Below are 72089 nucleotides of genomic sequence, written 5' to 3' on the forward strand. Positions count from 1 at the left end.
GCATATCCATAGCCTTACAATAATTGGAAGGTGAATATGAAAGCTTATTAACTTCTAATTTCATTGCCTCGTCGTCCTTTTCCCTTTAGGCTGGAAAAATCTTCTGATCACATTTTGTACATGCATGGCATTGCACAAGGCAACAAACACTTCCACACTGCTTGTGATGTTCCAACCAATTTCACTTGGAATGAATTTAATTCATTGCTTCTGCACATGGAGAGAGTCAGCCAAGCATTTGGGTTTTGTGGATTTAGTGTCATCCTCAGAAATCTGGATGTCATTGGTGTTGTCTTAGCCTTGTTTTTCATCCATCATGAACAATTTGCCTATTGAAAATGGACAGCAATAAAGAGAAGAATCAATTTGAGTAGGTGGGTTCCACTGAATAGGGTAATTCTTCAGGGTCCTGTTAAGCTGTCCATCAAAATCTTGCTGTTACTTCTGAAATGATTACTTAGGATACAATCCAAACCACCAATTCTTCCCTTCCTCTTTATTTCTTTATTTTTAAAGGCTCGCTTCCATTTACACTCTGTTGTATTTCTCCAACTTTTCCCCCAATGCACCAAAGTGTAAAAAAAAAGAAAGAAAGAAAAGAAATGGTAACACAAAATGAAATTAAGCATTAACAATGACAACCCTCTGACTCAGTCATTCTTACAGGATTACGCTGAAGATGCAGAGGATTTATGCCATTTGAGTCAACAATTAATTCAGCAGTGCGAAAATTTATGACACGAAGGTATTGTAAAAGTGTCTTTCCAGGACAGCTGAAAGAACCTTGGTTGATGGCATGATTGAGGAATGGCAACAGCTTTGCCTGTCATTCTTTTTCTCTACCCAAAGTGCTCAAGAGTCTTGATGCTCACTGAAAGATGAATAATAATAATAATAATAATAATAATAATAATAATAATAATAATAATAATAATAATAATAATAATAATAGTAATAATAGTAATAATAATAATTTATTATTAATTGAATTTATATACCGCCCTATTCCCGAAGGACTCAGGGCGGTTCACAGGGCAAGTTAAAAACAATACAAAAAGAGAGAATAAAATAGAATTAAATTAATACAAGCGCACAAAATTAAGATAACGTTAAAATTGAAATTTAAAATTAATTTAATTTAAAATCCCTCAGTCCAGGCCAGACAATTCAAACAACCAGGTTTTTAAGTCACGGTGAAACGAGCGAAGGTCAGGGGCAGTCCGAAGTATAATAATAATAATAATAATAATAATAATAATAATAATAATAATAATAATAATAATAATAATAATAATAATAATAATAATAATAACCTGCCAAGAAGAATAAGGGGAAGAGGGCTACTGCAAATCCACCAAACTGTAGAAGAAAAAAAACGAAGTTTGAATGACTATGTGAATCAAAGTACAGAAAAATTGCTGCAGGCTGTGAAAACAGAGAGCATTATCAAAATAACAGAAACAAAGGCACAATATAAGGAAAAACAGCTGGATGACAGATTAAATAGAGGGAAAACCAAAGCTTTGCATGGACAGCATTTGAAAAACATTGAAGGAAAATGTGATAACAACTTGACATGGGCATGGCTTAAGATGGGAACCATCAAGAAAGAAACGGAAGGCTTAATACTGGCTGCTCAAGAACAAGCACTACAAACTAATGCCATGAAAGCGAAGATACAAAAATCTACTGACAATCCAAATTGCCGACTTTGCAATGACAAAGTTAAAACTGTTTCACATTTAATATGTGAGTGCAGCAAAATCGCGCAAACTGATTAAAAAAGCTAGACATGATCGAGTTGCTAAACTAATCCACTGGGCATTGTGTAAAAAATACGACTTGCCTATGTCCGAAAAGTCATGGGAACATAGGGTGGAAAAAGTTGTTGAGAATAAGAGGGTGAAGATCTTGTGGGACTTCCAAATAGAGACAGATCACCATTTGGAACACAACACACCAGATATCACAGTTGTAGAGAACTGAAGCGTACAGCTGATTGATATCGCTGTACCAGGAGATGCCAGAGTCAAAGAAAAAGAACTGGAAAAAAAATATGAAATAATGCGACCTGGCCATCGAAACTGTGTGATTATGGACGAAACATGTAACCCATTGTCATCAGGGCCCTGGGAACTATGTCCAAAAACTTTGCAAAATACATCAAGAAGTTGCAGCTTCCTGCAATAACTCCAGCAAAGCTGCAAAAAACTGTGCTACTCGGAACATCTTACATTTTAAGGAGATACCTGGTTGATACCTAGGATGCTGGTGGCAACCCATGTCAACCATTAGTGCCAGTCAATTTGAGTGTTCAGTTGACTGAGTTTCATGTTTTATGAATAAAAGTTTAATAATAATAATAATAATAATAATAATAATAATAATAATAATAATAATGATGATGATGATGATGTTGGAAGGGACTTTGGAGGTCATCTAGTCCAGGGCTTTTCAACCAGTGGTACGGGGTACCACCTGTGGTACATTGGTACCTGGCAGGTGGTACGCGACAATCCTAGAAGTGGTAGTGGGGGAAGGGAATGAGCTGAACCGGTAGTAGCTCCAGACAAGCCTGAGCGAGAAATGGCTGAAGCTGCAGGGCTGTCAGGGCTCAGTGGAAAAGCCAGGATCAGTGCCAGGCTCCAGTTTCATGTATTTATATGAAACGAGTATGATAGTGCATTCACAACAGTTTGTTAATGAAAATAGGTTCTATGATCATTATTATTTCCCAAACCTCATTGGCAATTGGGATAAGGAGCACAGAATATTCATGAATGGGATGCTATGCATACCCATACAAATTATGAAAAGGTGAAGACCCTGATGCTTCAAAAAAGTGTGACAGAAGACTTAGTAGCCAGAAAATATAATTGACGATGTAAGCAGATGTAAGAGAAGAACTGGCAGAGCCAGGGGGAGGAGTTAAAAGAGGGATCAGTCTAGAATCCTTTAGTAGACACAAGCGAACTAAGTGCCATGCCTCTTGAGTGCTGTTGCCCCTTATCCAACTCTAACAAGGTGTTGGCCATTAATTGGGAAGATTCCCATATATAAGCAAACAAACAGTTTGTTATTCATATAGACCTAGAGAAATGGGTCACAAAGAGTTGGAAGAACTAATTGATCAAACATCCCTATTTATTTAAAGATTAATATGATGGCAGTCTATTTGCTGCTGCTCCACATATACGTACATGCAGCCATGTTTAAATGGTTTAAACACTACTACATGGACTACCCATTCAGTTTTGAATAGCCACTCTACAAATTAGCAACACCAGAGAAAATGGGCCTTGTGTCATGTGGAACAAGATCCAGAGAGCTTAAAACAAAGGATAGACATTTTGGTTAGGGACTTGTATCATCTTTAATGTGAATGACAATTCTTTGGTCATCCACCTCACCTGCTCCAGGGTGGTGGGTGAGAAGAAAAACAAGAAGTACCTTCAGCATGGTGGACATGCGACAAAGCAAAGAAATATTGGAGCAGGATTCATATCTTAATACAGAAAATTCTTAAAGTAAAGGTAAAGATGGAACCAGATTATTTTTTTCTTCTGGCTATAATGGAAAAAGACAGAAAAAAAATTGGAACTTTGATCTTATACATGTCAACGGAAGCAAGTCTATTGTACGCACAAAAATGGAAGGATATTTTGATTCCCACTGAGAAGAATGGCTACAGAAGCTAATGGAGTTGGCAGAGATGGCTAAATGGACTATTTTGATTAAAGAAGAGAACACAAGTTTTTTTTTTTCCACATGGGGACTGTTTCTGGATTTTGGGCTTGAGTTGGAAAAAAAATGAAACTTTGATCTTGGGTTTTCCTGTTGGATTGATTTGTCATGATAGAAATGGATAGTTTATACTATTTTGGAAAAGTAAAGGTGGAGGTTCTATGTTGATGCATTATTCTACTGCCACAGAGGAAGTCAGAAGCCAATGCTCTTTCTTTCCCCTCCCCAATTCTCTTTCCCTTTTCCCTCCCCACTGGGCCCTACTATTTCTTTTTGTATTTTTTTGTATTTTACTTTATAATCTAATAAAATGTTATAAAAAGGTAAAAAAAGAAAGAAAGAAAGAAAGAAGTGCCTTCAGCTTAGAGACAAGGTAGATGGAGGTTGGAGATGATGGTAGGACCTGAAAACGTGAGAGGAAGATGTTTGTGGTCCATTGGGTGGCTACAAGAATGCAACTGACAGCAAGACACATCTGAGAAGGAGATGATTCTATTTCCCCCCCACACACACACTTATTATTATTATTATTAATTTAATTTGTATACCACCCTTCTCCCGAAGGACTCAGGGCGGTGAACAGGGCAATACATAATAAAACCAAGATACAAAAATTAAAAAAAATATTAAAAGTAATTAAACAACGATGCCCGTAATAAATTAGTACAGATTAAAAGTTAAGTTAATTTATAAAACCCAACCCCATCCCATCAGGTCAGGCCGGCTTGTTCAAAAAGGTGGGTTTTAAGATCGCGCCGGAAGGAGCGGAGATCAGGCGCCATCCGGAGCTCGACCGGAAGATGGTTCCATAAATCCGGTGCGCCCACAGAGAACGCCCTCCCCCTGGGGGCCGCCACTTAAAAACATGTTTTAGCATTCTAAACTGTGTGCTGTTGATTTTCATTCAGGAAGATTTGGATTTTGGCCCTATGATCTAAAGTTCTCACATTTTGGGGTGTTAACTGTGGAAATAATAGCACTTTGTTTCCCACCCCTATTTTGGCCATCGGCAATAAGGTCCTAGGGAAAATGGTTGAGGAACTAGAAAGAGAAATTCTCATTCTGTGCACAGAGGCATCAACTGAGTTGGGTGGACTATACTACTTATTTATTTTTATTTCTAAAACTGTCTCTTTCATGGACAGCCTTTGATGCACATTCATCATAAACGAAAACTCAAACAGCGTGTCCTAAAGTGCCTGTTGATAATTATTGCTTCTCTGTGGCTTGCTGTGTTTGCTTCCAGTCATCTACTGGCTAAAGAAGAAGACAGCATATTGTGAAAAATAAAGGGGGAAAAAAGGTAAATAATTATTGCTTCTCTGTGGCTTGCTCTGTTCGCTTCCTGTCATCTACTGGCTAAAGAAGAAGACAGCATATTGTGAAAAGCAAAGGGGAAAAAAGATAAGAAAAATTCTAACTGTTTGTTTATGCTTCTAAATGTTACATCTGTCACGTGCAAGGTGGCTATTTACCACTCTTTATTTGCAGTTAGCATGCAGAATGCCCTCAGCTATTCAGGTATGATCTTATACAGGTTATGACCACAACTGAATATATTAAAAGAAGATAATATCTGTATAATAAAACAAAACTTCACAGTGCCACATCATTTAAGGGAAGCAGTCACCCGTTTTTCACCTGTCATACAATTTTGCAAAACAAACAAACAGAAAAAAACCACCTCTTATCTTTTACTGCTAATGGTCCAATGAGAATGCAAATACCTGCATGATTGATTCCTTTTGGTTGAATCAGCTATCTGTAAGACTGGCTTAACTTTTTTTTAAAAAAATACTAATAATACTTTTATATGTTTGCCCTGTTCACCGCCCTGAGTCCTTCGGGAGAAGGGCGGTATACAAATAAAATTATAAAATTATAAAATTATAAATAATGGATGAAGTATGTGCCATGAAATCAGTGCTGACTCTTAGAGATTTTCACCACAACAAGGGGTCCCTAATTTGGCCTTTCAGCTTTTCCAATGTTGCACTCATCATATCATGAGTCCTTCCATCTTGCTGATGGATAAGATGTTGGTTTGACTTTCTGCTGAGGGCAGAATAACAGTGGAGAAAAGCTAATGGTCTCTTTGCCAGTGCTTTTCCTCAGAAGAAAGTGTTACCATCCAATGAATTGATTTCTAATATGTGTGCCTGGGTGTTTGTTTTGAAATAAGGAATCACCCTGATTTAGCCGACATGGAGTTTATATTATTTGAATTATGACCAAGGAACTGAAGGAGGTCCAAAACCACACCACCATCACCATATCACCATCAAGGAAGTCCCAAAGGTCCTTTTCCAGAAGGCAATGAGATTTTCTTGGGTTCATTTTCCCTTCAAAACATTTCACTTCTCATCCAAGTTCTGAAAAAGGTTCTGGGATGAGAAGTGAATCGTTTTCAAGGGGAAAAAAACCAAGAAAGTCCCATTGCCTTCTGGGAAAACATGTTGACCAGATTTGTCAGCACATAAAATATAATGAAAGAATCAGCGAACCAACCCAACAACTTCTAAGACTCATCACGTCTACTGGTTATTCCTTCTAGCTAAACATTTCTTTAAAAACCCAGCTATCACCACATTTCAACAGACTTTGAAAATCTTTAGACCTTAAAAATGCAGGTTGTATTGAAGACCATCTTTTCAGACTGTGAAAAGGAACTAGAAAGGGACAGAAGAGAAAAATATATAAAGAAAACCTGTGGATAATCAGACAGGACCACAAGAAATTGGCTAGAAGTTATCCATGTTTCTGTCTACCTATTATCCCTTCCAGAGGGTGAAAATTAAATTTCACAAGATTGAACTTCCAGTTTAGGCTAAATCTGAATTAGTTGATTGGGCCAAAGGTTGTTCTTTAACCGCAACACACCTAGCCTTTCCTTGACCCAGGGAAACACACACAGGTAGTCCTCGACTTATGACAGTTCAGAGTTATGAGCCTGAAAAAAGTGACAACTGGTCCTCACACTTACAACCATCACTGCATTCCCCACAATCACATGACCCAACTTCAGATACATCACACAACTGGCATGTACTTATGACACCCTTGCAGCATCTTGAGGTCACGGGACACCATTTGCGATCTTCCTAGGAGACGTTTGACAAACAAAATCAATGGGAAAAGTCAGATTTGCTAATGGCCAAGCAATTCACATAAAACTGTGGCAAAAAAAGATCATAAAATCTGACATGACTCACATAACCAACCACTTTGCTTAGCAACAGAAATTCTAGTTCCAACTGAGGTCACAAAATGAGGACTACCTGTACTATGAATAGTAGTAGCAAAGCAGGAATTCTCTGCTTGCTTCGTCTCTCAGTTACCTATGCAGTTTAACTGCTTTGTGTCCACATTAATAACTGGCTGCCCCATCTCCCTTCCTTGCAACTCTTTAATTTCCCCCCAAAGCATCTTTCTTTCTAGCCCACAGAAATATTAATTGCCATTTCATTAGACTTGTTGGGAAGGGGATACTGGGAGTTTACAATAGCAGTTTCTAATTACACTTTAAAGTTAATCAGAGATTGAAGCAAAAAGAAAAAAAATGCTGAAAACTTACTCCCCTCCTTAATGGCAATTTAGAGGGTGGGGGAAACCCGATATATCAGCAATAACTTTTCCCACATGGGTCCCGAATAAACGTTGCCATTTGAGGAAATTAAAGCTTTCTTGATTGCACAGTGTATGTAGATTTAATGCTTTCATTTTGTATTGCTTTTTACCAAGAAAACAAAATATGATTAGTGTTTACCGAAGGTCTGGTCCAATTTTCAAAGTATCTGTAAATCTGCAAGTGGGATAGTGGAATTTGAGGTTACATCTCCCTCAACTAACTTGGTGAATGTTCTCTAAATTCCAGAAGCTGGATGCATCCCTTCATTGTAACTCCATCCCATCACCAATAATGAGTATTATGGCGGGAAAGATGAAAGGGAGAGTTGATGTGGCATAATCATTGTGGGTGAGAGTGTCTAAGAGGAGGCAAGAAGTAACTATCTATAATAAATCCATCCAGTTAGATCTGCTGGAGCTCCTGAAAGATGTGAAAAAGAAGAGAGATTCCTGCTCCATCTTGTAACTGATTTTCTTTCAGAGTAATGCAACAATGAACTTCACTCTCCTGCTGGCTGGGGAATTCTGGGAGTTAAAGTTGACATATGTTAAAGTTGCAACGGTTGAGAGATGCTGCATTGGAGTTTATTCACCCTTGCAAATTCATGATTGCAATAATAATTGGCTGTTGGCTTATGTTGATCAGTATTATATTTATTACATCATTATCATACTGAATATTGTGAGCCCAGTGTAATGTTTCCCAGTGTGTCCTACAAAGATACATAAAGAAACAGCTGTCTTTGGACGAGATTGTCTTGTCCAGCAACTGAACATGAAAAAATGTCTGTACTGAATATGATCAAATTTATGTAGTAATAAAACAGGACAGTTTCCTTGTGAGACTCATATGTACTGAAGAGAGATAACTCTATATATTTAAGCCATTCAAATTATTCTATTCTATTCTATTCTATTCTATTCTATTCTATTCTATTCTATTCTATTCTATTCTATTCTATTCTATTCTATTCTATTCTATATTCCGTTCAATTCCATATTCTATTCTATTCTATTCTATTCTATTCTATTCTATTCTATTCTATTCTATTCTATTCTATTCTATTCTATTCTATTCTATTCTATTCTATTCTATTCTATTTTCCGTTCAATTCCATATTCTATATTCTATTCTATTCTATTCTATTCTATTCTATTCTATTCTATTCTATTCTATTCTATTCGATTCGATTCTACTCTACTCTACTCTACTCTACTCTACTCTACTCTACTCTACTCTACTCTACTCTACTCTATTCTATTCTATTCTATTCTATTCTATTCTATTCTATTCTATTCTATTCTAATGTTCCATTTTCTATTGATTTTCTATTTTATTCCATTCCATTCCTTTTAAACAAACATGCAGCTTCTGGCTGTCATTAAATATTTTATTCAAAAGCAGGAAAAGTCCTGTCCATTAGCCTTGAGTTTAGTTAGAAAAGATCCGATGTCACTTGATGTGTGTGTGTGTGTGGGTGTGTGTGTGTGGGTGTGGGTGTGGGTGGGTGTGTGTGGTGTGGGTGTGTGTTTCCCTTCCATTGAAAAGGACTTCTTTGCCATTCAACATACTGGATTTCAATAGGTACTATATGGTCTTCACCCAAAAGAGCCTTTAAAAATGCTTCTTCTACAAAAAAAATTCAGTTTCAGCTATTAAAATAGCCTGTGGAGAAATAACATTGCATTGTACTCTTAGAAGATTATTATTTGCATGGGGAAAAGAGGGAAACAGCATCTAAGTTAAAAGGCCTTCTGTGGTTGTTGGGTATGGAATGCTAGATAATCATTAATATTAGTGATGAGAGGCAAAGAATCTATTGTGTTGTCCAATCCATGGGATAATTCATGTACCAATATAGCTAAAATTATTTAAAATAAAAGACGGCTAAAGACATAAGGTCATGCCATTTAGAACTTTAAAGATGTCCAAAATGTCAAGGCTTGGTTTAATCAACTGACTCGGAGATCTGAGAATGGCTTAAAGCAGCGTTTCCCAACCTTAGGAACTTGAAGATGCGTGGACTTCAACTCCCAGAATTCCCCAGCCAGCATAGCTGGCTGGGGAACTCTGGGAGTTGAAGTCCACGCATCTTCAAGTTCCTAAGGTTGGGAAACGCTGGCTTAAAGGAACTCCCTTTGCCTTTTAGACCCTTTAGAACATTTTCATCTTCTGTAATGCTTACCTTTTAACTTTCAAACTCTGGTGTTTTTTTTTCTCTATGCCACTTTTCATGAGTTTTAATTGTGAAACACCCAGACTCAAGTAGGTGAGATCGGTGCTGTAGCAATTTGATGGATAAATAAATAAACTTCCTCTCCATTAACTCTGGCTTAACTCGTGTTAACAACACATACGCATTCTTCAAATCTTAACAGGGTGTCAGCAGAAGTCACAACAGAGATATGCAAAACTTCAGAGCTTCAGAGTCAGCCAGAATAGAGCTGGAAGGGACCTTAGAGGTCTTCTAGTCCAGCCCCATGTTCAAGCAGGAGACTCTGTACCATTCCAGACAGGTGCCTGTCCAGTCTCTTCTTAAAAATCTCCACCGATGAAGCACCCACAGCTTCTGAAGGCAAGCCATTCCACTAGTTAATTGTTCTCCCTGTTAGGAAGTTTCTCCTTAATTCCAGGTTGCATCTCTCCTTGGTTAGTTTCCATCCATTGGTTCTTGACTTGCCTTCTGGTGCTTTGGAAAATAAGTTGACCCCTTCCTCTTCTTTGTGGCAGCCCCTCAAATACTGGAAGACTGCTATCATGTCCCCCCCAGCCCTTCTTTTCTCTAGTACCCAATTTCTGCAACTGTTCCTCATATGTTTTAGTCTCCAGGCCTTTAATCATTTTAGTTGCTCTTCTCTGCACTTTTTTCCCCAAAGTTTGACTTCTTGTCTCTTCAGTCTTCTTACCGAATCTAACCAAGACTTTGAGTCACACTGAGTGAGTGTCACCTCTTTAACATCTGTGATGAACACTATTTACAGAAAAGAGCAATGAAGAGGGCAATCTAATATGGATTGTATGTTTTTAAATAAAGAGGTAAATGTTAATTTTAGACTAACAAAGCTACGTAGATCTGAAAAACCAAAATTTTAATAATTTAATAGTCAATATTTTACTTCGCCATTGCAAAACAAAGTCGATAGAAAGCGTTTAATAAAATTAGACCTCTGTTCAGTGCACATGGAAGAAATGTAACTGATTCATGAATATTCAGTAATTTCGCGAGGACACAATGGAAAGAAATTATAAAAGCAGACTGTGATAATCTAAGAAATATTAACCAGAGGAATATTTATGAGAAGAGGGCGATCATTGAAATAGTCCTAATAGTCACACAGCTATGAGGACCCTGAGACGAATAGGGAAAAGCTAGGACATCAGCCTTGCAGTGTAGGTTAATTTGCTCTGTTGTGTTTCTTGTAGCTAACTATGGTTGCAAAAACTGGACCTTAAAAAAAGCAAGACAAGAAAATCTATCTGTTTGAGCTGTGGTGATAGAGAAGACTCCTGGGTATTGCTTGGAGAGCAGAGGTGACTGACAAGCAAGTGCTGGAATCCACAACACCAAACATGTCATTGGAAAGCAAAATCACAACGCTGCATCTCACTTATTTTTGCCATGTCATGTGGGGAAAATCACTGAAGAAAGCACTTAGAGTTTGGAAGACTTAGGGGTAAAAGGAAACCAGTCCACCAAAGAACATGGCGGCTGGACACCATCAAAGCTGACAACAACCAGAGCATACAGTAGAACAACTCAAAGAAGCAGCGTCAAGATCAGAAGATCTGGAGAAATACAACCGAATGGATAACATCATCAACATCATCAGTAAGACTTGGCAAAAGTCAATTAAAGAAGATCCTGAAGAAAATCTTCGGTCAAATATGAACTTGAAAGTTGCAGGAAAATTGACAAGTCCATTGGGCAATAGCAAAAGTGAGCAGGTTTTCTCTTCTTCAAGCAAATTTTTTTTTTTTTTCAAGATGGCGGACGTGCGGGCGGCCGTGTGAGGTTGAGCTCTGCAGGTCCGAGAAGATAGGCGTCCTAGGAGCCCCTCAGGGCTTTTTTCTTTATGCCCTGGGTTGGGGGAAGGGTGACAGTGATGAATTTGCCATTGGTTAGATTTTATCAGTTTGACCGGCATTTCGCTGGGCTGCCGGCTTGCTATCTGCTCAGCTGTTCGGCTGCTCAGCTGGTTGTCGGGAGTTTCCGGCTATGTCGGGCGGTCTTGGCTTCTTCGGCGGCGGCGTTTGGAGTTCCCGGCGGCTGGCGGCGGCGGTGCTACGGCGGCGGCGACGGAGCTGTTTATGAGTTACGAGCTGTTTGGCCCGCCTTTTCTATTGTTTTCTTTTCGACCGGCCTGCCTCTGCTTTCTGCCTGCTTTTTGCCTGCATCGACGACGACGCTTTGGGTCATCCTAATGGCGACTGCGATGGCGGCGGCGGTAGCGTTGTTCCCGGCCTGTTCCCGGGCCGTTTTCGGGCCACTTTACCATCGACTATTGTGGTCTGGCCTGCATTTATCGAACCGTTTGTCCTGCTGCCGCCTGGGCCTTTTTGGCCCGTTTTTTCATCGGCGGTGGCGGTGGCTCTCCCCGGATTGTCTGCGGCCTTGGCGGCGTTACGGTGGCTGCGATGATGGCGGCGGCAGTGTCCATAGCGGCCCAGCGGCAGCGGCTTCGGTGATTCAGCGATGGCGTTATGGCCGGTTTGCCGGCCCCCCGGTTGGTTCTGCATATCCCAGATGGGTTGGCACCCCCATTGTTTCTGATGGCCCTGAAGGTTCCTGGGCTAGCCGGTGGATTCCGGTGGAGCCCAGTGAAGCCTTGTGGACTTGGATCATTTCGAAGGATTTTGGAAGACCGGTGGGGAATTTAATGGACCTGGGGGAGCCAATCTTTGTTGACCACAGTCTGGAAGGCCCTAATAATTATGGAACTGAGGGCCTATGGACTGGTGGTCAGTTACAATCTCTAGGAATGACGGGACAACGGGGGACTTGGCTGTTATTAGAATTGACTATGATGGCTTGTTCTGTTTTCACAATCAATTGCGCATTGCCCTTACACCCCAAAGGACAGAGAACTCTGGGTATTGCCATTGTGAGAGGATGGCCGAATTTACAACTGCTGCCCCTAGAGGTGAGAGCTCTATGGGGCAGGCCATACCCAGTGTGGTTGCTCCAGACTTCCATCCCCCCGAGAATTGGCTCTGTGGCCGTAGTGAGAGGACGGTGGCAGGCCTGCCCGGGGGGTTTATCCAGCTGAGTGGCAGCGGCTGGACGGAGGCCTGGGACTCCCTTTCCGAATAGATCCTCCTCATGGACTATTATCTATGGACTGCCTGCGATCCGGACTGCTATTTATGCCTTCCTTTAAATATTCTTCCACGGACTTGTGCGCCCTCAGGGGTGCTCCCCCCTCCTGGGTGCGACCCGCCTTGCCAGCCGATCATAACCTCGAGGAAGGGCCCATTTATTGGGACCCTGAGAGTTGGCTGGGCACGGGTTGGGGCCTTCGACGTAGACCTAATAAGAGGCCCCTGATTATTTTTCTTTCAAAATTTTTTAGGGGGTTAGGGAGGCGGGAGGGTTCTTTTGGTTGTTTGGATAAGGGGGGCTATCCAACCACCGCTGTTCTGGCTAGGGCCGATGGAGATCGCAGGGGGGAGGAGCGGGGGTCGGTCACCTCCGGGGCTCCAGGGCTGGTCGTGGGGCTACCTATTCCCACGACATCAGGGAATGGCAGCAGATGTAGGAGCAGAGGGCCGTATCGATCTCAGGGAAGGCCTCTCCGCTGCTTACAAGCGGTGGGGCACTCCGACCCTCTGGCTCTACCCCAAGGGCCCGGGAGTGAGGGTGTGCAGCCCCCTGAGCTCCGGCTGGTGTATTTGAACGCCAGGTCTGTCTCTAATAAGGCTCCTCTCGTTCGTGATCTGGTCGAGGGTGAGCAGGCGGACCTGGCTTGCATCACGGAGACTTGGTTGGGCCCAGAGGGCGGGATTCCTCTGGTTGACCTTTGCCCACCAGGTTTCCAGGTGCTGCACCGGCCTCGGGCTCAGGGTAGGGGTGGAGGTGTGGCTGTTGTTATGAGGGAGACCTTGTGTCCGCGGGAGGCCACTGTTCCTCAGATAGTCGGGTGTGAGTCTCTCTTTCTGAGATGCGGCCCTGGTGCGTAGTTGGGCCTGCTGCTGGTGTACCTTTCGCCTAGTCACGCAGCAGCAGCCCTGCCTGAGCTGCTCGATGTCCTCTCTGGGCTGGTGGTTGAGTTCCCGAAACTTATAGTTTTGGGGGACTTCAATCTACCATCGCTGGGAGGTTCATCTGAGTTGGCTCGGGAGTTCATGGCTTCCATGACGGCCATGGACCTGACGCAAGTAATTTCGGGACCGACTCATGAGGGAGGCCACACCCTTGACCTAGTTTTCTTATCTGGACGGTGGTTAGATGATCTTGGTGGGGGCTCTCCAATTATTATGCCCCTGTCATGGACCGATCATCATCTCCTGCGGCTGGTCTTCCGTTTTGCCACCCCCCGCCGTGGGTGTTTGGAACCAATTAAATGGTACCGCCCCAGACGCTTAATGGATCCCCAGAGGTTCCAGGCAGCGCTGGGGTCCCCACCTGCCTCCCTTGCTCACAGCTCGGCAGATGCCTTAGTGGAAGCCTGGGAAAGGACGGCCACTGAGGCTCTTGACCGAGTTGTACCCCTGCGGCCCCTGACCCGGTGCAGATCCCGTCGAGCTCCATGGTTCTCTGCGGAGCTTCGGGAGATGAAGCGTCGGAGACGGGGCCTAGAGAGCGGTTGGAGGTCCAGCCGATCCGAATCCGACCGATTGCGACTAAGAACCTACATTAGGTCTTATCTCGCTGCGATAAGGGAGGCGAGGTCTAACCACTTCGCCACCCTTATCGCGTCCGCAGATAATCGCCCAGCCGCCCTGTTTAGGGTGACTCGCTCCCTCCTAAATCAGGAGGTGAGAGAGGATCCCTTGCAGGGTCGTGCTGAGGAGTTTAACCAACATCTGTCGGACAAAATCGCTCGGATTCGGACCGGTCTGGACTCTGACTGGGCAGAGTCTGACGATCAGGACACTGGCGATCTTGTCGATATCACCTGGGAGGAGTTTGATTCTGTGACTCCGGAGGAAGTGGACAGGATCATGGGGAGACTGAGCACCACCACGTGTTTATTGGACCCGTGCCCTTCCTGGCTGGTTTATGCAGCCCGGGAGAGGACACGCAGCTGGTTCCAGGCAGTTATATCGGCTTCTTTGAGTGAGGGTAGCTTCCCCGCCGTCTTGAAAGAGGCGGTGGTGAGGCCTCTCCTCAAGAAGCCTGCCTTGGACCCAGCTGTATTAAACAACTTTCGTCCTGTCTCCAACCTTCGCTTCCTTGCGAAGGTTGTTGAGAGTGTGGTGGCGCATCAGCTCCCTCTGGTCCTGGATGAAGCGGATTATCTAGACCCGTACCAATCGGGTTTCAGGCCCGGGCACAGCACGGAGACGGCATTGGTCGCGCTGGTGAATGATCTCTGGAGGGCTCGGGACAGGGGATATTCCTCTGTTCTAGTCCTATTAGACCTCTCGGCGGCTTTCGATACCATCGACCATGGTATCTTGCTGCGGCGTCTCAGGGGATTGGGAGTGGGAGGCACAGTTTTACAGTGGTTCTCCTCCTATCTCCGGGGACGTTCGCAGTCGGTGTTGGCAGGAGGGCAGAGGTCGACCGCGAGGTCTCTCATTTGTGGAGTTCCTCAGGGGTCGGTCCTCTCGCCTCTCCTGTTCAACATCTACATGAAACCGCTGGGTGAGATCATTCGTGGCTTTGGAGTTGGGTATCATCAGTACGCTGATGATACCCAACTTTTCCTTTCGACCCCAAACCACCCCAGTGATGCCCTCAACGTGATGTCCCGGTGCCTGGAGGCGGTTCGGGTCTGGATGGGGAGGAACAGACTCCAACTCAACCCCGACAAGACTGAGTGGCTGTGCATACCTTCATCCCGGGTTTATTCGGATGTTCCACCTCTGGCTATGGGGGGTGAATTATTACCCCCCGTAGATAGGGCTCGCAACTTGGGAGTCCTCCTAGATTCACGGCTCACTTTGGAAGACCATATAGGAGCTGTGACTAGGGGGGCCTTCGCCCAGGTTCGCCTGGTGCGCCAGTTGCGGCCCTATCTTAGCCGGGATGATTTGTGCACGGTCACTCATGCGCTCGTGTCCTCTCGTCTGGACTACTGCAACGCTCTCTACATGGGGCTGCCCTTGAGGACCACCCGGAAGCTCCAACTGGTACAGAATGCAGCCGCGAGAGTTGTGTTGGGAGTCTCCCGATACTCCCACGTTACACCGCTGCTCCGTGAGCTGCATTGGTTGCCAGTTGTCTTCCGGGTGAGATTCAAGGTACTGGTAACAGTGTTTAAAGCCCTTCATGGCATGGGGCCGGAGTACCTTAGGGAACATCTGCTGCCGGCATCAAGCTCCCTGCGCCCTGTGCGTTCCCACAGAGAGGGCCTCCTCAGGGTGCCACCGATCAGGGAATGTCGATTGGTGGCCCCCAGGGGGAGATCCTTCTCTGTGGGCGCTCCGGAGCTGTGGAACCAGCTACCGGTAGAGCTCCGGATGGCGCCCGATCTTCGCTCCTTTCGCCGCGACCTCAAGACGTTTCTGTTTGTACAAGCCGGCCTAGCCTGATGGGGATTGGTGGGGTTTTTTAATTTTTTGTTTTAATTTTAAATTGTTGTTTTAGAATTTTATTCCAACTGTTTTAATATGGGCAATTATTTAATCTTGTTTTAACGTTTGTATGTAGTATTTTATTCTGCCCTGTGAACCGCCCTGAGTCCTCAGGGAGAAGGGCGGTATATAAATATTATTAAATTAAATTAAATTAAATTAAATTAAATAGCATCACCACAAGGGTACAATGGAGAATGCTTGGTTTTCAGAGAGGTATCCAAGTCACAAAAGGCAATCTGTGCAGGCAAGAGATGAATGCAAGAACCCTGGCACAAGGCGGTCTATCCCAGTGATTCTGCTTCACCCTAGCTTCTGAATGCCTCGCTTCCAACCCTGCAGCATCGCCCATCAACCCCAACCTAGACTAAGCCAGACAGGTTCTAACACATCAGTCAGAATTCATAATGGACAGTTCCTCCTGATTCTTGAAGGGCAGGAAATGGTGTCAATATGATTACTGTCCTTCAAGACTCAGGAGGAACCTGGCATTTTCCTCCTAAAAATGCATAGCAAGTTAAACACTTAAGTGACAGAAATATCATCAGATCGCTTGCTACCATCAGGGAGAATAGGAATGCCAATAACATTTGGGGGTGAGAGCAAAAGGCAGCTGATGTAGCACTGCTAACTCTGTCTTCGTGGGGCAAGCTGCTATTCCCCAGCTCAGAAATGGAAATAAAAATTGTCCCTCCCTCACTAGAAACCGTATGAAATTATCCGGTGGTGGGATTCAGCCAGTATGCACCACTTTGGCAGAAGCGGTAGCTAATTTTTTGTTGCCCAGGCTCAGATTGGACTTCCCGAAGCAGCGTCCACACAACAGAACCGGTTGTCCACACATATTTGAATCCCACCACCAGTGCTTTTTTTGTAAAAGAAAAAGGTGCCGGAACTCACACATGTCATACAACCCGCCTTGCCTACCCTACAAGGTTCCATCCAAAAAAGATGCCGGAACTCCGTTCTGAGCGTTCTATGAGAAAAAAAGCCCTGCCCATCACTGAAATTATCTAATACTTCCATCATCTCCCACCCCATCCCATCCCTGTTCTTAATCATATCTAGGTGTTTCAGATTCTTTTTACCTCAAACGACCTTCGTATAATGAGCCAATCTCGCACCCTATTATAACCTGCCAAACAGAAAGGGATAAATCTATGAAGTCCTGCTCTGTCTGTTTGATTATCATGATAACCTCAGGTGACCTGCAAACATCAGATCTTTTCCAACCTGGCAATCTCCTCTTCACTGGGCAGCCAGTCCCTTCTCCCCCAGAAAACTCTCCATGATTGGGTTAATGGTTTTTAAATCTCTGTTTAATTACTCATTAATAACACAGTTCCTCAGACAGCCTTTTTCTCAGATGTGTGTGCCTCAGTGCCCAAAGCGGCACAATGCAGCCGATACAGATTATTGAATCAATGTTTATTTTGATTTCCTGGAATTCTTCAGATGCATTATTTACCCTAAAACCTTTTCAGCTCATTTCATATTCTTTCTGGAAAAGGTCAGCCATAATATCAAATTGTAGAGAATCTTTGCCAACTTCCTCAAACTTCTCTTATCATTTATTTCCTTCCCTTAAAATTTTGCTGGTGCTGGATGCCAGAAGTTGAATTTGACTTGATGTAGGCAGTAATTTTTGAACATTAATCATCATCTACGTGTTCCCTATTTTCTTTTTCTTTCTCTCCTGTGCTATGTAGGACATTCTTCTATCTAATCCTTAAAAAATAAAGATTGTTCTGCTTTTCCACTTTATTTCAGATCAAATCAGTTTATTACGGCTATGGGGGGCAAGATAAAATAATAAAATAATAGTAAAACTGTTACATAAACACCCATATGTATATGAAAAAAGGTTTCTAAAAAGACCTAAAGTGATTAAGGACATATGAAATAGAATAAATATAGTATTATAAGAAGTGATGCATAAATAAATATCCAGACTTAATTAATGGGGTGGAATATTGTACGAATAGTAGCACGAAACTGGGTGACTTGGGAAGATATTTTCAAGTTCTTGTCTGGAAAAAAAAGGGAACAACAAGTAGAAATCACACTCACTACTCAGTAACTTCTTCAAAATGACATAAATTAATTGTCTAGGATTCTTATATAGGGATCAGCATAACAGCACTTCAAGAGTTTCAGCTGAAGCATCACCACATGGATGTAACCAAATATATTTATTTATTTATTTATTTTATTGGATTTATATACCGCCCTTTCCCGAAGGACTCGGGGCGGTTTACAGGGTATTTAAAACAAAAATCAATAAAAAAGTTAAAAAAACAATTAAAAAGATTAAATCAAATCCCTAAAAAATAAAAACCCCATTTAAAATTCTCAGCCTAGGCCGGAGAGCTCAAAGAGCCAGGTCTTCAGGTCCCGGCGAAATGAACGAAGGTCGGGGGCAGTCCTAAGCTCCGCGGGCAGCTGGTTCCAGAGGGCAGATGGGATAGATAGATGGGAGAACCCTTAAAACATCCCAAAAGGACAGTTGAGGGCAAGGCATCCAACCTGGCTGAAATCAAGTGTTGCATTTTATCTCCATCAATTTTTTTTTTAATACTCAACCCCATAATGTATATATCTCCCAGGCTGATACTGGGACTTGCTTGCTAGGCATCTTTACTTTCAAAATCCTTCCAGGTGGATATGTAGGTGAGTGTGGTGGTGGTGGGAAGGATAGATTAGATGATGGATAGATAGGTAGGTAGGTAGGTGGTACTCAGGAAAGCCCAACTTTATTTTTTAAACTTTAGAACTATTTCAATATTTTCAGGATGGAAAGGTAATGGCAACATCTAAGTCTGGGCAGTTTCACTTCATGCAAGGCCACTACATCACCGCAGTAAGCTCTGTACCTCTGATGCATTGAACCCAAAAGAAGGGCACACTTATGATGTAAAAGGAGACATAATATTTTTTTTTCAGATAAAAATGATACCATATTTACTATCCACATATTTATCAACATGATTTCCAGCCCACCTTCCACATTAATCATAACCATCCTAAAGTGGCCCCTCTTAAATATAATAATCGCTCGGATTCGGACCGGTTTGGACTCCGACTGGGCAGTATCGGACGATCAGGACATGAGTGATCTTGTCGATGTCATCTGGGAGGAGTTCGATCCTGTGACTCCGGAGGAAGTGGACAGGATCATGGGGAGGCTGAGCTCCACCACATGTTTATTGGACCCGTGCCCTTCCTGGCTGGTTTATGCAGCCCGGGAGGGGACACGAAGCTGGTTCCAGGTGGTTATAGCTGCTTCTTTGAGTGAGGGCAGTTTTCCCGCCGCCTTGAAGGAGGCGGTGGTGAGACCTCTCCTCAAGAAGCCTACCTTGGATCCGGCTGTTTTGAATAACTTTCGTCCGGTCTCCAACCTTTGCTTCCTTGCGAAGGTTGTTGAGAGTGTGGTGGCACATCAGCTCCCTCTGGTCCTGGATGAAGCGGATTAACTAGACCCGTACCAATCGGGCTTCAGGCCTGGGTACAGCACGGAGACGGCATTGGTCGCGCTGGTGAATGATCTCTGGAGGGCTCGGGACAGAGGATACTCCTCTGTTCTAGTCCTATTAGACCTCTCAGCGGCTTTCGATACCATCGACCATGGTATCTTGCTGCGGCGTCTCAGGGGACTGGGAGTGGGAGGCACGGTTCTTCAGTGGTTCTCCTCCTATCTCCTGGGACGTTCGCAGTCGGTGTTGACGGGGGGGCAGAGGTCGACCGCGAGGCCTCTCGCTTGTGGAGTCCCTCAGGGGTCGGTCCTCTCGCCCCTTCTGTTCAACATCTACATGAAACCGCTGGGTGAGATCATTCGTGGTTTTGAAGTTGGGTATCATCAGTATGCTGATGATACCCAACTTTTCATTTCGACCCCAAACCACCCCAGTGATGCCCTCGACGTGATGTCCCGGTGCCTGGAGGCGGTCCGGGTCTGGATGGGGAGGAACAGGCTTCGTCTCAACCCCGACAAGACGGAGTGGCTGTGCGTACCGGCATCCCGGGATATTCAGGATATCCCACCCCTCATTATGGGGGGTGAGTCATTACCTCCTGTAGATAGGGCTCGCAACTTGGGAGTCCTCCTAGATTCACAGCTCTCTTTAGAAGACCATATTGTAGCTGTAACTAGGGGGGCGTTCGCCCAGGTTCGCCTGGTGCGCCAGTTGCGGCCCTATCTAGACCGGGATGCCTTGCGCACGGTCACTCATGCGCTCGTGACCTCTCGTCTTGATTACTGCAACGCTCTCTACATGGGGCTACCCTTGAAGACCACTCGGAGGCTCCAGCTGGCACAGAATGCAGCCGCGAGAGTTGTGTCGGGGGTCTCCCGATACTCCCGTGTTACACCTTTGCTCCGCGAGCTGCATTGGTTGCCGGTTGTCTTCCGGGTGAGGTTCAAGGTGTTGGTAATGACCTACAAAGCCCTCCATGGCATGGGTCCAGAATACCTTGGGGAGCACCTGCAGCCGGCATCAACTTCCCTCCGCCCAGTACGCTCCCACAGAGAGGGCCTCCTCAGGGTGCCGCCGGTCAAAGAATGCCGACTGGTGGCCCCCAGGGGGAGAGCGTTCTCTGTGGGTGCACCGGACTTATGGAACCATCTTCCGGTAGAGCTCCGGATGGCGCCCGACCTCCGCTCCTTCCGGCGCGACCTTAAAACCCATCTCTTTAAGGAAGCGGGCCTGGCCTGATGGGATGGGGTGGGTTTGTTATTATGACTTTAATTTTAAATTTGTACTATGGGCATTGTTTAATCATGTTTTAATAATTTAACTTTTGTATCTGTCTTTTACGTATTGCCCTGTTAACCGCCCTGAGTCTCTTGAGAGAAGGGCGGTATATAAATTAATTAATTAAATAAATAAATAAATAAATAAATAATTGAAAAGAAAATAAGCAAGCACCACTTGAAAACAAATTGTCAGTATCTTTGCCACAGTTGGTAGTAATAGCATAGAAGGGGGCAAAAGTTCATTTGACCTTCTGTTTTCACGTAGGGCGAAGGAAAGAAGTCCAGCTTCCCCACCACCTATGGTTGTCTAGTAATCCATAGTAGGAAAGCCCCCCAAAATCTAGTTGTCTTCAGTTGAAGATCACCCATATTAAAGATATGCGCAAAATGGAACATGTTTTGCTTTCATAGAACTATACTTTTCTACTTGGAACGTGACAAGAAGATTGTGTGCGTGTGTTCCATGCAAAGAAAATTCAATAAGGCTTAAATGTTTTTTGTTTCGATCTTGAACCCAAGACTTGGAAAGAACATATTTTCTTTTAAGTTTGGATTGTTCAAGGAACTTGTTTATATCTATGTCCGGGCAGATTTTTCAGAGGTGCTTCGGAAGCTTCTTCTGTTGTTTCATCTCCTGGAGATCTTGTAAGCTCAGAGGTCTTCCAGGATGTGTATGGAAGGCTGCAGAGGTGCAATCCAATTTTAGACCACAGCCACTTCTTCATTCCAAGCAGCAACTACATTTTCGAATATATATCAATAGAAAGCTCATCAGAAACCCAGGAAGACCCCAAATTCCCTCTGATATCTCTCAGGGCACCCAAGGGGGACCAACAGATCAGATCTGATGTCCAATTGGCACCGTTCTAAGACAAAGAAAGATCTAACATGTGACATCTCCTGTGCATGACAGCCACGGTGATCATGAATTCTTGAGCTGCCTCTGACTCCATGCCCAGAGAACATTTCCAAGACCGCATGATACGCTTCTGCTGACATGGCCAAAGCTTCACGGAGCTCAGGTGGAAAGCCATTTTATTTTACAAAGGAGGCTGGGGTAGTAGCAGCAGAATAACAGAACTGAAAGGGATCTTGGAGATCTTCTAGTCCAACCCCCTACTCAAGCAGGAAACCCTCTACCATTTCAGACAAATGCTTGTCCAATGTCTTCTTTAAAACCTCCAGTGATGGAGCATTCACAACTTCTGGAGGCAAGTTGTCCCAACTGACAAATTTCCTGTTCTAACTGTCAGGAAATTTCTCCTTAGTTCTAGGTTGCTTCTCTCCTTGATTAGTTTCCATCCGTTGCTTCTTGTCCTGCCTTCAGGTGCTTTGGAGAATAGCTTGAACCCCTCTCCTGTTCCTTTCTGATCCCCAAAGTCCCCAAAGTCCAGTTATCTTACAAGATGGTATCCTTAGTCTCTGGGTTGATAATAGCCATTCCCCTACCCCTGCCCTGGGATTTCAGCTGAAGTCACACCCCAAAACTGGCTAGGCATATCTCAAGAGGAGAAAGCACCTCACATCCCATCTCCATTCCCAGTCAGGTCATCTTAATACACAGATGGCTCTTCAGACACATTATCATTCCATTTCAGCACTATGATTTTCACGAGATCCAGTTTGACATAGTGATTAAAGATCCTGGCTTAGAAGCTGGGCGAGGTGGTTGTAGTCCCGCTTTCAGCAAGAAAGGCAACTGGGTGACCCTGAGTCAGCACTCTCTCCCTGCTTTAAAAGGTAAAGGTAAAGGTTCCCCCGCACATGCGTGCTAGTCGTTTCCAACTCTAGGGGCCGGTGCTCATCTCCGTTTCAAAGCCGCTTGTCCGAGGACGTCTCCGTGGTCATGTGGCCGGGATGACTAGACGCCAAAGGCGCACGGAACGCTGTTACCTTCCCACCGTAGTGGTCCCTATTTTTCTACTTGCATTTTTACGTGCTTTCGAACTGCTAGGTGGGCAGAAGCTGGGAAGAGTAACAGGCGCTCACTCTGTTACGCGGCACTCGGGATTCGACCTGGAAATGTTTCCTCAAAGACTGGATAAACATGTCCATATAATTGCTAGCAGTAGAGGCAGCCTCAAGGGGTGGGGGGGGAACCAACCCAGGAATACATGATTCTTTTATTCTTTACACAGATCAACTTTATTTAGATTAAAGGAGAAACATTTTCTGCTTTCAGGTATATTAATCTCGCCCTGTGCACACATGGCTGTCCTTCTTCTGAGAGTTGTCTTCCATCTCCCCACCCTGTTCCTTCTGTACTTAAAATATTTTTTTCCTGTGTCCGCCAGGTTCCTTATAATTAATTGTGATTAAAGTTAAACAATATGCAACCTGATCTATAGGGACTAATTAATTAGCACTTGATTTATGGAGTTGACAGAGGATTAGGCTGCTGCAGCAGAAAGTAGCTTACTGTACATATTAATGCATTTAACTTGACAAACTTTTTAGAGTGCTTGTGACCACATCTCTTCATAATTGGAAGTGATTCAAGCTTACAGTTATAAACAATGTATTACATATTATGGGCCTCCTTCCCCTTCCTCTTCCTCTTCCCCGCTCTCTCCCCACCTCCTCTTTTTGTCCAGAACTAACAGTGGCTCAGTGGGTTAGGACGCTGAGCTTGTCGATCAAAAGGTCGGCAGTTTGGCGGGTCAAATCCCGAGTGCCGCATAACAGAGTGAGCGCCTGTTACTCGTCCCAGCTTCTGCCAACCTAGCAGTTCAAAAGCACGTAAAAATGCAAGTAGAAAAATAGGGACCACTACAGCGGGAAGGTAACAGCGTTCCATGCACCTTTGGCGTCTAGTCATGCCAGCCACATGACCACGGAGACATCCTTGGACAAGCGCTGGCTCTTCGGCTTTGAAACGGAGATGAGCACCAGCCCCCTAGAGTCGGAAACGACTAGCACGCATGTGCGGGGGAACCTTTACCTTTACCTAACTTATCCCGCTAGAGAACATTTGGCATTAAGGTTGCTCTCTCTGTTACTCAAGTATGGCAACAGGTAGATTTTAATATTATAATTTACATACTTGATCCATTAAAGCAATTCATTTCTAGGATATGTAAAGTAATATAGTTCTTGGCAATAAACTGGTGCCAGTCTTAATCAAGCTATTCAGGGAGAGAAAAATAAAATCTGGAAAGGTCAAATCGTGTTCATTGGGGTATTAATTAAGTTTGGTAGGAAAAGGCTGAATGTCTTGGAAATACATTTGTTCTCTTTAAAATTCTTGAAATAGGTCACAAGATGGACTTAAAAACATGTCCTTTTCAGCTGAGAAGGGCCCAAATGGTGATCATGTAAATACATACTGGTTGACAAGCGCCTGAATTTTGACTTTTTTTAATTTTATTTTTAATCACGTGACCATGAGAATATCCTGTCACAAGTCACTTTTTTTCCAGCATGGTGGTAATTTCAAACAATCACAAGATAAATGATCCTAAGTCGAGGAATCCTGCACAAATTCAGTCTATTTGCATCTACAACAGCAAAGTCTTCCACTCTTTAAGCTAGTTATGAGTTTGTGCTGTTATGAGTTCATAGGAAAATGGTTTTAGGTTGTAGGTATGCCTTTTAGGTCATTAAAAAAAATCAATATCCATTATTTGGAAATAATTCCTAGGCTAGCAAAGAGCCTAATGCTGGATTAAATGTATCATGTTGGCATAACTACACAACAACATAGATAATATCTGATTTTCTGATGAGGTAGAAGATTTATTATAGATTAAGTTGTCTTAAAATTCTCAGACAAGCAGAAGGATACAGAGAGTGCAATTTGTGTGTGTGTTGTTGTGTATCCTGCTTTCTGCAATATTGTTGGATAACTCTGACTGTGCCTAATCTTTGTGGAGTATGATTTTTATATTCAGGGATGGAGATCTCAGCCCAGTAATAACAATAACAACTTGAAGAACAGAAACATTGCTGAATTTTCTAATATTGAATTTCTGAAACCAACTCAATATTATTGAGCGGTGTCTCAAAAACTTTTCATCCCAGAAGGAACTTGTTTAAATGTGCTAAAAATACCTATTAAAAGGGTTTTATAAAATCCAAAAAACGATTCCATTTATTAAGCTGTTCTGCCTATTTTTCTGACCCATTCTTTGTTTTTTTACAGAATAGGGACAAACCACTATAATAGGCATTTTCCCCAAAGGCACCAATTTCTTGGCTTATAGATAGTACAATTCCAGACAGGTATACTGAGTAGGAAATCAATAAATCAATCAGAATACAGCTGGAAGGGACCTCGGAGGTCTTTTAATCCAACCCCCTGCTCAAGCAGGAGACCCCACACCATTTCAGACAGGTGGCTATCCAGCCTTTTCTTAAAAACCTCCAGTGATGGAGCACCCACAACATCTGGAGGCAGGTTGTTCCGCTGGTTAATTGTCCTCACTGTTAGGAAGTTTCTCCTTAATTCCAGGCTGCTTCTCTCCTTGATTAGTTTCCATCCATTGTTCCTCGTCTTGTCTTCTGGTGCTTTGGAAAATAAGTTGACTCCATCTTGCTTGTGGCAGCCTTTACTTTTACATAAGCAAGTAAGCAGAAATAGAATTGCAAGCCTAGGATACTCACGTATCAAAAGACATTGAATACTGAATTGTATTAAATTTTAAATGCATTTTGGTAAAAGAATTGGCTGTCAACTCCTGGTAAATGCACCCATCGCATCCCTCACCAGGACAGTAGAACTGTTAGCCCCTGGGATGCCCAAGAGAGTGGAAATCAGGGCATTAAATGACTCTGGCTGCACCCGCTGCCTCTTAAGCCCAACGTTGGTGGGGAATTTGGGAATTCCGGTGAGGAGGCTGAATTGAAGTGGACCCTGACATTATGGTAAGTCCAGAAGGATGGAGCACCTCTAGTATAATTGAGATTCTGATTGACAGAACATCTAAGTCCCAGATCCTCACTTTGAGTTCCACTAAGATTTTATCAGGGCCCGGATAACAGCAAGTAAAGCTGGTATTGACAGACCACAATCGACCACGTTTTCATCCATTGCCTTTTGTAGTTTGCCAAGACTTGTTACCTCAATTTGGAAGAACCAGGGAAGAAGATGGGTGGCTTAAAAAGTGAATTGCCTTTTCTGTTGAAATCAGGAAATTGTATATAGGTATCAGAAGACAAGATAGATAAACCCACACATAGATTAAAGAACAAACGAAAATATACAATGTCATCAAGAAAGTAAAAGAACTGAAATGGAAATGGGCTGGTCACATAAGAAGAAGAATTGAGGGCAGGTGGACCAAAGCGGCCATAGAATGGATCCCACTTGACAAAAGGTGTCCATGAAAGAAATCTAAAACAAGATGGAGTGATGACATCGGCAAATATGGTGGATCCAACTGGCAAAAGAAAGCTGAGGAACATCTTGGTTGGAAACATGCAGAAGAGGCCTTCAAGCCACAGTGTGCACACAGTAAAAAAACAATGACAATGAAGGTTATCTACTATCCTGCAGTGGATAGACCATGGCTAGAATGGTGATCGTAAAACAGGTACAAACAGGCCTCGACTTACAACAATTGAGCCCGACATTTCTGTTCTTAAGTGAGACATTTCTTAATTGAATTTTGCACAATTTTACCACCTTTCTTGCCTCATTTGTTAAGTGAATCACTGGGCTTGATAAGTTAATAACCTGGTTGTCAAATGAATCTGGCTTCCCCATTGACTTTGTTTCTCAGAAGGTCACAAAAGATGACCCACATGACCTTGGGGCACAGCAACGGTCGTAAGTATGAACTGGTTGCCAAGCATCTGGATTTTGATCACCTGATCATGGGGCTGCTACAAAGGCCGTAATTGTGAAAAATAGTCATTCAGTACCATTTAACTTTGAATGGGCACTCAATGAACTGTTGTAAGTCGAGCACTAACTGTACATTGCATGAAAATGATGGGACAGATTGTCTCAATATATTATTTAAAATCAAAGGAGGGACACCAAATTAATTAACTTGGGATAGGCAAAGGAGAGGCTTCGAGATCACATTATTTTTCTTATTTCCTTCCATGCAATTGAGCACATACGTATCTTGCACTGTACTACTGTATTTTAATCAGTAGATAAAAGTGCTTTGAGGAGAGCACTTTGTTGTCAAATACAGCTTGCCAATACTAGAAATAGTCTCCCTTATTTAGTCTTTTGTGACTCTCATCAAGGAATGCTATCTATGTATAGAGTAAGTCTGAAATTACATTTTGATAGGACAGGATAATCACATTTTCCCCAAGCTTTCAAACCCCCCTGGGCTATCTCTGCAAAATTAATGTCATAATTTTCAAAGAAAAATATAGCACCACTAGCTGTGCTCATAAAATGAGAAGGTACATGCACAATTACACTTCATTCATAACAAGCAAGTGATGTACCATTAATTGGATCCATATTTACAGATAAGCAGCATGTAAAAGTGATGAGATTCACTTCCCTAGAGAAAATGGAATATGAATACTAGAAAGCATGCATCATTTTAGTAATGTGATCCATCCTACAGAAACTCAATAGAAATATGCCCAATGGGCAACAGCTGTGGGCAACATGGTGTTGTTGGTTTTTTTTTTTATGACAGCTGTAATTTCACAGTGATGTGTACATAATGATAAAGACACCATCAAACATCACCTGCCTATTCCTGATCCTCAGGAAAGACTCAATAAGTGAACAAAAATGCCAACTCTAATCTACAAACATCTGGCTGGCTGTGTGACCAAACATAACAGCAATGATACTTTTCAACATCATCTTGAGTTAACCACAAGTTTTTATTTTCTAGGGGGGAAAAATGTCCTTGTTCTTTGGATTGGATCCATCTTTGCAGTCAGGAGCCCCGTCAAGTGCCTTGGCTGTGTACCTTTTGATCTTTTTTGTGTGAAACCAATTTTCTCTCGAGTTTTCTTTCCCAGGTTTAATCCTAATTAACTGGATCTTGCAGAGAAGTGTTGAAGTGTTCCTTTCACTGAATCAGCAAGGCAGGCTACGCAGCACAATAATATATTCACTCTTCTATTCTCCAGCCCAGTTAATTATTTCCATTTCTTAAGTCTACATAAATTCTATGAAACACTGTTGTATGATTGATATGTCTTTATTCCACCACCACCACCGCAACCCAGTAGGAAGAGAATAGTAAGAAAGACAAAAATGCTGCTGTGATCCCAGCCTCCACTATCTGACCCTTAGTTCCTCTTAGCATGATGGTTGTGATACAGTCCTATCTTCTGCAGTAGCTACTTTTAGGAACCAAATACATTCTCTTTCCTATTATTTTAAATCAGCATAGAACCTGTACTGATCTCCAACAACTTAGGACTCCTGAAAATCACTGTTCCTCCTTATCCTTGTCTGATGGAGGCTTCTTCCTGACATAAAATCAGTGCTTTTTTTGTAAAAGAAAAAGGTGCCGGAACTCACACATGTCATACAACCCGCCTTGCCTACCCTACAAGGTTCCATCCAATAAAGGTGCCGGAACTCCGTTCGGAGCGTTCTATGAGAAAAAAGCCCTGCATAAAATACTTCATATTAAGGGACCTCCAGAATGCAAACTCAGTCTTCTTCCTTCTCTACCTTCTTTAAATCAAACTGATAATTCCAACCCGCCCCCCCCAATCATTCCCAGTCAAGGTCCCTGCCTTAACAATGTACTCACTCCAACAATTTTATCAGCCAAGAAGCAATTTCCCATAAATAATAGTAAAAGAGGAGAAGGTCATCAAACAAAGGTAAGGAAACTTTTTTATTATTATTATTTCTTGCTAAGAAGTCCTCTAGGGGTGCCAAAATCTGCCACTGAAAGATCTAAACCTTTTGCGATGTTTGAGCTTAGATCACCATCTTAAGATCATCATCTTAAGATGGAAGTTCCTGTTGAGATGCCTTTCGAGGATGGTGAGCGGGTCATATGCATAATTTTGCTTCCGGCCAAATTAGAAACAGAAGGTAATAATACTGGGCAGGGCATAATATTATTCTTCTGCTATGCTAATGTACTGCTGAGTAAGATTTGCAAACTAACTCAGAAAGACAAAAGGTCAGAGGCAGCTGGTTAAGAATACTCGCCACTGTTGCCTGTGGAGAGTTGTTCATTAACAGTGGGTCATAAGCTGCGGAAGACAAATTCTTGTTACAATGCTTTTCTCTATCTTAAATCTGCACAGCCTCAACTGTCTCCAACACAGAGCAGGAAATATAGCCTTGCCCAGTGCAGTATTTTTCTCCCTCTGTAACAGGGTGTGTAAACCATTTGGAGTTCAAAAAACTGTGCAGAGAAGAGCCCAGAGAGTACATGGAGAATTGAGTGGGGGCAAACTCTCTGGATCCTCAGATCATATTTTACAAGGTAAGGATTTTGCAGTATTTTCTGGTGACCTGTGTTCTTCTCTTACTGATGGATTGGTAATTCTTCCACACCACTTTTAAGGTTGGGGAGCTGTGCAAATATTCAGCTAATTAGAAACATTAATCTGCAATAAAGCCCACAATCAAGGGTGCCAGATATCAAATATGGTAAATCAAGTCAGAATATAACTCAGCAACAGCACTGCTCAGGACTAAGCATTATTTTTCCACTTAAACACTAACTTTATATTTGGCATCCAGGATGAAGGCTTCTTATACACTTGACTTTGTTATTATGTCCTTCTCAGTCATAAGAAGATAATCTTTCAGGTCTAAATGGAATTCTGGGGATTACAGAAATCCAGAAATGGTGATACTTGCCTTCTTGAGAATTGACTGTACCAGCCTATAGATCAGATTTTTCATGGTGGTCATCCATCTTAAGATGTATGATAGATAGATAGATAGATGATAGATAGATAGATAGATAGATAGATAGATAGATAGATAGATAGATAGATAGATAGATAGATAGATAGATAGATAGATAATTGAGTGTGAGAGAGAACTGATAGATAAAAAGATAGCTATAGATAGATAGATGATTGAGAGAGAAATGATAGAGTAGAGATATAGAGATAGATGATAGAGATGATATGGAGAAGATGGGACGGGCTCCTGTCACATGCTCCAGCTCCTGCCATCACAGCTGTTTGAAGAGGGCAACCATGAGTAGATAATTGGGTATCACTTTGGTGGGCAACTTCATGGGGACATGAAAGGAGCCCCTAACTGGGCATCCCCCAGATAATGGGGATGTCACTTTTCAATTCTTTCAACCTGGAAGTGCTCCTGCACTCCCAATATGAGTGTATGGAGAAGATAAAGAGATAAAGTGATTCAGCTATAGATGGTTGGTTGGTTGGTTGGTTGGTTAGTTGGTTGGTTGGTTGGTTGGTTGTTGGTTGGTTGATTGGTTGGTTGGTTGGTTGGATGGATGGATGGATGGATGATAGATAGATAGTTAGACAGACAGACAGACAGACAGATAGATAGATAGATAGATAGATAGATAGATAGATAGATAGATGAAAGATGGATGGATGGATGGATAGATAGATAGATAGATAGATAGATAGATAGATAGATAGATAGATAATAGAAAGATGGATAGACAGAAAATATTTAAGATCAGCCAAGTTGTCAAGATATTGCCTGCTGCTATAGATATCCTATATTGCATCTATCTACATCCACATTTATAGATAGAATCCTGGCTTGATTTTTTTTCTCCTTAATGGTACACTCAGTAGTGCTCAGTAGAGAACTATTGCATGTGTCCAAAGATACATCTGGGCCAGGATTCTCTTCTTGCAGAGGCCAATTAGATGCCTGTGGGATCCACAAAGACTGGGCATGATTGAAAGAGCTCACTGCAGTTTCTTAGCAACTAATATCATTGAGAGAGGTAATTTATTTAGGCTTATTTTAAGTAGAGTCCTAATGATGTTCTCTAGATTCCTTGCGGTGTTTCAGTGCCAGGTTTTCAGTTCTTAGAATGGGCATCATTTTGCATGCAAAAGGTTGGGGCTTTCAAATTTGCAGCTATACAAATGCTTAGGAAAAGGGGTACAAATCATTTATTTCACTTCTTTATGGAGGTTTATATCCAGCAGGACTTGAGTGGCTCTTATGGAGTGTTTTGGGGAAAATACTTCAACAATGCATGCTATTGTGTGTATTTATCAACTCCTCCCAGAGGTGCTGTTAAAAAGGACTTTGCAGCTTCTTAAGACTTTTATATTAAATCTCTTGTAATATAGCAGCTTGCAGGTTGAGTCATAAGCCAAGAAATCTCTGTCAAATCTCAGGAAATCCAGAAGCTTAGTAAATGATCGTAGGGATGCTATGACATACTACCTAAGTTCTCTAACTATGTGACAGAAATCACTGCTAGATTATCTCTCTGGCTTTGCTAAGGACCACTCAACTAATTTGAGTTTAGATAGATAGATGATAGATAGATAGATAGATAGATAGATAGATAGATAGATAGATAGATAGATAGATAACCTTTATTGTCATTTTTTACTGTAGCCACAATGGCACACATTAAAAATGAAATTTAGTTGCTTGCTATCAAAGTGCACACATACATAACACACATTTAAATATAATATATACAACATATGTATAGACCTACACCCTTACATGTAAGTAACATATAAATATCCATCTTGAATACATAACGGAAGGAGGAAGTTTGAGAGTTCACAAGGTTAATACTGTATGGAACAAAACTGCCTCATGAGCCTTCAGATATACCTTTTGAATGCTATACAACTCTTAGCCACAACCTTCTGGTCCTCTTCATAGTTGGATCTGCAGCTTTCAACTAGTCTTTCCCTTCTTGGTGAATGAGCAAAGGCTGAACTCCTGCCAACTGTCATGTACAGTAGAGCAATAGAAAACAGAACCCCACTATGGTGTCCAAACGTTTGGAATATACCATATGGAGGTGAAAACTACAAGAAGGATAGACTAACAGGAGACAGTGATGCCTGCTTAGTTTCACAGGAGAGATTTATTTATTTATTTTTAAATCCCATTTATATCCCGCCCTTCTCCGAAGACTCAGGGCGGCTTACAATTTAAGCACAAACCAATGTGCTTAGCAATAGCCTTCATTCTATGTATATGCCTGCTTATTAGGGCTTTTCACACACACCCCAAGCGGCATTATTACAAAGTCAGCTTAATTTCCCCCAACAATCTGGGTCCTCATTTTACCTACCTCGGAAGGATGGAAGGCTGAGTCAACCTTGAGCCTGGTGGGACTCGAACCTGCACTAATTGCAGGCAGCTGGTGTTACTTGAGGAGGCATTAGCCCACTGCTCCACCAAGGCAGAAAGGATCAGGTCCACACCTGAAGATCCTGTTAAACTGATTTATTGCTATTTATGCCTATACACAGGAATCTTCCCAACTAACAATTAGCACCTCCTTGGAGTTAGAAAGTAGTCCATGGAATTCAAGGGGGGTTGGACTTAGTCCATTTGTGGCTATGTAGGGATTCTACACTGATCCCTCTTTTGACTCCACCCCCAAGTTCTCTCACTCCTTCTCCTACAAGAAGGGGTTTCAATTATTTATGCGATGTCTGGTTTATTGAAAGGCCTGTAACGCAGATGCTTTTCATCAGAACAAGGAAACATCACAAGGAAAAGCAGGATGTGGTGAGACAATGAGACAAGGGAAGTGAAGGAAATTTCAAATTGCACGACACAATCTTGTCGTGTCCACAGCAAGTCTTTCTTGGGTCAATTCTTGAGGTTCCCTGAAGCTGCTAGTAGTCCCTTGCCAGCATTCTTAGACTGAAAACTAACTCCTTGCTCAATCTGCCCAGGGACATTGCATAATAGATTCTTGCAAGCAGCTTGGATCAAAATGAGGGGTGGGCAGGAAGTACTGTTGAAAGAGCCAGGAATACTTCGCAGAGATGATGTCACTGCAGTGACAGCAAACGTATTCATCATTTCTCCCCACCCCATTCCCTTTGCTGTCCCAGCAACATCTAATCAATCAGCCACTCATAAGATCCTATGACTGAATTGGCCAGCTTCAAGTTGCATTTAATGTGAGAGAGATCCACTTGGATCCTGGATCCATTTCTCTGCCTCTGTGCTATTTAGCCTACCCTAAACTATGAGAAGCACTGCAATTTCTAGATATCCTCTTCAGATTTGATATGAGTCAGATGCCGAAACAACACATATTTTTAATATTTATATGTTATTTATTTGTAAGGGTTAAAGTTTATACGTATGTTGTATATAGCATGTTTAAATGTGTATTATGTTTGTGTACACTTCTGAGAGCAAGCAACTAAATTTCATTTTTAATGTGTGCCAATGTGCCCACAGTAAAAAAAAATGACAATAAAGGCTCTCTTATCTATCTTATCTTATCAAAGATTTTGGGAAAGGAAAGCATCATTTTTCGTTGAAATCCTGACACACCCAACAGAAATCAGAAAGTTTTCAGAAGAGTTGCAACCTGACTCAATGGGTTCAAATGCCAGCCTTCGACAGAAGTGACAAAGGCCTGAAAGAATAAGTGATAGCTCCATAATGCAAAATGAGTGGAGAAAAGTACATATCTCATCCTCAGATTCTGGTGATTGAACTGTGCTATTTTCAATGCTTACCACGAATAGAACATCAGTGCATGCAATAAGCTAAATATAGCTGGGCAGACTAGACTCATTTATCAACCCGGTGTTTTTCTCAGAAATGATGGCTATAGTCATAAGTTATATTACAAGGCATCCAGCTGAATGCAAATGTTGGTGGTATCAATTGTCTCACATACAACATGTGGGGATCCCCACAGGAAATCTTCCAGTCTATCCCCTTTCTCTTCAGTAGCCTGATAATATAAGTACCTAGCACCACCAAAGGGAAACCTTGCAACTAATTCTGGGTAACTCCTTTGGGGCAGGGTCATGAGTGCCCTTTACTGAGCACCAAAGCTGTAGTAACACAGGTGGCTGAAGCTGAGAGTGAGGAAGAAGGAAGTGTAGGGAGGTACCTCCTTCGTTGTGTACAAACCATATCATTGTGGCACACTTTCATACAAACCAGCATCCTGGATGTCACTCAAAGTATCAGGGTGCCACGTTTTCTCCAATGATCCCATTATTCTAGAGCTATTGTGGAGCTACCAGACTGGGCTTCCAAAAATCCAGATGACCATGTGGTGGCATCAGGGAGGTAGACAGAAAACTCAGCAACTGCTCTTTCCTGGTGATTTTTGTAGCCCAGATCTGGTCACCACAATTGTTGAGAAACAGCCATCCAGGAGAATGCATTTGACTTGGGGTATGGGGTGAGGGTGGATTCTGTGGGCCTACTTTGTGAAGTAGAAATCTCTCTTCCAATGGCAGGTCTTACAGATAACTCTCAAAGTTCCAGATGAGTCCACCTGCCTGAAAGAATTCTCCTGCCTTATGGGACACGTCCTTCTCAGAATGTCCAATAAATCATCCGAGAGAGTCAACCTTTCCTAATTCTAATGTCAATCTTTCATAAAGACTTCCTATCTCAAGGTCTCCTCAGATTGATTTCCCCTGGGATATGCTAATTTTTTCCCCTCAAGGCCGGTCCTAATGTCAATCAGAGAGAGATGCTGAGAGGAGAAAGTAGTGGCAAAGTGGGTGTCCGTTCTCCTCCATTTCATAATAAGGGTGATTCAGTGAAAGATGCTGTTCTAGTTATCAGTATCAATATAATAAGATTTACCTGCTAGCCTGGTCATTTCAACAGGCAGAATTTTGTCCTTCAGCTCTGTTAGTCAAACGTCTCAGAACAGACATGATGAGAAACAGATCCAGATAATTTAATGCTCGTACATTGCAAATGGTCAAAAGATGCTTTCTTAAAGCTTTGATATTGCCCTGCATTTACTTCTATCAGTTCTCATACAGTTAAAGTGTGCTTCAGTCGTCCTTGTTCTCATCTAAAGAAATTCTCATTGATGGAATTTGATGTTCCTACTCTGACTTGGTTACAAAGAGGACAAAACTTTGTGGGAGAAAATGTCCTCTCTTTTACTGTATAATCATCTCTTCAGTGATCTATAACCTCCTTGGCTTCTCATACTTAAATTTAATCCTACAGTAGTAGTTTTTTGTACTGGTGGTATTTTACACCAAGACAGAATCCTGCCCTTGAGAAATAAATTTGCATTAACAAGATACAGTAAGAACATTAAAAAAAATGCAGTAAACCAGCTGAAACTCAGCAGGAATGTGGTCTTCAAGAGTTTAACATTCTTTTTATTTTAACTAAATTCTACGAGGGAAAAAAAACAGCTGCAAGGCATCATGCTGCTTTTTAAATGATAAAACAATAGACAAACCTTTATTTACAATAAAATCTATAATCTCAAAATTATCCAAACGAAATTGGTTTGCCCTCATATCTCAAAGCATAAACTGAAATCAAATCATGACCTCTTCATATTTGCAGCCCCAAGCTGCCTCAAATCAGGGTTGTTCCACGTAGACCTGAAACAGTAGCCTAAATCGCTATATTTATGATGGCTAAATGGATCCTCTAAGAAATTTAGCAGTCTGCTTTCAAACCAATCTAAACTGATGACCATCACTACAGCTGATGGTAACAAATTCCACTATTTGAAGCTGGTGGTATATTTTTGGAACTTTTTTTTAAAAATCCCATTTATATCCCGCCCTTCTCCGAAGACTCAGGGCGGCTTACAATCTAACAAGCACAAATCAATGTGCTTAGCAATAGCCTTCATTCTATGTATATGCCTGCTTATTAGGGCTTTCACACACACACCCAAGCAGCATTTTATAAAGTCAGCTTATTGCCCCCAACAATCTGGGTCCTCATTTTACCTACCTGGGAAGGATGGAAGGCTGAGTCAACCTTGAGCCTGGTGGGACTCAAACCTGCACTAATTGCAGGCAGCTGGTGTTACTTAAGGAGGCATTAGCCCATTGTTCCACCAAGGAAGTTAAACATGCAATGTTCCTAACGTATATATAAACATATAATACTTTACTTTTAAAAAATGGACATCTTGTCTGTATTTACATCCTTTAAATTCTTTGAGGAATCAGCCAGAAAACTACAAATGTACTTCCTATTGTTACATGGAATAACATTCATTTACAGTTTAGGAATATAGCAATAACTTCGTTATATCTTGGTTCTGCCTTAAAATCTTGCAGTGGTGTTACCTAAAATCATTCTCATTTTACATGAAATTCTCTAGGTGTTCTGCCCAAACAAGGTTCTCCAAAGTGGTCTGGGTAGTTCTAGAAAGTAAACACAATTGAGAACATAAAACTGCATCGCCTCTTTCCAGAATCTGTCCTAGAACAAGAACTAGATGTGTTCTTCTAGTACTAAGTTGAGATCGTCCTAAGTAGAGAACGATCTCAACATTGATCAGGAAGCAATAAGAGATTATGGATCTTGACAAACACTGCAGGAGCTCTGTTTTGGAAAATACATATTTATAGAGTTGATCAAGTTTAGGGATTTGATTCACAAAGCCCACTCCTGTCCTTCATAACAATTTAGGTCATTATATATCCAAGCTAAGTAGTACAAGATCAAAAGATGTGGAGAGAGCTGGCCCACAGAATCACCAATAGATGAACATGGTTGAACAGATAATATCACCACCACCACCACCATCATCTCCAAGCTGAATCCAAGAACGCAAAGCCTGGCTAGCAGTGCACTGTCCTTCTGTCACAATTAATGCTTGGAGGAAAAAAAAAGCCCAGGCAAAGGGTTAGAAACCTGCTTTTGACTTGGATAAAGTCATGAAGTAAACATGTGCTTAAATTGCTTCCATTTATCCACCTATCATACAACAGGAATTTAGCCACCTGTCTGAGAAACCAGCAACATTTACTCATTATCTGTGTGAGTTTACAATATTTATAGGCCACTTCGTTTTTGAGAAATTGCCAAGCCATTTGCCATAAAAAAACCAGCCATTAAAAACATAATTTGCATTTATTCCGGGACCCATGGAAGAGACCCCCCTATTTTTTTATTTTTTACTTTTATTTATTTATTAAATTTTTATGCTGCCCATCTCACAAGTGACTCTGTGCAGCATATACTGTAGTACTATATGCACATCTGGAGCGGCTACTAGTACTGTGGCATCCGCAGGGAAGAACAGGCAAGGTAGCAATTATGGTAATGCCATCCAAGCCTTTGGCCTTTTCCCACATGTGTCACCATCATCTGCATGGACAGAAGGGTGGAGCTGACATCTTGCCATTACCACTGGACCAGTGGAACAATTGCCTTGTAACTTTTAAAGCAATGTTATTGTCCGCTATGTAAAACCATGCCAAAGATTTCCACCTGTGAGCATCACACATTTCTCCAGGAGAAAAGCTGTGTGTGATGCTCCAGTGCACATTGTTCAAAGCCCACACTTCTAATTTGCAGGCTATGGGATTGTCAGAAGCCGCCAAAGCAAAGGGCTGCCTCCCAAGGTACCTATCACGAGTGGGTCTCTACTGTGCATTAGCGGTGCAGAGTACCATTTAAGTCTGACATTATTATACCCCATTTGTAGCAGCTTCTGCTATGAAATCTCCTGGGGTTTTAATTGCATTGTCAGAAGAAGAATCAAATAACATTAATTAAATCAGGCCCTTCCTCTCTCCCCGTGATCTGTAGGTTGAAGGGGACACATTCTGCAGGAACAGACACCTGTGGCACCAGATAAATTGATTTTTTTTTCTTTCTGGCTGTCAATCTGGCAAAACAAACAAAGAAGATTTGGGGAATGAAAAAGAAAAAAAAAGCAGAGACTGGAGAAAGAGTGAACACCACCAGCTATTTAGAATGAGCCACTCATTATTTAGGTGAGGGTTCGTTACCTAAAATGAATCCACGCAAAGAATGTTTTCTTTAGCTGCATGTAGAAAGATGAGAGATGCTCTCCGTCAAAACAGCGACACGTAGGCAGGATTTCATATGAAGTCACTGGGCAAGATAAATTTTATCGATGCGAACACAGTGAATTTTAAACAAGCCTTATTTTACATTTCCTCCCCCCCCTTCTCCTGTTAACTTGTAAAGACATTGAACAGCAAGATTCTTGCATTTGATAATGTTCATTTCACCATGGGGAAAATATTGTGCATTTTATAAATGTTAGAGCCAACCACAAAGAGCGGGTGTGTAGCCTGAACAAGGCATTCAGAACTGCTCACTGCGTTTCCCTTCTCTAAAAGTGTCTTCCTCCAATGTTTGAAGGTCCATCGGAAAAGCTTCCCTAGCTTTGGAGCCAGATTGTCTTACAACCCAACTAAATCAAATCGCCATAAACTGTGAAGATGCTTTGGGGCCAAGGATTTGATATTCTGGAAATGGGCTGATACATCAGCTCTGTCTCCCGGCAACAGCATGATCAGGTCAGCTTTGCAAGATCAAAGTCTTTCCCATCGTTTATATTTCAATTAGCCAATGAAGCCCCTTGGAGAAGAGCCCGTGTCCCAATTCTCCCTTTCTTCTGCTGACAGGGAGGAATGTGATAGCTAGGCAGATTCACATCATCCATCTTTCCTTCCGTTGACAAGAAGTGCCTTGAAAATAATGGAGGGGAGAGAAGCAAAACACCAAGATAATGTATGGCAGCTTCCTTTACCTGGCAATTTCCTGCCCAGTTATCAACTTTTAAAAGCTTATTTAGCGCATTGCCAATCTTGAGTCCTCACCTTTAAATGCAAAAGACTTACCTGTCAGGGGGAGAGAAAAAAGGGGTAGATTAGCCTGGATAAGGAACCACTGTGAAGCGTGAAATCAAATGCCAACAGCAGTTTTCTGGGCATGTCTTTCTTAATGGCTGATGCCTTTGCAGAGGACATTTGGTATAAAAATATAGAGAATGGCATAGTTTTTTTTTTTTCTTTCCCAGAAAACGACAAGGGGAAATTGCTTTGGTTATGGAGGATAGATGTTTTTTTTGTTTTTTCTCCTGGAGTGCTCTGCTCCCTTTAACCTGCTAAAGGAACAAAGAACCTATCGCCTTGTTTTCATTTTCCCGGATAATATTGTTAAGTTGAGGGGGTTGATTCACTCATTCTGTGAGTTCATTGTGCTGAAAGATCTGCAATCCTAGGTAAATGAGACCAGGATCAATAGAGAGTGTGGCTTTCTCCAAATTATTTTTTTTTCCCTTAGGGCTTTGGTGGCTCTGCCACATTTTAATTAAGGTTTAATAGAAAGTCTGTCCACCATGACAGTGGGGGAAAAAAAGGGAGAAATGTGTTTTCCAGGTTTCATATAAAGAATTCAGGTTTTATGGCTGCCCTCATGGACTGGGCCTCTAATGTATCTCCAGTGGCCAAGAGGAAGCATAAGGATGGCAAGTGTTGACACATCCTGGCCAGCATTGATAGCAAGTGTCGTGAGGCCTGTCGTGAGGTTGTGAATGCCTTTGCAAATGAGTGTGTAAATCCCTTGGACAGTCCAGGCTCCATCACCTTAAACTGCCCACAGCTTTTCTTCAGGAGTAGAGTAGGTACAGAAGAGGTTTGTGATTTCTGGACTGCTGTCATGGAGATAGCATGGCTTGCAAAAATTCAAATGTTGCCTAGCTCTGTTGGAAAGAAAAAAAAAATATGACTAAAAAAAGAAAAGTACTTGGTTGATGTCTGAGTCGAGTCTTTGAAAAAGCAAAAGAGGGAGAGAGAATGGAAGAGGAACAGTGTTGATATAATGCCTGTGTCTCTATTGAGGTGAACTCCACCTTCCATTTTATTACAATGAAGTACAAAAATGGTAACTTGCCATAGATATCTAGTACAAATGATCTCACTATCATCATGAGGCAGATGTCACCTGTTGTGTTTGTTCTTCTGCAGATACAATGTGAATGTCAGAATCCATTTATGTTCCATTCCTAAACCCCTATCTGTGCAACCCTAAATCTCACCCCTCACTGGATTCTGCCATTCCCAAGGAGGAGGAGAGAAGATGTTAATTGGCCATCCCTATCCATTAGATGCAAGGTTGTTTATTCAGCCTGCCTGGAGGCCAACATCAAAGACCAGGGAAAGAACCTTTGAACTGAGAACAACAAAGAAAGAGGAGGGGGAGATTCTGGTTTGTATCTCCGATTGGAATCTGAAGGGGAGGAAGTAAATGTCGTAAAGGCATGGAAGATCCCTTTTCCCATGGAAGGTTTTGACACCTGAACCTTAATTGATCCGGGACTGACGGACTGAGGGGAGGGGTTTTTACTCGGGGACACTTTAAAAGTATCAATCTGCGACACAGTTTCCAGATCCTGTCTAGATTATCCACTGTCAATCATGTTTTAGTAAAAGTTCTTGCTTGGACAATCCTGTCTCCAAGAGATCTTCTTTCCTAAGAGGTGGATTGGGGTGGGTCCTGACAGTGAAAGAGATGCCATCAATCCGCTTTTTTGGATTAAGAGGTATTCCTTACCCTGGTAGATCAGGGACAGGACAAAGCACTTCCCAGAATATACTAGAAATGGAACAAGAGATCCCATCCCTTCTCCCGTTTTCCCTGCAATAACTTTCCACAACACAGTTTTTCACTCGCGTGACAGCCAGTCTATAAGCCAAAAGTCAAAGTCCATAACTAACATTCGTGGTCCTTTTCATTCAATGGAACAGATCTGCCATCATGAGGATGTTGCTTCTATTGAAGAATCCAACACCCAATTATCCATGGGTGACTGGTTATTCCCACAATGCAAACAGGCAGAAATCCTGTGGGCACCATTCAACTTAAAATGTCTAATTTCTGAACAGGCTTGAATTGGATTGCACAGTAAATTTCAATCCTATGCTATTGGACCTGACAATCTCTGCAGCTTTAAAATAAATGTACCTAGGAGTACATTTTGAGATGGGCAAAGGGGGACATGATAGCAGTGTTCCAATATCTCAGGGGCTGCCACAAAAAAGAGGAAGTCAAGCTATTCTCCAAAGTGCCTGAAAGCAGGACAAGAGGCAATGGATGGAAACTAGTCAAGGAGAGAAGCAACCTGGAACTAAGGAGAAACTTCTTGACAGTTAGAACAATTAACCAGTGGAACAACCTGCCTCCAGAAGTGGTGAATGCTCTAACACTGGAAGTTTTAAAGAAGAGATTAGACAATCATTTGTCTGAAATGGTATAGGGTTTCCTGCCTAAGCAGGGGGGGAATGTTGGACTAGATGACCTCCAAGGTCCCTTCCAACATTATCATTATCATTATTATTGATCATCGCACAGTCAGCCAGATGTTCAGACTAGAATTGGCATTTTTGTCTACCTATCGAGTCCTTACCAAGGACCTGAGATAGGCAGATGTGGATGCTTGATGGTATTACAGATATCATCGCAGGATGGGAAGCAGTTCCTAGTAAGGCCACCTTTATTATTATTGTTATTGTTGTTGTTGTTATTGTTATTGTTGTTGTTGTTGTTGTTATTACCGTATTATTATTATATAAAACTTTTATTCATAAAACATGAAACTCAGTCAACTGAACACTTAAATTGACTGGCACTAATGGTCGACACGGGTTGCTGCCAGCATCCTAGGTATCAACCAGGTACCTCTTTAAAATGTAAGATGTTCCGAGTAGCGCAGTTTTTTGTAGCTTTGCTGGAGTTATTGCAGGAAGCTGCAATTTCTTGATGTATTTTGCAAAGTTTTTGGACATAGTTTTGAAGTCAAGGCTATTGTGGTGGTGACAGAAGGGTAACTACTTAAGTCTTCAACTTATGACCACAGATGGAACCAGAATTTCCATTACAAAGCAAGGCAGTTGTTAAGTGAGTCACGCCTAATTTTCCAACCTTTTTTCCCCCATGGTTGCTAAGCAAATCACTGCAGTTGATCTCAGATTTGTTCAGGAAGTCCAGCTTTCTCCATTGACTTTGCTTGTCAGAAGCCAGCTGGGAAAGTTGCAGCTGGTGACGCTGCAACTGTGCTAAATGCGCACTGTTTGCCTGTGCCCCCATTTTCATGGCATGAGGGAACAAGCATGAAAGAAGTATCAAAGTTCAAAAATACTAGGAACAACCTTCTCTGAAGATGGTAAAATGGATGAAGAGATTTACATGCAATGAAGTTAGGCCAACTAAGTATTGGGACCGTTAGCTCCACTCCTAAAATATAAAACAGTTGTAGGATCAGCAGAAAGAAGCATCTCACACAAAGCCTATTCATCCCCACCTATGTTGCCAGTACCAAACATGGACACTTACAACAAAACGTCAACAAAAGTCAGTCAGCAGAGAAATGAGATGTTTGAGGAAAGCTGCTGGGGTGACCAGAAGAGACAAAATCAGAAATGAGATCATAAGAGAAAGAATTGGCATAGAACCAATCTTAAACCACAGGCAAAAACAACAAATAAATTGGTCTGCTCACCTGCAGAGGATGTCACGGGGTTTCGTGCCCTACAAGGCGTGTGCAAAAAGAGGAGAAGGTCAAAGGACACGAGGCAGACCCAGAAGAAGATGAAGAGACATCATGGTTGACACACTACAACAGTGTGTGTTAACATTGTCAATCAATTGACAACGGGTGTGGCCCCCAGAAGAGCAAAGAACCAGAATTTTGTATCTCCCTGGACACTCAAAGCAGTAAAAGAGGAAGTAACGAAGGAGTGGATGCTGCAGCTGTTACAAGAACTGGTTCTAAGCCACTTTCTTCTATGCCATTGTAACATTGTTGTTGTTAGCTGCGAAGTCATGTCCGACCCATCGCGACCCTATGGACAATGTTCCTACAGGCCTTCACGTCCTCTACCATCTTCTGGAGTCCATTTAAGCTCACGCCTACTGCTTCAGTGACTCCATCCAGCCACCTCATTCTCTGTCGTCCCCTTCTTCTATTGCCCTCAATCTTTCCCAGCATTAGGCTCTTATCCTGTGAGTCCTTCCTTCTCATTAGGTGACCAAAGTATCTGAGTTTCAACTTCAGGATCTGGCCTTCTAAGAGCAGTCAGGGTTGATCTCCTCTAGGACTGACTGGTTTGAATGCCTTGCAGTCCAAGGGACTCGCAGGAGTCTTCTCCAGCACCAGAGTTCAAAGGCCTCAATTCTTTGGCGCTCAGCCTTTCTTATGGTCCAACTTTCACAGCCATACATTGCAACTGGGAAGACCACAGCCTTGACTATACGCACTTTTGTTGACTTTTGTTGTTCAATTGTAACACTGAACGGTCACTAAACAAAAACATTGCAAGTCAAAGACTTACCTGTATTAGCAATCCTGTACATTTTTTTAAAAAAATGTACTTTTAGACATGAACTAAACAGCAGGCAAAAATATGATTCATCCTGTTCTCTCCCCCACCCCCAAAGAATTTATCCTGCTTCCCTATAAGCAGCAAGAATGATTAATCTTCCTATTCTCTTATCCCCAGAAGCTAAATTAACAGCCTCTGGGCTAGCTAGCAATTTTATAAACTTCTCTTCACCGCAAGGCAAATCAAAATGTATCATTCTCCTGTGGATCTCCAACGTGCCGGCTGAATTTAGAGAGGGTTTTTGTTTAATTTGGGATCCCTCCTTTTCAACTGCTTTCCCCCCCCCCAACTGAAAGTTTATTGGGTCTCATGCTCTTTAGAAGCTGTGTCAGGTGAACAATCGGATCCGAGGCTTTTACAGCATCAAAGCATTAAAAAACAAATCTATCCTACTCAGGGCTTTTTTCCTCATAGAACGCTCAGAACGGAGTCCCGGCACCTTTTCGGGATGGAACCTTGTAGGGTAGGCAAGGCGGGTTGTATGACATGTGTGAGTTCCGGCACCTTTTTCTTTTACAAAAAAAAAGCACTGATCCTACTTACAGCCCAGTGTGTGTTTATGCCATTCAAAGATGGCCCTGAAGATCTGAACTTTTCCTCCGCCTCCTCCTCCTCCTCCTCCTCCTCCTCCTCCTCCTCCTCCTCCTCCTCCTCCTCCCCTTTCAAATTCTGCTAACGATGGAATAATTTTTTTTAAAAAAAAATACAATTTCTCTTTCGGGGAGCTCAGGATTGAAGCTGAAATGACTTCTAGGGGGCATTACGTCCTGCAGGTGGTCCACTGCCTGATATTATTTACCGCAAATGGCTTATTCGTACATTGACTTGGAAGTGAAATGGAAAGCAAAACCTTGAGGTCAACTTCCTTCTTGTCTCCAAAGCTATTATTGCAATATGAATCGAGATAATGGAATAGTGGGAAGTTGCCAGGTGCAGGTGCTTCACAATAAAGCTGTCCCGGGCTTCTTTTATTTCATAATAAGCATCTACAGGGGTTGCATAGGCAGAATTGCAAAGAAGAGACAAAGGGCATCGCAGGCATTTAAATCCTGAATCTTCTCCAGGAGTTGCCAGTCGCCCAAGAGAACCGCGATTTTAGGGGTTTGTAGTCATTGACCCTTCACCTCCCTTGTCAAGGCGGTCCAGATGAGTTAGAATGAATGAATGAATGAATGAATGAATGAATGAATGAATGAATGAATGAATTTCCAAAGGTTGGAAAATTAAAGAAATCCTTTTGAACTTCCCTGATCTTCCACCGAGGTACCATCTTGGTAAATTGCTGGCTCAAGAGTCAAGCTAGATTAATTGCTTGACTCTATCAGGAAGTTATTTAGGGACGCGGTGGCTCAGTGGGTTAGGACGCTGAGCGTGTCGATCAGAAGGTTGGCAGTTTGGCGGGTCGAATCCCGAGTGCTGCGTAACAGAGTGAGCGCCTGTTACTCGTCCCAGCTTCTGCCAACCTAGCAGTTCGAAAGCACATAAAAATGTAAGTAGAAAAATAGGGACCACTACAGTGGGAAGGTAACAGCACTCCATGCACCTTTGGTGTCTAGTCATGCTGGCCACATGACCATGGAGACGTCCTTGGACAAACACTGGCTCTTCGGCTTTGAAACGGAGATGTGCACTGGCCCCTAGAGTTGGAAACGACTAGCACGCATGTGTGGGGGAGCCTTTACCTTTACCTTTTTACTATCAGGAAGTTCCTCCTTATTTCCAGGTTGGATCTTCCTCTGATGAGCTTCCACTTGTTGCTTCTTCTGCTACCCTTAGATGCTATGGAGAATAAGTTGGGCCCCTCTTCCTTGTGACAGGCCTTCAAGTGTTCGAAGACTGCTATCTTCTAACCCCTAGTCCTTCTTTTCATTAGACTAGACATACCTAGTTCCTTCGACCGTCATACAATTTAGCCTCCAGGTCTCTTATCATCTTCGTTGCTCTTCTCTGCACCCTTTCTAGGTCTCAGCATCTTTTCTGAATTCCCTTCAATTCAGAATATACTGGTCTGACCCACATTCTGAGGCTCATTTTAATTCCCTTCAGAGCTATTATTATGCAACATCACCAGCAAGGAGCTCTTATTCTGCAATTGCAGAAGTGTAAGGGATGCTGTGGCTCAGTGGGTTAGGATGCTGAGCTTGTCGATCAGATGGTCGGCAGTTTGGCAGGTCGAATCCCAAGTGCCGCGTAGCAGAGTGAGCACCTCTTACTCATCCCAGCTTCTGCCAACCTAGCAGTTTGAAAGCATGTAAAAATGCAAGTAGAAAAATAGGGACCACTATGGTGGGAAGGTAACAGCGTTCCGTCACATGACCACGGAGACGTCCTTGGACAAGCGCTGGCTCTTCGGCTTTGAAACGGAGATGAGCACCTTTTCCCTAGAGTTGGAAATGACTAGCACACATGTGTGGGGGAACCTTTACCTTTACCTTTAATGTAGATATTTTAATAACAAAATGAACTTAACTGCATTGACAAATCTGACCAGGAACTTTCTTTCCCAACTCCAGAAATCTTCAGTGCTGCTGCCCATTTATCCTTTGGTTTTGTGGTTTTCTTTTCTTTTTTTACAAGAATTGGAAAAAAAAAACCTGAAACCCACTTTGGATTTGAAAGTACATTAAATGGAACTAATTACAGCAAATCCTTCCCTCCAATACATCCTTTGCTTTCTCATTTCCCTCGAGGTTTCTGTGTTTCATTTAGAAAGTAAATTAAATCCATTGTTCCAGGATAAGCCACTTGTTTAGGCTTTTGAGAGTAGCCTCTTGGGTGAAAGTTAGAAACAGCCAAATTTAAATATGTTATTCTGTTTTTTCATATTTGCATAGTAATCTAAATAATCTCCTTCCTTATTCTTCCAATGAGTGGTTTTTGTTCGTTGGTTTATTTGCTTGCTTGCTTGCTTTTACTCTAACTGTCTTTCAGTTTCTCATATTCCCTATCAAACCTACAACAAGTGTAATCATTTTATATGGACAACTGATTTTGTTTCTTTCTTGGCTGCACAAAGCATGTTAAGAATCGCTGCCGAAGTTCAAAAGCAATGATCACTTTGAGGGCCACATTCCTGAGAATTCTGTTGATGATTATCAGCCTTCAAACTTTTTCCATTTGGGCCACAAAGACTGGAATGGAAGCTTGAAATGAAGCTTTAACTATTGTTGGTGTGAAGCTTTTAGCAAATTTCCTCTCTGTATCCAAGAAAGTTGTGTGAGGCTTATGATCCTGTCCAGAGATGACTGATCCTGAATCCATTCATCTGCTGAACTTTACATCCACACATCTTCTCATGCAGGAAACATGTGAATGGTTGGCCAACATAAACATGGCCACCCACCATTTACCACAACAAGACTCTTTGGGCTGTGGAACAACTCTGTTTGACTTGGCAAGGCAGAGAGGTGATCATCCTTGATTTTGGGGGCCATTCAGCTCACTCTGATTGCCCCGCTCAAATCTAACATGTCCAACTAACTCCTAGAGGCTCTGGCATTGGCCTTCTAGAAACTCTTGAAGAGGCATCTGCTCATGATTTTCAGAGTTTATTGGAGCAGTCCCAAGAAGAAAAATTGTTCAACCAAGAGGCAGATGATTGTCAGAAGCCACTCCAATGCACATCTTAGGAAAGAAAAACTCTTGGAGACAAGATTGTCCAAGCAGAAACTTTTACTAAGACATAGATGACAGAGGATATAATAGACAGGATCTGAAAACTGTCTCACAGATAGATATTTTTAAAGTGTCCCCAAGTAAAACCCCACCCCTCAGTCCATTTGGTCAGTCCCGGATCAGTCAAGTCTCGGGTGTCAAACCCCTTGTGGGAAAACGAGAAGCACCAGTACATTTGCAACATAATTACCTCCTCCCCTTCACATTCCATCCGGAGATACAAACCAGAATTAACCACCCCCCCACTACCACCATCTTTCTTGTTTGCTCGTAATCAGATAGGGAGAAGATTTCCTTTCATCGCAAGAGCCAGAATTCTCCCCAACCCCTTTCTTAGTTGTTCGTAGTTCAAAGAGAGAGAGTTTCTTCCATTGGTCTTTTTGTGATGGCCAACAGGCAGGCTGAATAAACAAAAATTTATATCTAAGGGAAAGAGATGTGGCAATAAACATCCCTGTCTTCTCTTTCCTCCTTGGGAATGGCAGAATCCGGTAAGGGGGGGGATGTGAGATTTGGGTTTGCACAGAGAGGGAGTTAGCAATGAAATATAAATGGATTCTGACAATGATTCTGTTGTGGCTTTTAGCTCCATATTGTGGAAAAAAGAGAGCAAAGTGGGGGGGGGGGTAGGCTACCGAGTCCCCAGTATGTACCTGAAGATCCAGGGATTGATGTTACTCCCTAGATGAGGGGGAAAAATGTCTTTCTTTCCAGAAGGGAAAAAGAAACAATTGGAGAAGGCCATTTGTAGGCAGATCTGCAAGGCAGGTAGAGCTTCTCAGCTGTCTTGCGGGATGGGATGAGTTTGTGATTCGACAACATGACAGTTTGAGCCAAAGTCTTCCTGGGTGTACAAAGTTTTTTTTTCCCCTGACATGAGATACACCTAGATTAAGCATTCCACTGAGACTGTGCTACTATCAGGCTATTCATCACCCCAAAAGGCTTATGTATTATAATGACAAAAGTCTTATGCATTCCTGCTTCAATCAAGCAAAACGAAATTTAAACACAATCCCTCTGTATTTCTTCTGCAATCAACCAAGACCAAATTTAACTCTCTCTCTCTCTCTCTCTCTCTCTCTCTCTCTCTCTCTCTCTCTCTCTCTCTCTCTCTCTCTCTCTCTCTCTCTCTAAGAGGTTCTGCTCAGCCATCAGTTCTTCGGAGTAGCAAATGCAGTTACCCTTTCATTCATTCGGGGAACCATTATTTAATTTCAGAATTTTTTATTCTTTTGTAGGCGAGAATGACAAGGCGAGGCTGACTTTGTCCTGCTGTAAATATCCATAAATCATGATTGGATTAGCTTGCATTATTAGTTTCAGCTCTTTCTCTGTTTTTTGTGTTTTTTTGGTGCAGTGGCCTTTTTCAGTGTTCTGCACCAGCCTGCTACCGGCCCTGCAGAAAAGGCAGGGACAACCCCTTTTACAAGAAGGCAAGAGGCTGGAATTACGCCTGCCAAATTTATTGCTACAAAAACAAATAGAACAAGACATGAACCAAGAAACAGGAGCTTTTCAAGCGGTTGCCTTCAGCAAACCAGCCCTCCCACGCATTACCCCTTAAATACAGTTCAGGGCGTGGCTTCTCTCTGCCTCCTTCCGAGGAGCCCCACTGCCTTCCTCTGTTTACTCCTGATTGACTGCCTCCTGCGTCGGGCGTCCTTGAACAGGGCCAGCTGTGGGTCATCTTCATCCACGCTGTCAGGCTCACACAGCTGGGTCTGCGTCGTGACCAGATGAGAGGGGCCTGGCTGAGGACTCTCATCAAGCTCTTCAACACCCCCCTCCTCCTCCTCCTCCTGTGAGTCATCCGACCCAACTGCCAAACACACAGGCTGACCCTGAATCACAACACTCAGCCACACTCATGTTAAATATAATCAGGGTGTGTGTGTGTGTGTGTGTGTGTGTGTGTGTGTCTTTCTTTCTCTGTGAGTGTGTGTGTGTGTATAAAATGAGAATATATAAATATTCTGAAAGATCACAGAGTGTAAATCTTTATACTCTCAGCTGGTTCAGGAGCAAGGTTTTAATTTAATGAAAAAGTAAATTCCACCCTAGGTTTGTTCAAATAATATATTTTTAATAAATATCAGAGGGCATGCTCCTATTGTTCCTACAAAAAATGACAGCGTAACCATAGCTTTCTTTCTATACCAAAGGCAGACGTTCATATACTTTGTAGTGGATGGCACCATTATTTGTGGCAGCAGATGGTATAAATTATGGGCTACAGCAGAAATGTATGGCCTGTGGCCTCTTAAATGCAAGTAAATTACTACTTTTGTATCAGTATTAATCACATTTGCTGGTATTGTGCCCTAGTTCACTGGAAGGATTGGTGTAGGATTTTGCTGTCCATAATGAGGACACCCAGCCCCTGTGATCTTCATTTTCTCCTTTTTTGGTTGCTATTCTTTCCAGATAAATGGAGAGCTGGAGAAAAAAAGATGATGTAAAGGGACTTGCAATTCAGCATTCCTGCCCATCATCAGGTTGACTGAGAACAAGACCCCATTTGACACACAGGAAGAAGCCTGTCCATCAAGCATCTCCAGCCAGAAGCAGCAGAAAGAAATAGTCCAGAAAACATTGACCTACTGCATTGCTATGGGAGGACCAGGAGGCAGTGATAAAGAATACAGTTGACTGCTTTATTCTTAACCCTTTCCATCTTCTCTCTCAATCATATGACCCAGAACAGTGCTGGTATCGGAAGGAAAAATTGTTCACCATGATTTCCTAACTTTGTTTTATTATTCAGTGAAATCTGGAGAACTGTTCCTGCAGTTAGTTGCTTTTCTGGGTGATCCCCATGTAATGTTCCTTTTCTGAGACCCTCCTTCGTGTTGGATCCCTTGAAATGAATGAGGTATGGGTGCAATTCATAGGCCTGAGACCATGAGTAACAATTCCAGCTACTAAAGAATAAAGGTAAAGGTAAAGGTTCCCCCGCACATGCGTGCTAGTCGTTTCTGACTCTAGGGGCCAGTGCTCATCTCTGTTTCAAAGTGGAAGAGCCAGCGCTTGTCCGAGGACGTCTCCGTGGTCATGTGGCTGGCATGACTAGATGCCAAAGGCGCATGGAACACTGTTACCTTCCCACCGTAGTGGTCCCTATTTTTCTACTTGCATTTTTACATACTTTCGAACTGCTAGGTTGGCAGAAGCTGGGACGGGTAACAGGCGCTCACTCTGTTATGTGGCACTCAGGATTTGACCCGCCAAACTGCCGACCTTCTGATCGACAAGCTCAGAGTCCTAACCCACTGAGCCACCATGTCCCTTTGAGCCACCGCGTCCCTAAAGAATATTTGATAGCAAATTTCCTGATAATCCAAGAGTCAAACCTCTTAAACCCCTTTAACATATCCAGTCAAAACCTTCTGAAGGCCCAGGCAATGTAAAATGCTAAATTTATATGAAGGGGAGCAAAACAGAGATTTGGATCTATAGACAGATTATTAGAGATAACAAGTTTTTTTTTTAAATTTAATTTCTATACCGCCCTTCTCCCGAAGGACTCAGGGCGGTGTACAGGGCAATACAATAAAATACAATATACAAAAGTTAAAAAATATTAAATACTACAGCCCAATTCAATACGTTAATACAATAATATTAAAATACCCCTAAACCTATCAGACCAGGCCGGCTTGTTCAAATAAATATGTTTTTAGATCACGTTGGAAGGAGCGAAGGTCAGGAGCCATCCGGAGCTCGACCGGTAAACAGTTCCAAAGGTCTGGCGCACCCACAGAGAACACCCTCCCCCTGGAGGCCGCCAGTCGACACTCTTTGACCGACGGCACCCTGAGAAGGCCCTCTCTGTGGGAGCGCACTGGATGAAGGGAAGTTGATGCCGGCCGCAGGTGCTCCCGTAAGTAACCCGGACCCATGCCATTTAGGGCTTTATAGGTCATCACCAGCACCTTGAATCTCACCCGGAGGGCAACCGGAAGCCAATGCAGCTCGCGGAGTAGAGGTGTTACATGGGAGTATCGGGAAACCCCCAACACAACTCGCGCGGCTGCATTCTGCACCAGTTGGAGCCTCTGAGTAGTCCTCAAGGGCAGCCCCATGTAGAGAACGTTGCAGTAGTCCAAACGGGAGGTCACGAGTGCATGAGTGACTGTGCGCAAGGCATCCCGGTCCAGATAGGGCCGCAACTGGCGCACCAGGCGAACCTGGGCGAAGGCCCCCCCTAGTCTAAAGTTTAAAGGATGCATTGATTTAAGCTGTCTCTTTAAGCTGCATACTTTTGGTTCACGTTTCTCTTAGAACAATTCAACTGAAGATTTTTTGCAGTTTTTGCACATCCATATTAGAAGAATTACTAAGGTCACTGGGATGAGGATTTTGTCTACCTCTAAAGCCCAACACAAAAGATTCTGCCAGAGAAACATCCACAGACTACAGCAAATAACCGGAATAGCTTCAAGAAGACAACTGAGTATTTCCAGAGTGCCGTTTCACATCCTTTGATTGCCGCTGAACTTTTCATAGAATGGCATTTCAAACAAATTTGGAAGCTCTTCATCAGCGAAAGCATCAGAGCGACTGGGAAGGAAAGCCAAAATATTTCACAATAGGCTGAAACCCAGAAAAAAACACAGCACACGACAAACTAGTGAATGTCTACTTGGTGTTTCTGTGCCCATCTTTACAGAGGAAAGAGCAGGACGTGAATGCAATAAAAGGGACAAACTAAAGGCAGACTTCATTTTACAAAACCTTTAGGAAAGAAAAAAATCACCAGGATGAATATTACTGGGAACCGGTCAGTGGATACAAAGATGGGGGTCACCAAATGTGGAATGTGGAGACCTACCCAGCTGAAAAACTCTAGCATCATGCTGCCAACTCGAAAAGTCAAAGGGATCCATCAATACTGTTAAAACTGCTGCACAGATGGCATTTGGGGCTAGGATAAAGGGAGGTCATCTTTAGAATATTTCAAAAGAAAAGGAGAACACCCAAGCCAATGGAGGAAGGAGCAAAAAGACAAATACATCTTTTCTTTGAGGGTCATGTAGAGTTTGTGCAAGACAATGTCAACGGTACAAGGACTTGCAAGTTTCACATACTATGCTGTAATTAATTCAGCTCAGAATAAAAATATATGTATACTTGTTGTGATTCAGGGTCAGCCTGTGGGTTCGGCAGTTGGGTCGGACGACTCAGAGGAGGAGGAGGAGGGTGTTGAAGACCTTGCTGAGGGGGTTGAAGATCTTGCTGATGAGAGCCCTCAGCCAGGCCCCTCCCACTTGGTCACCACAGAGACCCAGCTGTGTGAGCCTGACAGCGTGGATGAAGATGACCCACAGCTGGCCCTGTTCAAGGACGCCCGACGCAGGAGGCAGTCAATTAGGAGTAAACGGAGGAAGGCAATGGGGCTTCTTGGAAGGAGGCAGAGAGAAGCCACGCCCTGAACTCTATATAAGGGGAATGTGTGGGAGGGCTGGTTTGCTGAAGGCAACCGCTTGGATAGTTCCTGTTTCTTAAAGCTCCTGTTTCTTGGTTTGTGTCTTGTTTGTTTTTGTAGCTATAAATTTGGCAGGTATAATTCCAGCCTCTTGCCTTCTTGTAAGAGGGGTTGTCCCTGCCTTTTCTGCAGGGCCGGTATCAGGCTGGTACAGAACAATACTGTATGCTTCAAAAATGTGTACTGGTGATTGCTTAAATTCCAGCTTCAGATCTTGGCCTTCCCAAGTGCAACTCTGCAAGACTTGCATACCTTTCGATATAGACAATACTGACCTGGAAGATTTGGACATTTGCTTCATCCCCTAAGGATTACATACAGGCAGTTCCCAACTTACCACCCCAATTGGGATAGAATTTCCATTGCTAAGCAAGACGGCTGTGGAATGACTCATGCCTGATTTTTATGACCTTTTTGCCATGGTTGTGAAGTGAATTGCTACAATTGTAAAGTGAATCATCTCGCTATTAAACAAAGACAGCTTCCCCTGTTGGTAGCTGGCTGGGAAAGTCACAAATGGTGATCATCTGAGCTTGGGATGCTGCAGCCATCATAAATACATGCCTGTTGCCAAGTTCCCAAATTTTGATCGTATGATCATGGGGATGCTGTGACGATTCTAAGTGCAAACGTTTTCTGTATAGTTAATGTCCATCAGTCTCAACTACATTTAATTCTGTTGTTTGCAGTAGTTTTGGGACATATTTATGCATTTTCTGATGACTACTAAGGAACAAAAGTCTAAGAAAGAAGTGAGCACAAAAGGACATTTTCTTAGTTGATTCCAGTGTGAATTGCTTCAAGCGAGCAAGATTCATTTAAATAAAATTAATTCATCTGAATATCAAATAGGTTCCTTTGAAACAGACTCCTCTCCATGCAGAACTCTATGCAAGTGGGAAGTGAGGGGGTCCTTCTCTGTCATGTTGTCAGTCACAGTGACAGAGAAGAGCAACAAAGATGATTGGGGGACTGGAGGCTAAAACATATAGGGAACGGGTGCTGGAATTGGGTATGTGTAGTTTAATGAAGAGAAGGGCGAGGGGTGAGGTGACATGATAGCAGTGTTCCAGTATCTCAGGGGCTGCCACAAAGAAGAGGGAGTCTAGCTATTCTCCAAAGCACCTGAAGGCAGGACAAGAAGCAATGGATGGAAACTAGTCAAGGAGAGAAGCAACCTAGAACTAAGGAGAAGCTTCCTGACAGTTACAACAATTAACCAGTGGAACAACCTGCCTCCAGAGGTGGTGAATGCTCCAACACTGGAAGTTTTTAAGAAGAGACTGGACAGTCATTTGCCTGAAATGGTATAAAGTTTCCTGCCTGAGTAGGGGGTTGGACTAGATAACCTCCAAGGTCCCTTCCAACTTTATTATTATTATTATTATTATTATTATTATTATTATTATTATTATTATTATTATTATTATTATTATTATTATTATTGAATCAGTTAAACAGTATTTTCCCCTCTCTCTGCAATGATCCATTGAGAGCAATTTTGCTCGTGTTGCCATCAAAGAGAAAGGCTTCAAACCCAACTTGAGGCCCAATAAAAATGTTTCCTTGTCTCAAAAGGACTAAGAAAGCTTTAGATCTTTCGGATCCCAAACAACCTCTGAACCACTTTCTAGCACGTGCCTTCTCTCGACCTTGAAGATCTGTCTCCCTGCAGGGAGATACTGCAGGAAAAACTGCCAAAGCAAGGAGACATACTGTCAGGCCTATTTCTGGTTTGAACTCACTTAGGTAAAGGTAAAGGTTCCCCCGCACAGGTGTGCTAGTTGTTTCCGACTCTAGGGGCCGGTGCTCATCTCCGCTTCAAAGCTGAAGAGCCAGCGCTGGTCCGAGGACGTCTCCGTGGTCATGTGGCCGGCATGACTAGACACCAAAGGCGCACGGAACGCTGTTACCTTCCCACCGGAGTGGTCCCTATTTTTCTACTTGCATTTTTACGTGCTTTCGAACTGCTAGGTTGGCAGAACCTGGGACGAGTAACAGGCGCTCGCTCTGTTACACGGCACTCGGGATTCGACCCGCCAAACTTCCGACCTTCTGATCGACAAGCTCAGCGTCCTAACCCACTGAGCCACTGCGTCCCTCTCTTGGTGTTACCCAAATTCCTGCTTGTTGGAAGAGGGTTTTCTCCTTGTGAGCATAACAAGGACTCACGTAGGCTGGGACAGAACACTCACCTTGTTTAGTTTAGTGCTTTGAAATTAGGTTGATCCACTCTTCTTTCTGGCAGTCCCTCAAATACTGAGCTATATAGCTATCTCTTCAGCTGAAAACTGGAGAAAGAAGTGTGTCCTTGTCTTTGAAAGCTTTGTTCTCCTACTCCTAAAAATGTAGAGCGTGCTATACCATCTAATTGTGCTGGAAGAAGAAATATTTTTCTCTCTTCCAGGTTTCCTGGTCACTCTGTGCAAAGAAATAGGCTCAGGTAGCATTGAACTGGTAGAAGCAATGCTTCTACAGATGCTCGAGACCAAGACTTCTTTGGTACACCAGGTTGGATACAATCTGGATGTATTTAACTCATAGGTTCTTGCCACTGCCATGTTCTACATCCTGGGTAGACTTCTGAACTGTGGGAATTTTTTTTTTTTGCCTATTTTCTTTTTTGTCCCTAAAATCACAAACGAGGCCCATCCTGCAAAACATCCAAAGACAGCACCTCTAATGCTTGACATTTAATAATTTACAATCACTTTACAATGTTCAGCAATATCAGGTAAGGAAATAATAATAATAAAAAAGAATAGTAATTGATTGAAGTGATTAAATGAGTAAGCTACTCATGTACTGTACAAACTCACACTCTTCAATTTCCTGGCTTAGTTCAGTCTTTTTTTTTTTGAGACAGTTGCATAGATTGGAAGGAACATGGGATTTCTATATACAAAAGAGGCAAACAGTCATCTAAAGAGAGGGTTAGGGAGAGTGAGAGGTGAGTTAACTTTAAAAAAAAATTCACAAAGAGAAGTAGCTGGACAAAGGGCTGGCACCGAATTTTAATGAGAAACAGGTCAACTAAGCATTTGTAGATGTGGAAGTGGGATCCTAGGAGATGACTTTTGAAAATGTTCCAGGTTTTGATGTGTTTGTGTGTGTGTGTGTTTGTGTTTGTGTTTGTGTGTGTGTGTGTGTGTGTGAAAGTCCCATATACTATATATTGTACATGTAGTACTCAACTTACAAGTACAGTTCAGCCCAAAATTCCCTCCATGGCTAAGTGCCATCAAGCTGATGTTGATCTTCTACAGGATGATCTGGACTCAACCTGGCCCTTCAGGTTTCAAAATAGTGCCTTATCACCACAGTAGTCAAATTTGCTCTTTTTAACGCTGGTTGTTTTCTCCTTGTTACTTTCCCCCTTCCATTTCCCCCATTGCTTGTTGATGCCTGAACAATAGCGCTACAAAAGGGCTGTGAGTTTGTATCAGGGTTTGAAGGAAAGCAGGTGTTCAAATAATTGTCCATCATAGCATAAACATTGAAAGACCGTGAAACTGTTATGAATTTTTGAAGAGATCCAGCTGTTTTCGCCTTGCTGCTATTAGGAGAATGGCCGTTTGGTACCTTAGAAACAGCAAAGTGGATGAATGTTATGGTGTGTGCAGCTTTAACGCTTGCAACAGATGCTTGAGAAATCTGTTGCGTTCTTTGGGTTGAAATAAACATCATTGAAAGGATGAGGATTGATGAAATGGTCACTGAATAAAATGATGAGGAAATGGATTCCACCTTCTCTGTCATGTTGTCTGAATGGAAATAAAAGGAAGGCTTAGGAAAGCTAAGACCCTCCTTAGCAGGGAGTAAGATAATAGTTTAACAGAGTTGGGACATTGGAGGTCATCTAGTCCACCCCACTGCTAAGGCAGGAAAGCCTATATCTTTCAAAGCCTATATCTACATAGTTGTCTAATCTCTTCTTTAAAACCTCCAGTGTTGGAACATCCCCAACTTCTGGAGGCAAGCCGTTCCACTGCTCAATTGTTCTGTCAGGAAACTTCTCCTTAATTTTAGGTTGCTTCTCTCCTTGATTAGTTTCCATCCGTTGCTTCTTGTCCTGCCTTCAGGTGCTCTGGAGAATAGCTTGACTCCCTCTTCTTTGTGGCAGCCCCTGAGATATTGGAACACTGTTATCAAGTCACCCCCTAGTCCTTCTTTTCACTAGACTAGACATGCACAGTTCCAGCAGCCCTTCTTTATATGTGATATAAAGGTAAAGGTTCCCCCACAAATACGTGCTAATCATTTCCAACTCTAGGGGCCGGTGCTCATCTCCATTTCAAAGCCGAAGAGCCAGCGCTTGTCCGAGGATGTCTCCGTGGTCATGTGGCCGGCATGACTAGACGCCAAAGGCGCACAGAACGCTGTTACCTTCCCACCGGAGTGGTCCCTATTTTTCTACTTGCATTTTTACGTGCTTTCGAACTGCTAGGTTGGAAGAAGCTGGGACGAGTAACAGGCGCTCACTCTGTTACGCGGCCCTCGGGATTCAACCCGCCAAACTGCTGACCTTCTGATCGACAGGCTCAGCGTCCTAACCCACTGAGCCACCGCTCAGTGATATAGATATATGATAATCTAGGATGTCTCCTTTATCATTAAATGAATGTATTGATAGATTTATAAGGAATGCTCATGGTAGTACGAGAGATTTGGTATCTGGATGTACCAGTGTGCCAGTATTTTTCTACCTTGATGGAGAAATTTTCAGACAGGGTAGTAGAAAGTTAGTGGGACGAATATTGTGCTGTATTCGTGGGCTAAAAAGAGTGTATGTGCAGCAGAACCAGAGGAAATAGGAACAGGAATATATAATATGGAGTATATGTTGATTAAGTACCAAAGTATAAAAGAAGTAGATTGGGGTAATTTTCCCCTATAGAAAAGAGAAGAGGGAATGAGGTTTGATTCACGAGAACAAACAGAAGATAGAAGAGGAAATAGGTCAAAAGGAAGGAGAACGCAAAGGAAGTCCCAGCTGAAGGAAACTCACCAGATACTTAACAAGATTCACGATGAATTTAAAGAACTAAAGGCAATGTTTGAGCTAGAATATATGAATGTGGTGGAAGCAAGCATGGTTTGCAAAGACAAAAAGGTAGGGAGTGTTATAATGAGTGGGGTTGGAGTAAATGAGGTTTCCTCTTCTTTCTTTTCTCATGCCTTTAATTACTTTGACTTATTATTTGTTACTCTTTTTCTGCTTGCCACAAGGTCATTTATCTTGGAAACAAATAGCATGATAGACATGCATTTCTTACATTCAGGGGGAAATAATAGGAAATTATTATAAATTATAAATGGTGCAGAAAGAAAAATCTTCATCGGGGTCCAGTCCAAGCCAGGAATAAACAAAATGGAGACTGCTTTAGAAAGGTTTATTGAACAGCAGAACCATAAGACATGTGGCTCTGGAGCAGCTGACCACATGTTGCTGGGAGTGGTGGGTTTTTATCCCTTCTTGGGCTTTTGTGTTTGGAGTTGTTCCTGTGGCATGAACTTTGACCTGAGGTTCAGTGTGCCCGTTTAGTATTCTGATGGTAGTGGGTTAATTCCAGTGCTTTTTTTGTAAAAGAAAAAGGTGCCGGAACTCACACATGTCATACAACCCGCCTTACCTACCCTACAAGGTTCCATCCAAAAAAGGTGCCGGAACTCCATTCTGAGCATTCTATGACAAAAAAAGCCCTGGTTAATTCTATTATGTTCTAAAGTCCTGCTTCCCTGGGACTGTGGCTGATGGCTTTGCCCATTGTTGGATATTTTGGGTGAGGAGTTGTTAGTTCTAGGGATCTTTGTCTTTCTAATCCCATCAGCTCTAAGCTTCCTGGCTCCAGTCTTTCTGAAAGGATTATCAGATCTGCATTTCTAAAGGCTTGGTTTCTGCTTGGGGCAGAGACTTGGGGGGGGGAGAGGGGTTTCTGCCTTTTAAAATCTTCTCCATTATTCCTTTGGGTAAATATAATATTCTGCCTTTTTAATATTCCTCAAACTATTTCCTTCTCTGGGGGGTGGTACTGTCTTCCTACAATGGTATAGACTCTTCTGCTTATAGAGGGAGTTGGACTAGATCAGGGGTGTCAAACTCAATTTCATTGAGGGCCGTATCAGCATTGTGGTTGCCCTCAGGGGGGCGGGTGGGTGTGGCCTGGGTGGGCATGGCCTACTGGGTGGGCGTGGCTAGAGTGTGTATGGCCTACTGGGTGGGCATGGCCAACTCTACATCGTTGGCATCAAAGGTGCCTATGGGTGCCTGGGCAGGAGTGGGACAGATCTGAGGGTCTCTGGCAGAAGGAGGGTCTCTGGGCCAGGGCCAAGGCAGTGGGGGGCGTTCCCTCACTGTTTCCAGGATGGCTTCGCAGGCCGCATGAAACCACTTCGCTGGCCGGATCTGGCCCCCGGGCCTTGTGTTTGACATATCTGGACTAGATGATCTCCAAGGTCCCTTCCAACTCTGTTATTCTATTCTATCTTCTAAGAATGGATCCCTCCAAAATGGATCACTTCATCAGGAGATCTTCTGGGTTTTCCCAGCCCAGATCTGTCAGCCTTAACCAGAGTGACATCTTCTCACCAAACCTGGTCCAACACATGAACTTCTTCAGAGTAGCCCAGCTCGCAGCGACGGTTCTGAGGAACCCCATTCCAAGGTCTGTTGCTTTCTCAGATAGTTCTGACTTCCTAACTGTGACCATTCCCTTGTTGATTTTGGAAACACCTTTTTATTTATTGCACGATTTTTCAAATGGTGAGGTTACATTCAATGGAATTTTCTTTCTTTTTTTTTTTGCAAAATATTTTAAAGGCCTATATTGTCCAATGAGAAGTCCACTTTTTGAGTAATGTTTAGTTCCAACTGTGCTTTGAGGAGAATGGTTCAATGGGAAATGTCTTTTTTCTATGACCCAGTCCTTCCTGGGTCCCTTCATCCTTTCTGACTAATGGGTGCTATTTCTTAATTTCCTACAGTACTATATCGCTTGACATTTCTTTTCTTTTTTTAATAGTGCATTTGACATTTTGATTTTTACACCGCTCACAAGATCAATGCGCTGCCCATCACACACATGGATGGCTGAAATGGACAGATTACAGATAATACCTGTTTATTCTCCAGTACACCTTTCCCCTTGATTTGACACAATAATGGCAATGATTTTAGAATCAGAAAATAACTATTTAGCAATGAGAAGGATATTTCACCCTTGCTTCCATTCCCTTATTTTTTTTCTTCTGGATCAAAGAATAAATGTCCTGGAGAAATTGTGATAGGAAAAAAAACCTGATATTCTCTGGTTAAAAAAAAATCTTTTAGGAAAAAAAGGCATTTGGATTCTTTTTCCCCCCTCCCCTTCCACCCTGCAAAAAGATGCCATATTGGTCTTTTAAATGGATTTCTGCCTTTTATTTCTCTGGAATATACATAGCATCTAAATTGAGTAAAATGCAAGAGCAAAATAATTATCCTAAATAAAATGGGATTATATATTTTGCAAAACTAAAAAGGAAAGAAAGTGGGCTGCTTCGGATAGAAATCGTGTTCAGAATGTGGGCTGCTTCGGATAGAAATCGTGTTCAGAATGTGTTTTGACTTTTAAAAAATTTGGGGGAGATTTTGGTTAGAAAAAAAAATATGTCATCCTTAGTTCAGAATCCTGGTGATGTTTCATTCTTAAAACGATGGAAAGCAAAAATGCTGCGTGCTTCCTGGGGTCCTGGTGAGTGAGTTGAGCAGCTATCTAAATTTGCTTAAATAATTACTGTATATTAATAACAGAAGAGCAAAAAAGAAATTTGAAAATTTTGCATTTTTTAAAAAAAATAAAAGTCATATGCAAAGAAGCAAGAATTACGAGCGAGATCTCATGCCAACAACAGGAATATTTTTAGGCAGGGAAGGATGGGATTTGTATTCTCTCTGCAGACTGACCTCTGCAGATGTTGCAGCACCAACAGTGAATAACAACCTGTCTGGGGCCTTTGGGGGGGCTGTGAAATGTCAGCCAAGCAACAGCTGATCCGAACACAACTGCCAGCTGACCTGCAACTTGCTTATGCAATGCACCAGTCTGGGGAATTGAAAATGGCTGCTGGCATTTGGTGTCTGTCCGGGCTGCATGGTGGTAGAAGAAAACAGAGTAAAATCAGAAGCAAATAAACTTTAGCAGAGGCAATTTGTCTCCAGAGAAAAGCTGCATTTTTTAAACTGACTGAGCCTTGGATTTGTTCGAATGGCCAAGAGTAAACCATGCATTTCCTCAATGCGATAGTGATATATTGGTTACTGATGATGTCTATTCCTTTTTTTTTTTAAAAGTAAAGCTATCAGAAATGTAACCCTTTTCTAACTGGGTTGACGGTGTCAGGCATATATTTATTTATTTATTTATTTATTTATTTATTTATTTATTTATTTATTTGATTTATATACCGCCCTTCTCCCGAAGGACTCAGGGCGGTGTACAGGGCAATAAAAATAGGAATACAGGATACAAGATTTAAAATTAAATGATTGTGCCCAATGTAGTAAGTTAGTTTAAAACAATGATTAAAACCCCAACCCCATCAGACCAGGCCGGCTTGTTCGAATAGATAAGTTTTTAGATCATGCCGGAAGGAGCGAAGGTCGGGGGCCATCCGGAGTTCAGCCGGTAAGCGGTTCCAAAGGACTGGCGCGCCCACCGAGAATGCTCTCCCCCTGGGGGTCACCAGTCGACATTCTCTGACCGGTGGTACCCTGAGGAGGCCCTCTCTGTGGGAGCGTACAGGACGGAGGGAAGTTGACGCCGGCAGTAGGTGCTCCCGTAGGTAATCCGGACCCATGCCATGTAGGGCTTTATATGTCATCACCATATATGACAGTAAGTTTATCGTCAAGTTTTTATGGGTAGAGACGCATCCTGTTGGATAGAACCAACATCTATCCAATCCAGCCTTCCCAGTATCGCTGGAGTGGGATCTTTTATTTATTTACGATTTACTTATTTTTAAAATATTTATATAGCACCTGTCTTATGTCAGAATTCTGGGCAGTTCTGGATTGAGAAAAAAAGTTTTATCTTCTCTGTGGCACAACATAAATTCAAACCTGTGGTAGAAGATTAAAATTGCAAGTTTCAAATAATGTTCAAAGATGAAAGTAAAGGAACAGAAGAACATCGACAATCCTCGACTCACAGGCATCCATGAAGTAACCATTCAAAGTTACAAAGGTACTGAAAAAGTGACGTATGATCAGCCCTCACACATATGACCGAGAACTGATCATATGTGCGAGGGCATCACCACAATCAAAACTTGTGCACTTGTAACCAACAGACTTGTACAATGTTTGCAACTGTCGCAGGGGTCTCGTGATTATTATTATTATTATTATTATTATTATTATTATTATTATTATTATTATTGTTGTTGTTGTTGTTGTTGTTGTTGTTGTTATTATTATTATTATTATTATTATTATTATTATTATTATTATTATTATTATTATTATTATTATTACATTTATATACCGCCCTTTCCTGAAGGACTCAGGGCGGTTTACAGGGTGATTAAAAACAAAGACACAAAAGTTAAAAACAGATAAAAAATTATATTCGTCCCTGCATAAGTAAAACCCCAGTTAAAATTAAAACTAAAACTAAAATTAAAATTCTCAGCCTGGGCCAGAGAGCTCTAAGAGCCAGGTCTTCAGGTCCCGGCGGAATGAGCGAAGGTCAGGGGCAGTCCTAAGCTCTACGGGCAGCTGGTTCCAAAGGGCAGGTGCACCCACTGAGAAGGCCCTCCCCCTGGGTGTTACCCGCCGGCAATCTTTAACCGGCGGCACCCTGAGAAGGCCCTCCCTGTGGGAGCGCACTGGACGAAGGGAGTTTGATGCCGGCAGCAGGTGTTCCCTCAGATATCCCGGTCCCAAGCCATTTAGGGCTTTATAGGTCATCACCAGCTTTATAGGTGATCACCACTTGTGACCCTTCCCACTGGCTTATGGTGAGGAAGGAAGGAGGAAGCTGGATTCACTTAATGACTGTGTGATTCCCTTAACAACTGCAGTGGTTTGTTTAACAACCATGGCAAAAAATTGGGCATGACTCAGAAATAGGTTTGCAAGATCGTTATTGCAAGTCAGCTTTAGTTATTCCTGAGACGTGGTCATCAGCCTCTTGATGTGTATTCGCCACTGTGCGCAACAAGGGACTGTTGTTGTTTTTTTTTTGTTTCAAAAACCAAAGAGGACACGGGGGGGGGGGGGATGGCAAGACTGCTCTTCTTTCCTGTTTCTCCCTTTCTGGTGTATTGAATGTGTGGAGAGTTTCCTTGTCGGAGGTCTCCGAGAGAAAAGAGAATGATTTTGTTAACATGCTGACAGGTCGTCTCTGGACACGGACCTGTCATGAATTATATGGATGCAAATAAAGGCAGGGGATTTGATTAATGCAAAGCATCAGCCCTTGTCTAGATAGACTGTGTTTTGTGTCATTTGCTTCAAGCTGGCCTGCATTCTGGTGGTATTCAAACATTATTTGTGTGTGTGTGTGTGTGTGTGTGTGTGTGTATGTGTGTGTGTGTGTGTGTGTGTGTGTCATATGTTAACTATTAGATTACCTTGCTAGGCCCCAAACATGGGGCAAATCTTTATTTCCTGTTTTCAGCCTTATCTCAAAGGCCATGGAACAGGCTGTAGTCACACCGGACAGTTCATATATTTGTGTAAATTACTAACAAAGAATTAAGGGAGGCTGAGATGCATTTCATCAGTCAGTCATACCCTTCTGAGATTCGAACCTGGGCTGATTGCACATTAGGCAGTGTTTTTAACCTCTTGAGCCACAGGTTCTCTCTCGCTTTGTTAACTTTCTGCAAAGGGAGAGATATGTGTCATATGTTAACTATTAGATTACCTTGCTAGGCCCCAAACATGGGGCAAATCTTTATTTCCTGTTTTCAGCCTTATCAGCCCAGGTTCGAATCTCAGAAGGGTATGACTGACTGATGAAGACTAATGAGTCAGAAATGCATCTCAGCCTCCCTTAATTCTTTGTTAATAATTTAAACAAATATATGAACTGTCCGGTGTGACTACAGCCTGTTTGATGGCCTTTGAGATAAGGCTGAAAACAGGAAATAAAGATTTGCCCCATGTTTGGGGCCTAGCAAGGTAATCTAATAGTTAACATATGACACATATCTCTCCCCTTGCAGAAAGCTAACAAAGCGAGAGAGAACCTGTGGCTCAAGAGGTTAAAAACACTGTCTAATGTGCAATCATCCCAGGTTCGAATCTCAGAAGGGTATGACTGACTGATGAAGACTAATGAGTCAGAAATGCATCTCAGCCTCCCTTAATATACATATTTGGTCATTCGGGTTTTTCCCCACATAGAATTGGAGGTATCAGGGCAACGTTTTGACGAAATCTCATCCGTCATCCTCAGGCTGGTGACTTCAGCTTTGTTCTTCTGGGAGAAGTGTGTGATAGTGGCTGTTTTTTCTTCTTTTTTAAACTGCCAGAGGGGGTGTGTTCTGTGGGTGGAGGCTTGGCTGTGTTCTGATGGGGTGGAGGTGTGCTCTGATTGGGTGGGGGCTTAGCTGTGTTCTGATTGGGTGGGAGTGTATTTTGAATGGGGGATGTGTTCTGATTGGGTGGGGATGTGTTTTGAGTGGATGGGCTGGTCTCAGAAGTATAAAATAACAGAGGAGTAGATTGATGATCTATGCTCTCAACCTCGAGCTACTGTAGAGTAAATGAGTTATAACAATCTGCTGGACAACAGCATAAAATGGTTATCTGGATTTCTGCAGCTCTATCTAAGTGTCATCAATGCTATTAGACTGCTTAAATAAGACAAGAGCTATTAATCTGGGCTGCAAAAATCCAGATGACCGCTAGATGTCAGCAAAAATGCGGTGATGCTTTGATTCTGCTTAGCAGTCAACTGCCTGTTTGCAGACCAAATTGAAAAGTGTGTGGGAAGAAAAATCAGGTCTGGTCCCAAGCTGGGAGAAAGATGCTGCAAATAAAATGGAGGCTGAAGGAACGAATGTCTCTGTTTATTTGGTAGCCAGAAACTAAAATGGCAGCAGCATGTTTCTGGGCTGGCTCACAAAATGGAATTAAGAGTAGATGGTTTTTTATACATTCTTTGGGGCTTTGTGATTGGGATGCCTGTTTGTTGTGACCTGTGCCTGAGTGTGACCTTTTAGTATTGTACTTATTGTTGCCTGACTTCTATTCTGGCTGGGAGGTCATGCCCTGTCCTTGGAGCTGGATGGGGAAGGTAGATTGTAGGGGATTTTGTTTTTCTAATCCCATCAGCTCCAGCCTTCTATGGGAGCTGATGAAGGCATTTTGTTTATGAATTGGGGTGGCCTGGCTTTCTTAATGGTACAAAATATCCATTTCTAAAGACTTCAGGCTTCTGCTTGCAGCTGTTTTTCCTATAGCAGGAAGACTGGGGTTGCTTTCTGCCTTTAAGAACATGTTTCTCCTCTTCTCCTTTAGGGGAAGTATAACATTCTGCCTGTTTTAATATTCTCCAAAATATTTTATTCTCTGTTGGGAGGAGGCTTCCCACACCTGCTTCAAACTCACATCACTGCATGCCTTCTGAAGAAGAGCAAAAAGTTTTGAAGGCCCATCTCCAAGCTGCTCCATGCAGACAGCTCCCCTTAGAGAACCTGTGAATCAATTCTTGCATTTCTTCTTGAAAAAGAATTGACATCCATCTAGCTAATACAGAACTGCCAGGAGTACTGGGTTATTGCACAAATCCCAAAGATGATTACTTACAGCAAAACAGGATCTTCCAGAGCTGGTTGGTTAGATAATCATTTGCACTCAAGGTGAGATAAATTAAGAGGAGGAAGAAACTCATATTTATAGGCCAACACAACCCCAGCCTCCATCCTATCTTTTAAATTGGGGGTCCCCAACCCCAGGTTCATGGACCAGTACGAGTCCGCGGCATGCCAGCAACTGGCCCACACAAACATGCAAAGCCCAACCTGTGGATTGCAGGCAGCACACAAAACTACGCCCCCTCTGGTCCGCGGAAAAACCTTTCTCCATGGAACCGGTCCCTGGTGCCCGAAAGGTTGGGGACCTCTGTTTTAAATGGTAATGGTGCATAGCGCTTACTGGATAATAATAATAATGAATAAATAATAATAATAATAATAATAATAATAATAATAATAATAATAATAATAATAATAATAATAATAATAATAATAATAAGAAGAAGAAGAAGAAGAAGAAGAAGAAGAAGAAGAAGAAGAAGAAGAAGAAGAAGAAGAAGAAGAAGAAGAAGAAGAAGAAGAAGAAGTTGGAAGGGACCTTGGAGGTCATCTAGTCCAACCCCCTGCTAAGGCAGGAAACCCTATACCATTTCAGGCAAATGGCTGTCCAGTCTCTTCTTAAAAACTTCCAGTGTTGGAGCATTCACCACTTCTGGAGGCAGGTTGTTCCACTGGTTAATTGTTCTAACTGTCAGGAAGTTTCTTCTTAGTTCTAGGTTGCTTTTCTCCTTGACTAGTTTCCATCTGTTGCTTCTTGTCCTGCTTTCAGGTGCTTTGGAGAATAGCTTGGCTCCCTCTTCTTTGTGGCAGCCCCTGAAATATTGGAACACTGCTATCATGTCCCCCCTCGTCCTTCTCTTCGTTAAACTACACATACCCAATTCCAGCAACCGTTCCCTATATGTTTTAGCCTCCAGCCCCCTAATCATCTTGGTTGCTCTTCTCTGTGCTCTTTCTAGAGTCTCGACATCTTTTTTACATCGTGGTGACCAAAACTGGATGCAGTTTTCCAGGTGTGGCCTTACCAAGGCATTGTAAAGTAGTATTAGTACTTCACTTGATCTTGATTCTATCCCTCTGTTAATGCAGCCTAGCACTGTGTTGGCTTTTTTGGCAGCTGCAGCACACGGCTGGCTCGTATTGAAGTGATTGTCCACTAGGACTCCAAGATGGAACAGACTCTTGATATTTCAACTGACAATCTGGTTTCATTGCTGTCACATTTGCAAGACCTACTGGTGCAACTCTCCAAAGGGATGAGAGGAAGGGACGTTTGAGATGGATTTGGATTTTGAGAAGTTGAGGCAGAAAATATTAGATATGGAAGACCAAGACTGAACCTTCTCATGAAATGGGTGCCATGTAGAGGAGAAAAGAGTTTATTCAGCTGAGATATTGCTTCATTATCAGACAACATGTCTATGCAATCTAAGAAAATGGGGCTACAGAAGATACTTCGTGTGAATGTAGAGAAGAACAATCCAATCACAGATGCTGTGGTGCATACAACGCCCTTCGATATGTATGGAGGAAGATCTCATGCTAAGAAAATGCTATCATTTAGTTTTAATTCTATTTTTTCCTACACATTTTTTTACATGTGCTATATTTCTATGTTCTATTTTATTCGCTCGGTGTTGAATATTATATGTCTATAATACGTGGGTGCTTCTGACACAAATAAAGAATCATACAAGATTTGATTTGATTTCCTTAGGCTGAGATAGACCAATCTGGGATCCTTTAAATGTTTGGGACTATAAGTATCGTCACTTCTTATCATTGGCCACACTGGCTCAGGGGTTTTGGAACTAAAATCCGTGGCTCTGAAACATGCCTGAAGATTTTTTAAAAAATAAAACCTTGATTAGGGCATCCATCCATACCCTCCCCTTTGCATGGTAATTTGTACTATTTCTTTTTCCGATGGCATGCTGTATTATTTTCTATTTTCTATACAAAAGAGAGCTCATACAATAATAAGAGAGAACAAAGACGGCATAGCCTGGATTCAAAACAAAATCATAAATAATTGAACTAGGACAACAGAATAACAAGTAAAACATAAAGTCAAGGCGGGCAGAAAAGCATAATGCACATCAGAAAGGACAATAGAATGAAACGATGGAGGGAAATCTTGTTCCCTGAAAAGCTGCTCATTTTGGATTGTGTATGTGTGTTTTGAGAAAGGCTGTCAATGAGTATAAAACCGTGTGATGGGGGAGGGGGGAGAAAGCCTACTCTTGCTCTGAATTGACTATGTGATTCGGTAATGCTGTTGTAACATTCTTTCATTTCTTTCCTAGTTTTTATGCTCCCTAGGAAACACCTGTTACTCATCCCAGCTTCTGCCAACCTAGCAGTTCGAAAGCACGTAAAAATGCAAGTAGAAAAATAGGGACCACTACGGTGGGAAGGTAACAGCGTTCCGTGCGCCTTTGGCATCTAGTCATGCCGGCCACATGACCACGGATACGTCCTCGGACAAGCGCTGGCTCTTCGGCTTTGAAACGGAGATGAGCACCGGCCCCTAGAGTCGGAAACGACTAGCACGCATATGCGGGGGAACCTTTACCTTTAGGAAACATCAAGTGAAGGAGAAATTTCTTGACAGTGAGAATGTTTAATCAGTGGAACAACTTGCCTCCAGAAATTGCGGGTGCCCCACCAAAGGGAGTTTTCAAGAAGAGATTGGACAACCATTTGTCATAGGTTTCTTGCGTGAGCAAGGGGGTTGGACTAGAAGACCTCCAAGGTCCCTTCCCACTTGGTTATTCTGTTATTCTTCTAGGTAGGACTTCACTCCTTCTCTGCTTCACTCCACACCATGGTCCTCTTATTCTGAAACATATTTTAATTAGGGGGGGAAAGCTTTGTTTTTCTTCTTGTTATGTTTACCTGTCTGCATATGATCGTATACAATTGCTTTAATCAGGAGCTGTTATTCTATCAAGCCAAGTTAGCAATGTAGTACGTTTAAAAAGGCAGAGTCAGCTAAAGGAACAGACAACTGAAGAAATACTCCAGATTCAGAAATTGGGGACTCTTTTTTTTTTTATTAAAGAGTTTTACAAAAACAGAATTTTACAATATATCCCCAAATCCCTCCCACCCCAAACCCACCCACTTCCCCCCCCCCACTTCCCAGAGCTAAATACAGGATTATAGTTACAATAATCATATTCTAAATAAAAATTATGCATAATATACAATTAACCAAATTCATAATGTGCTTTAACTCCCCTTTAACATAACTACAAACAAAGTACCAATAACAATATCCCACTAAAATCTACTCATAAGCTAAATGGAACTTTTTAGTCCCATATTTGTTCTGAATATAATTTATCCATCTCCTCCAAACTGAAATATATCTTTCCTGTGAATGATCTTTCAAATAAGCAGAAATCTTAGACATTTCTGCAAGATTCGAAACTTTAAACACCCATTCTTCTATAATGGACAAACTATCCTTCTTCCAATATTGTCCCACCAGTAACCGTGCTGCTGTTACAGAAATTGGGGACTCTTGTTCTGTTCGTCCACAGTAATATTTTAGACTGAGCAAAGCCCAACTTGCCAAGGATTACAGAAAGATAATCCCGTGTGAGGATATGATTGTCTAGACCAGGGGTAGGCAACCTCGGCTCTTTTATGACTCATGGACTTCAACTCCCAGAATTCCTGAACCAGCCATGCTGAGGGGAATGGAAAAGGTTTCCAACCTGAGCCATGCTGACTCAGGAATTCTGGGAGTTGAAGTCCACGAGTCATAAAAGAGCCAAGGTTGCCTACCCCTGGCCTAGGCCTAGGCCGCTTTATGACTGGTGGACTTCAACTCCCAGAATTCCTGAGCCAGCCATGCTGAGGGGAATGGGAAAGGTTTCCAACCTGAGCCATGCTGACTCAGGAATTCTGGGAGTTGAAGTCCATGAGTCATAAAAGAGCCTAGGTTGTCTACCCCTGGTCTAGAAGGAGAGCTGGAAAAAGGGAGATTACTTTGTTCTTCAAGAGTTTGTAGAGCTCACTGGATTATGCAAAAAAGAGAATTATAGCCTGAGACACTTATCCTGCGAAGAAGTAGCAAGAGCTCCAGACATTTGTTGCTAACGTTATTCAACCTGAATTACAAACTCTTTTTTAGTACATTTTTCCCCTTCATGTTTAATGGCAGAAGAGGGAATACAAGACCAATTGATTGCTATTTGATTTCTGCATAATGGACGAGATTTCATCTGCAAGTCACATATCCTGATGATAGGCCAGCTATTCCCCCATGTCTTTTCATGTCTCAGGGTCTCAAGCATGTAACTCATTCCTTTCAAAAATAATACGGGGGTGGGGGGGACAATATTCTGAATGTCCTGAAACTCATTATCTTCTTTATCACTGGAAGTGATAAAAGGGGAGAAAACCCCATCTGGAACTGTTCATAGGGGCCACCAGAGCAGAACATAGAGGGAGAAAAAAGTCATTTGGTTTTTATTTTCAACAGCTGGGACGTATCTTCAATAAAGTGAATAGCCCCAAACTACCAGCTGCAGTTTTTAAAAAAGAGGAAAATTTGGATTCCCAATCTTTTTGTACAACTACAAATGGAATGAGAATGCACTTTTTTTCCTGTGGCCTCTAGTTGTTCTGTAACTTAGTCTTTTCATTTGGCTGTACCAACAGCCAAATCTGGCTTCAAACAATCCCTACATTGGGAAAGGGCTGGGTGGATCACATGGTTTTCTGCTGTTGAGCCATACGTCCATTCCTTGAGAGTTTCGTCATCTCTCCTGCTAGTGTGAACAGAGGTTATTTCTTAATTTGAGAAGTGAAGTTTGATTTTTCAAGGGATTCTGTCAGGACCCACTGCAAACCCACATCTTAAGAAAGCAGAACTCTTGGAAGCGATTTCTTCCAACAGGAACTTTTATTAAGAGTGGTTGATAGCAGGCATAATAGACAGGATCTGAGATTTCCCATGCAGAATAGATTAAGGTATCCCCAAGCAAGACTCCACCCCATAGTCCGCCCGGCTGGTATAGGACAGCCAATCCCCAGGTATGAGGTCCATCGTGGGAAAAGGGGAGATAACATCGGCCAGTCTCCAGTTCACACGGTGATGGTTGGCGGATTCTTCACACCTTCCTCTGTGAGCATAGAAATAAACCAGGCACTGAGGTTACATTCCTTATTTCCTCCCTTTTTCTAGCTGACAGTTTAGGGAAATAAAGTTCAGAGAGAGAGAGATAACGCAGAAAGCAAAATGTTGCATCATAGTGGATAGAGGACACAGAGGCAATAAACAAAAGCAAGAGGTTACATGAAGCGGATAGAGGAAGCAAAGGCATAACCCCGCAGGCACATCTGCCCTCCCCCTTTGGAGTATGGCAGAACCAGGAAGAGGTGAGATTTGATTTTGGTTCAGAGGGGATAGATAGAAATGAAATAGGAATGGGTTCTGACAGATTCCTTTTACACAGGGCTGAGGGCTCTGTCCATGGAAGCTAATTTATCGCGAAGATCTGAGAAGCTCTGGTGATATTTCCTTTGTTGTTAGCTGCGAAGTCGTGTCCGACTTATCGTGACCCCATGGACAATGTTCCTCCAGGCCTTCCTGTCCTCTACCATCTTCTGGAGTCTATTTAAGCTCATGCCTACTGCTTCAGCCACCTCATTCTCTCTCATCCCTTTCTTCTATTGCCCCCAATCTTTCCCAGCATTAGGCTCTTCTCCAGTGAGTCCTTCCTTCTCATTAGGTGGCCAAAGTATTTGAGTTTCCACTTCAGGATCTGGCCTTCTAAAGAGCAGTCAGGGTTGATTTTCTCTAGGACTGGTTTGATCACCTTGCAGTCCAAGGGACTCGCAGGAGTCTTCTCCAGCACCATAGTTCAAAGGCCTCAATTCTTTGGCGCTCAGCCTTTCTTATGGTCCAACTTTAACAGCCATACATTGCAACTGGGAAGACCATAGCCTGGACTATACACACTTTTGTTGATAGGGTAATGTTTCTGCTTTTTAGTGTGCTGTCTAAATTCGCCATGGCTTTCCTCCCCAGGAGCAAGCGTCTTTTAATTTCTTGGCTACAGTCCCCATCTGCAGTGATCTTGGAGCCCAGGAAAATAAAATCTGTCACTACCTCCATTTCTTCCCCATCTATTTGCCAGGAATTGAGAGGGCCGGATGCCATGATCTTGGTTTTCTTAATGTTAAGTTTCAACCCAAGTTTTGCACTCTCCTTCTTCACTCGCAACAAGAGGCTCTTTAGTTCTTCTTCACTTTCTGCCATTAGAGTGGTATCATCTACATATCTTAGGTTGTTGATATTTCTTCCGGCAATCTTAATTCCAACTTTTGATTAATCTAGCCCTGTCTTTCTCATGATGTGCTCTGCATATAAGTTAAATAGGCAGGGTGACAGTATACAGCCTTGCCGGACTCCTTTCCCAATTTTGAACCAATCAGTGGTTCCGTGTCCAGTTCTCACTGTTGCTTCTTGACCCGCATATAGGTTTCTCAAGAGACAAATAAGATGGTCTGGTACTCCCATCTCTTTAAGAACTTGCCACAGTTTGTTGTGATCCACACAATCAAAGGCTTTAACATAGTCAATGAAGCAGAAGTAGATGTTTTTCTGGATCTCCCTAGCTTTCTCCATGATTCAGCGTATGTTGGCAATTTGATCTCTAGTTCCTCTGCCTCTTCGAAATCCTGCCTATACTTCTGGTAGTTCTCGATCCACATACTGCTGGAGTCTAGCTTGTAGGATTTTAAGCATAACTTTACTAGCATGTGAAATGAGTGCAGTGGTGTGATAGTTTGAACATTCTTTGGCACTGACTTTCTTTGGATTTGGAATGTAAACTGATCTTTTCCAATCCTGTGGCCACTGTTGACTTTTTCAAATTTGCTGGCAAATTGAGTGTAGCACTTTTACTGCATCGTCTTTTAAGATTTTGAATAGCTCAGCTGGAATACTGTCACCTCCACTAGCTTTGTTGTTGCTTAGCTTTTCTAAGGCCCACTTCACTTCACATTCT

This window comes from Vipera ursinii (assembly GCF_947247035.1).
Source record: "Vipera ursinii genome assembly, chromosome: 5".
NCBI classification, from domain to species: domain Eukaryota; kingdom Metazoa; phylum Chordata; class Lepidosauria; order Squamata; family Viperidae; genus Vipera; species Vipera ursinii.